This window comes from Moschus berezovskii, chromosome Y (assembly GCF_049115385.1).
Source record: "Moschus berezovskii isolate FMDL1 chromosome Y, NW_MosBer_1.0, whole genome shotgun sequence".
NCBI lineage: Eukaryota > Metazoa > Chordata > Mammalia > Artiodactyla > Moschidae > Moschus > Moschus berezovskii.
Window position 1 is genome coordinate 73,825,653 of NC_142489.1, and position 72,089 is coordinate 73,897,741.

The following is a 72,089-nucleotide window of genomic DNA, read 5'->3' on the forward strand; positions in this document are numbered from 1 at the left end:
TTGGAATCTCTAATTTTCTTGAAGAGGTCTCTTGTTTTTCCTATTCTGTTGTTTTCCTCTATTTCTTTGCATTGATCACTGAGGAAGGCTTTCTTATCTCTCCTTGCTATTCTTTGGAACTCTGCATTCAGATGCTTATATCTTTCCTTTTCTCCTTTGCTTTTCGCCTCTCTTCTTTTCACAGCTATTTGTAAGGCCTCCTCAGACAGCCATTTCGCTTTTTTGCATTTCTTTTCCATGGGGATGGTCTTGGTCCCTCTCTCCTGTACAATGTCACGAACCTCCGTCCAGAGTTCATCAGGCACTCTATCAATCAGATCTAGTCCCTGAAATCTATTTCTCACTTCCACTGTAAAATCATAAGGGATTTGATTGAGGTCATATCTGAATGGTCTAGTGGTTTTCCCTACTTTCTTCAATTTAAGTCTGAACTTCGCAATAAGGAGTTCATGATCTGAGCCACAGTCAGCTCCTGGTCTTGTTTTCGCTAACTGTATACAGCTTCTCCATCTTTGGTTGCAAAGAATATAATCAATCTGATTTCGGTGTTGTCCATCTGGTGATGTCCATGTGTAGAGTCTTCTCTTGTGTTGTTGGAAGAGGGTGTTTGCTATGACCAGTGCATTCTCTTGACAAAACTCTATTAGCCTTTGCCCTGCTTCATTCTGTGCTCCAAGGCCAAATTTGCCAGTTACTCCAGGTGTTTCTTGACTTCCTACTTTTGCATTCCAGTCACCTATAATGAAAAGGACATCTTTTTTGGGTGCTAGTTCTAAAAGGTCTTGTAGGTCTTCATAGAACCGATTAACTTCGGCTTCTTCAGCATTACTGGCTGGGGCATAGGCATGGATTACTGAAATATTGAATGGTTTGCCTTGGAAACAAACAGAAATCATCCTGTCATTTTTAAGATTGCATCCAAGTACTGCATTTCGGACTCTTTTGTTGACCACGATGGCTACTCCATTTCTTCTAAGGGATTCCTGCCCACAGTAGTAGATATAATGGTCATCCGAGTAAAATTCACCCATTCCAGTCCATTTTAATTCACTGATTCCTAGAATGTCGACGTTCACCCTTGCCATCTCCTGTTTGACCACTTCCAATTTGCCTTGATTCATGGACCTAACATTCCAGGTTCTTATGCAATATTGCTCTTTACAGCACAGGAAAGATGATGCTGTGAAAGTGCTGCAGTCAATATGCCAGCAAATTCGGAAAACTCAGCAGTGGCCACAGGACTGGAAGAGGTCAGTCTTCATTCCAATACCAAACAAAGGCAATGCCAAAGAATGTTCAAACTACCGGACAATTGCACTCATCTCACACGCTAGTAAAGTCATGCTCAAAATTCTCCAAGCCAGGCTTCAGCAGTATGTAAACCGTGAACTCCCAGATGTTCAAGCAGGTTTTAGATCAAATTGCCAACATCCGCTGAATCATGGCGAAAGCAAGACAGTTTCAGAAAAACATCTATTTCTGCTTCATTGACTATGCCAAAGCCTTTGACTGTGTCGATCACAATAAACTGTGGAACATTCTGAAAGAGATGGGAATCCCAGACCACCGGACCTGCCTTTTGAGAAACCTGTATGCAGGTCAGGAAGCAACTGTTAGAACTGGACATGGAACAACGGACTGGTTCCAAATAGGAAAAGGAGTACGTCAAGGTTGTATATTGTCACCTGGCTTATTTAACTTATATGCAGAGTACATCATGAGGGACGCTGGACTGGAAGAAGCACAAGCTGGAATCAAGATTACTGGGAGAAATATCCATAACCTCAGATATGCAGATGACACTACCCTTAAGGCAGAAAGTGAAGAGGAACTCAAAAGCCTCTTGATGAAAGTGAAAGAGGAGAGTGAAAAGGTTGGCTTGAAGCTCAACATTCAGAAAACAAAGATCATGGCATCTGGTCCCATCACTTTATGAGAAATAGATGGGGATACAGTGGAAACGGTGTCAGACTTTATTTTGGGGGGCTCCAAAATCACTGCAGATGCTGATTGCAGCCATGAAATTAAAAGACGCTTGCTCCTTGGAAGGAAAGTTATGACCAACCTAGATAACATATTAAAAAGCAGAGACATTACTTTGCCAAACAAGGTCCGTCTAGTCAAGGCAATGGTTTTTCCCGTGGTCATGTATGGATGTGAGAGTTGGACTGTGAAGAAGGCTGATCGCCGAAGAATCGATGCTTTTGAACTGTGGTGTTGGAGAAGACTCTTGAGAATCCCTTATACTGCAAGGAGATCCAACCAGTCCATTCTAAAGGAGATCAATCCTGGATGTTCATTGGAGGGACTGATGCTAAAGCTGAAACTGCAATACTTTGGCCACCTCATGCGACGAGTTGACTCACTGGAAAAGACTCTGATGCTGGGAAAGGTTGGGGGCGGGAGGAGAAGGGGACGACGGAGAATGAGATGGCTGAATGGCATCACTGACTCTGTGGACATGAGTTTGAGTGTACTCCGGGAGTTGGTGATGGACAGGGAGGCATGGTGTGCTGTGATTCATGGGGTCGCGGAGAGTCGGACACGACTGAGGGACTGAACTGAACTGAACTGAAGTCCAGAAGGTTGATTCCACCAGTTCCATTCTTCTTTCTCAAGATTGCTTTGGCTATTCGAGATTTTTTCCATTTCCATACAAATTGTGAAATTATTTGTTCTAACTCTGTGAAAAATACTGTTGGTTGCATAATAAGGATTGCATTGAATCTATAAATTACATTGGGTAGTATATTCATTTTCACAATATTAATTCTTCCAATCCATGAACACGGTACATTTCTCCATATATTAGTGTCCTCTCTAATTTCTTTCACCAGTGTTTGATAGTTTTCTATATATAGGTCTTTTATTTCTTTAGGTAGATATATTCCTAAGTATTTTATTCTTTTTGTTGCAACGGTGAATGGAATTATTTCCTTCAATTCTCTTTCTATTTACTCATTGTTGTATAGAAATTCAAGGGATTTCTGTGTGTTGATTTTGTATCCTGCAACATTAGTATATTCATTGATTAGCTCTAGTAATTTTCTGGTAGAGTGTTTTTCTGTGTAGAGGATCATGACATCTGCAAACAGTGAGAGTTTTACTTTTTCTTTTCCAATTTGGATTCATTTTATGTCTTTTTCTGTTCTAATTGCTGCGGCCAAAACTCCAGAATTATGTTGAATAGTCGTGGTGAGATTGGGCACCCTTATCTTGTTCCTGACTTTAGGGGAAATGCTTTCTTTTTTTCACCATTGAGGATAATGCTTGCTGTGGGTTTGTCATTATAGCTTTTATTATGTTCAGGTATGTCCCTTCTATTCCCACTTTCTGGAGGGTTTTTATGCTAAATGGATGTTGAATTTTGTCAAAGGCTTTTTCTGCATCTATTGAGATAATCATATATTTTTTTTATTTTTCATTTTGTTAATGTGGTGTATTACATTGATTGATTTGCAAATATTGAAGACTCTTTGCATCCCTGGGATAAAGCCCACTTGGTCATGATGTATGACCTTTTTAATGTGTGTTGGATTCTGATTGCTAAAATTTTGTGAAGGATTTTTGCATCTATGTTCATCAGTGATATTGGCCTGTAGTTCTCCTTTTTTGCGCCATCTTTGTCAGGTTTTGGTGTTAGGATGATGCTGGCCTCATAGAATGAGTTTGGAAGTTTTCCTACCTCTGAAATTTTCTGGAAGGTTTTGAGTAGGATATGTGTTAGCTCTTCTCTAAATTTTTGGTAGAATTCGGCTGTGAAGGCGTCTGGACCTGGGCTTTTGTTTTCTGGAAGATTTCTGATTACAGTTTCGATTTCCGTGCTTGTAATGGGTCTATTAAGATTTTCTATTTCTTCCTGGTTCAGTTTTGGAAAGTTGTCCTCTTCTAAGAATTTGTCCATTTCTTCCAAGTTGTCCATATTGTTGTCATATAATTGCTTATAGTAGTCTCTAAGATCCTTTTTATTTCTGTGTTGTCTGTGTGATCTCTCCATTTTCATTTCTAATTTTATTGATTTGGTTTTTCACCCTTTGTTTCTTGATGAGTCTGACTAGTGGTCTGTCAATTTTATTTACCCGCTCAAATAACCAGTTTTGGGTTTGTTGATTTTTGCTATAGTCTCCTTTGTTTCTTTAGCATTTATTTATGCTCTAATTTTTACGATTTCTTTCCTTCTACGAATGCTGGGATTCTTCGATTCTTCCTTTTCTAGTTGCTTTAAGTGAAGAGTTAAATTATTTATTTGACTTTTTTCTTGTTTCTTGAGGTATGCCTGTATTGATAAGAACCTTCCTCTTAGTACTTCTTTTACAGTGTCCCACAGGTTTTGGGTTGTTGTGTTTTCATTTTCATTTGTTTCTACGCATATTTTGATTTCTTCTATGATTTGTTGGTTATTCAGCACCATGTTGTCTAGTCTCCTTATTTTGGAATTTTTCATAGTTTTTCTCCTGTAGTTGAGATCTAATCTTACTGCATTGTGGTCAGAAAAGATGCTTGGAATGATTTCAATTTTTTTTGAATTTACCAAGGCTAGATTTATGGCCTAGGACGTGATCTATCCTAGAGATGGTTCCGTGTGCGCTTGAGAAAAAGGTGAAATTCATTGTTTTGGGGTGAAATGTCCTATAGAGACCTAATAAGTGTAACTGATCTATTGTATCATTTAATGTTTGTGTCTCCCTATTAATTTTCTGTTAGTTGATCTATACATAGGTGTGAGTGGAGTATTAAAGTCTCCTACTACTATTGTGTTATTGTTAACTTCCCCTTTCATACTTGCTAGCATTTGTCTTACATAATGCGGTGCTCCTATGTTGGGTGCATATATATTTATAATTGTTCTATCTTCTTCTTGGATTGATCCTTTGATCATTATGTAGTGTCCTCTTTGTCTCTTTTCACAGCCTTTGTTTTAAAGTCTATTTTATCTGATATGCGTATTACTTCTCCTGCTTTCTTTTCGTCTTCTTTTGCGTGGAGTACCTTTTTACAGCCCCTACCTTTCAGTCTGTTTGTGTCCCTCATTTAGAGGTGGGTCTCTTGTAGACAACATATGTGGGGGTCTTGTTTTTGTATCCATTCATCCAGCCTTTGTCTTTGGTTGGGGCTTTCAACCCATTTACATTTAAGGTAATTATTGATAAGTATGATCCCGTTGCCATTTAGTTTTTTGTTTTGGGTTCGAGTTTATACACCTTCTCTGTTTCTTCTCTAGAGAAAGTCCTTTAGGATTTGTTGGAGAGCTGGTTTAGCGATGCTGAATTCTCTCAGCTTTTGCTTGTCTGTAACGCTTTTGATTTCTCCTTCATATTTGAATGAGATCCTCGCATGGTACAGTAATCTGGGCTGTCGGTTAATTTCTATCAGTACTTTAAGTATGTCCTACCATTCCCTCCTGTCCTGAAGGGTTTCTATTGTAAGATTAGCTGTTATCCTTATGGGAATCACCTTGTGTGTTATTTGTTATTTTTCCCTTGCTGCTTTTAATATTTGTTCTTTGTGTTTGATCTTTGTTAATTTGATTATATGTGTCTTGGGGTATTTCGCCTTGGGTTTATCCTGTTTAGGACTCTCTAGGTTTCTTGGACTTGGGTGATTATTTCCTTCCCCATTTTAGGGAAGTTTTCAACTATTATCTCCTCAAGTATTTTCTCATGGTCTTATTTTCTTCTTCTTCTGGGACTTCTATGATTCAAATGTTGGGGCATTTAACATTGTCCCAGAGGTCTCTGATACTGTCGTCATTTCTTTTAATTCGTTTTTCTTTTTCCTCTCTGTTTCATTTATTTCTACCATTTTATCTTCTAACTCTCTTATCCTATCTTCTGCCTCCGTTACTCTACTGTTGCTTCCCTCTACAGTGCTTTTTATCTCATCTATTGAATTATTGTATATTGACTGTTTTATTTCTTCTAGATCCTTGTTAAACTTTTCTTGCATCTTCTCAATCTTTGTCTCCAGGTTATTTGTCTGTAACTCCAATTTGTTTTCAAGATTTTGGATCATTTTCACCATCATTATTTGGAATTCTTTATCAGGTAGGTTCCCTATCTCTTCCCCTTTTGTTTGGATTAGTTGGCATTTATCCTGTTCCTTTACGTGCTGGTATATCTCTGCCTCTTCATCTTGCTTATATTGTTGTGTTTGGGGTGGCCTTTCCGTCTTCTGGCAATTAGTGGAGTTCTCATTGTTGTAAAGTTTCCTCACTCTGTGTGGGGTTGGATGGGTTATTTGTCAAGCTTCCCTGGTTAGGGAAGCTTGTATCGGTGATCTTGAGGGTAGAGCTTGATTTCTTCTCTCTGGAGTGCAATGAAGTGTCCAGTAATGAGTTATGAGATGTCAATAGTTTTGGAGTGACGTTGGGTAGCCTTTATACTGAAATTCAGGGCTATTTTCCTGTGTTGCTGGAGAATTTGAGTCGTATGTCTTACTCTGGAATTGGTTGATCCTTGGATGATGCTTGGTTTCAGTGTAAGTATGGAGGCATTTGATGATTTCCTATCAATTAATGTTCCCTGGAGTCAGGAACTCTCTGGTGTTCTCATGATTTGGACTTAAGCCTCTGCCTCTGATTTTCAGTCTCATTCCTGCATTAGCCTCAAGACTTCGCCATCTAGCACTTCCAAGGTTATTCCCTCTATTTCAACTTCTGTTTGCTGATCTCTTCAGTGTCTAATTTCCACCCTGATACAAAGGGAAGGTGGTGGTCACTTTTTTAAGCTCCCTTGTTCAGTTGCGCTGTGGGGAGGGAGGAACTGGCATCTGTGGGGCGTACTCTAAGTGTCTCTGCCACACTGGGTTTGCTGTCCCAGTGTTCACTGCACAGGCTCTAGGTTGTTCTGCCAGGAACTGTCTGAAGCTTCACTGGTTTGCATGCACTTTCCAGGTCAAAACCATTCAGGTTCAGGTACTCGGGTACTCCACAAAGGCACAGATTCAGTTGGGCCTGCGGTTTGTGCCCTTCCCAGTTCCGAGCAGCTCAGGTGACCAGGTGTTTGGCGACCGCAGTCGCTGCAACCTATCCCCTCCCCGTCTCTGTCACTTGGTTTTCTGGATGTACAACCGGCACCCTTTCACAAGCGGATGTCAACTAGTAAGAAGGCCAATAAATCTTGGTTAGCAGCAAAGCCTGTTTGCAGTTTGGTATCGAATGTCTGTCTCGGTAGAGGACCTAAAGTCTTCACTTGCGACATGTCCCTGACATAGCTGTAGGTGTTAACAGTGAAGTTGCCTGAAGCTGTGGTTTTTCTGCTCGTCACAGCCCTTGTTGTGGTTGAAGATCATATACATCTACATGGGGTGGAGCCTGTCAGGTTGGACTGGATTGTAAGCTTGCAGTTTTCAACCTTGAATGGTGATCTCTCGGGGTTCTCAGAAATCCAGAGGACTCTTGATAAGTGTGGTGGCAGTAGACTACAAATTCTGCCACAGAGAAGGTGATACCAACATGCCTGGAAAATTGACTGGAGAGAAGGCCCATGTGGTTCCAATGCTTGGGAGGCCTTGAGATCCTCTAAACTTCCCCATGGCTACTGCCATCTAATGAATTTATACGGAGCTTAGGGAGGCAAGATTGCAATGGCATCAACATTTTTTTATTTCACTGATGAAATAGGCAGCAATTCCTTTGTCACTACACGTTGTCTCCTAGGGATTTAGCAAGAAATCTATGGTAAGGATAAAAGTAGTGGACTGCATCTTTCTGATGAGGACAGAATACCTTCCTGATACACTTATTTTTTTCTACCACTTCCCGTAAATTATTCACATTCTAATCTTCCCTAGGTCAAATTTACCGATAAAATAAGAATAAATTATAGCTTAGTTGAGTCTCTAAAGAAACTTGAATATTCTTAGTGAGCATTAGGAACCTGTAAGGATTATGAGTAAGAGAGTTCTTTACTAGTTTCCTTTCCCTGAGTACATAGGTAGGAAAAGGAGTCTCACTTGAAATTGATAGCCTCTTTGCAAAGAGTTTGTGGGTATTTGTGTTGCTATATCAGGTGTACCATACCATACCAGTTAGCTTAATTAATTTTCCCCTCAAACTTCTGGGGATCAAGTCAACAATCAAATGGTAGGCAGATTTAGTTTTTCTTCTTCTTCTGGATAGTGACTGTCCATCTTCTGCCTTTTTCTTCACATAGTAATGTTTCTGTGTTTTCTCTGATCACCTTTTCTTCCAGAGAAACAATTATATTAAGTACATATTTAGAGGTTCTATTTCCAAATAGGGTCAGAAAGAAATGACAGTTTATTCATATTTTGACTAAATACAAATAGGGTTAGGTTTTCAACATACAAATTTTGAGAGAATACAGCTTATTCATAAAATTGATTTCCATCTTTTCACTTGGTACTGAAGTATATTCATCTGTGTCACAGATTTCAACCAACTAATTGTGTCTTCTCAACCCAGAAAGCAGTTATGTGGGAAAAAAAAAAAAAAAGTGATGCACATGATAAGTAAACTACTAATACTTTACACAGACAAAAGGCTTATTTTGTACATCAGTTCAGTTCAGTCTCTCAGTCGTATCTGACTCTTTGTGACTCCATGAACCGCTGCATGCCAGGCCTCCCTGTCCATCACCAACTCCCAGAGTTTACCCAAACTCATTTCCACTGAGTTGGGGACGCCATCCAACCAATTCATCCTCTGTCATCTCCTTCTCCTCCTGCCCTCAATCTTTCCCAGTATCAGGGTCTTTTCTAATGAGTCAACTCTTCAAATCAGGTGACCAAAGCATTGTATTTTCAGCATCAACTCCCACCATTGATCTCCTTTAGGATAGACTGCTTGGATCTCCTTGGAGTCCAACGGACTCTCAAGAGTCTTATCCAACACCACAGTTCCAAAACATAAATTCTGGGCTCAGCTTTCTTTATGGTCCAACTCTCACATCCATTCATGACTACTGGAAAAACCATACCCTTGACTAGATGGGACTTCCTTGGCAAAATAATGTCTCTGCTTTTTAATATGCTGTCTAGGTTGGTCATAACTTTCCTTCCAAGGAGTAAATATCTTTTAATCATGGCTGAAATCACCATCTGCAGTGATTTTGGAGACCAAAAGAATAAAGTCAACCACTGTTCCCACCGTTTCCCCATCTATTTCCCGTGAAGTGATGGGACCAGATGCCATGATCTTAAAACATTCAGCTTTCTGAATGTTGAGCTTTAAACCAACTTTTTCACTCTCCTCTTTCACTTTAGTCAAGATGCTCTTTAGTTCTTCACTTTTTCTATCAGGGTGATGTCATCTGCATTTCTGAAGTTACTGATATTTCTCTAGGCAATCTTGATTCTAGTTTGTGCTTCATCCAGATCCAGCAAATCATTGACTGTGCTAAAAACTTTGTGTGGATCACAACAATCTGAAAAATTCTTAAATGGATGGGAATACCAGACCACCTTAACTGCCCTGCCACCTGAGACTTCTGAATGCAGATCAGGAAACAATATATTGAACTTTGTCTGCAACAAAGGACTGGTCCAATTTGGAAAAGTGTAGGTATGTCAAGGTTGAATATTGTCATCTCATTTACTTAACTTATATGCAAAATACATCATGAGAAATGAAGGACTGGAGAAACACAAGATGGAATGAAGATTGCAGGAAGAAATAAAAATAACCTTGATATTCAGATGACACCTTCCTTATGGAAGAAAGTGAAGAGGAACTAAAGAGGCTCTGGTTGAAAGTGAAAGATGAGAGTGAAAAAGTTGACTTAAAACTCAACGTACAAAAAACTAAGACCATGGCATTCGGACATGGTAGATAGATGGGGAAACAGAAAAATGACCAACTATTTTTTTTTTTGGGGGGGGGGGCTACAAAATACTGCTTTTGACTGTAGCAATGAAATTAAAACACGCTTGCTCTTTTGAAGAAAAGCTATCAATACCTATACAGCATTTTAAAAAGCAGGCCCATTACTTTACTGACAAAGGTCTGTATAGTCAAAGTTATGGTTTTTGCAGTAGTTATGAATTGGTGTGAGACTTAGACCAATAAGAAAGTCACGTGTCAAATAACTGATGTTTTTCAATTGTGGTATTGCAGTAGGCTCTTGAGAGTCCCTTGGAGTGCTAGGAGATCAAAATAATCAATCCTAAAGGAAATCAGTCCATAATATTCATTGGGAGGACTAATGCTGAAGCTGATGCCACAATGCTTTGGCCACCTGACGTGAAGATCCATTTCATTGCAAAAGAGCCTGATGTGGGGAAAGATTGAAGACAGGAAGAGAAGGAAATGACAGAGGCCAAGATGGTTGGATGGCATCACCGACTAAATGGATTTGAATTTGAGCTTGCTTGTCAAGATTGAGAAGGACAAGGAAGCCTGACGTGCTGAAGTTCATGGAGTGGTAAAGATTCAGACATGACAGAGTCTGAACTAATCCTAGCAAGCAGAGTTGATTACAAAATTTACAAAATGAAAAATAGTCCTTAAACAAGACCTAATCACATTTTTTTCCGGTTATTTTGCCCTAAATTAACCTGGTAATTGGGGTAGCCACCAATGTTTACTCATTGTTTTCTACAGAAAAATGATAAACTTTAAAAACTTTCATGACTGTATGTGGTTTTAGAAAGAGACCTTCTTACAGATACTCTCTTAACCTCCACAGAAACCAGAAATGGATGTTAACGAGCATCCATGTTTGCAGCATAGTTAGGCCAGGCAATATCAGAGCACTGGAGCTTAATGCAGAGAGAGAGTTATTGCAGGGCTATACAAGGAGATGGTTGGTTTACTGTGAAGAAAGCTGATAGCCAAAGAATTGATGCTTTTGAACTGTGGTGTTGGAGAAGACTCTTGAGAGTCCCTTCGACTGCAAGGCGATCCAACCAGTCCATTCTAGAGGAGATCAATCCTGGGTGTTCAATGGAAGGACTGATGCTAAAGCTGAAAATCCAAGACTTTGGCCACCTCATGCGACAAGTTGACTCACTGGAAAAGACTCTGATGCTGTGAGGGATTGGCGGTGGGAGGAGACAGGGATGAAAGAGAATGAGATGGCTGGATGGCATCACCAACTCGTTGGATATGAGTTTGAGTGAACTTCGGAGTTGGTGATGGACAGGGAGGCCTGGCGTGCTGTGATTCATGGGGTCGCAAAGAGTCGGACACGACTGAGCGACTGAACTGAATACAAAGAGATGGGTGGTTTACACGTTTAAAAATCCTGAAATCCCCCGAAAGCTTTCAGCAAATTCCACTTCTTATTGAAAGATGAGGAAGGCGTTTGATTAGCTATTGCAAATTACTTGCTGTCAGATCCTCTGTACTTGAAGTAAATTATGTGGTGTAACTGTGTTCCTATAAACTTGTTATTCCCTATGTTGAAAGGAAATGTTCCAGTATTTACTTTCACCTTCTAAGGCCCTGGTTAGAAGGAAGGGGTCCCTCATTTCCTGTCTGGGAACATTTATCCAGCACCCAGTCAGTGCTCCCACCAGTGCCCAGTCTCTGCTGAGGAGGCAGCTCTCAGTTCTCTGTGCCCTGCTCTTACCAAGGTCCTCATATCTTGTACAACCACCTTCAGTGAGGGAGCCGGGCGTCCAGCAAACAACTAGGACTCAGTAATTTCAGTCTCCCCTAGTGGGATCTGGGTCCCGTAGAGTGTGACCCATGCAGATTGCCACAAGCTTTAGGGCAGTGAGGTGGGGATGGGAAAGAGTTTAGCTATTACTCTGAACACTGGGCCAGGCCAGTGAGTGACTCTAGCAAGAGCTCTGGGCCTCTGAAAGACACAGCTTTTAGCTTGTCTACATATTCCACAGCTTGCTACTCAACCCAAGGTGAGAGATCCTGGAGGGCCCTGGGCAAAGACGCTGTAGCATATACTTCAAGTACAGAGAATCTGACAGCAAGAAATTTGCAACAGTCAATCACATGCGTCCCTTCAGTCAGTTCAGTTCAGTTCAGTCACTCAGTCGTGTCCAACTCTCTGCAACCCCATGAATCACAGCACGCCAGGCCTCCCTGTCCATCACCAACTCCCGGAGTACACTCAAACTCATGTCCACAGAGTCGGTGATGCCATCCAGCCATCTCATTCTCTGTCGTCCCCTTCTCCTCCCGCTCCCAACCTTTCCCAGCATCAGAGTGTTTTCCAGTGAGTCAACTCGTCGCATGAGGTGGCCAAAGTAGTGCAGTTTCAGCTTTAGCATCAGTCCTTCCAATGAACACCCAGGATTGATCTCCTTTAGAATGGATTGGTTGGATATCCTTGTAGTCCAAGGGACTCTCAAGAGTCTTCTCCAACACCACAGTTCAAAAGCATCAATTCTTCGACAATCAGCTTTCTTCAAAGTCCAACTCTCACATCCATACATGACCACGGGAAAAACCATAGCCTTGACTAGACGGACCTTTGTTGCGTCCCTTCCCTTTCCTGAAAGCTTTTGGGGATTTCAGGAGGATTTTTAAAGGGTGCTCATATATATATATATATATATATATATATATATATATATATATATATATATATATATATGACTGTTGGTGGAGCTGGTCTTCTAACTTCACTAATGTTCTTGAGCTAAGGGCTTCAGCTCCATTATGCCCCATTCCACTGATATAGCCCTGATAAGTATATCTCTCTGTTTCTATAACTCAGGTATTTTTAACTAACAATATCATGCAATGATGAATTTTTTGTCTTCCTTGGTTGAATTGTAATATTTAACAAAAAAATTATTGGAGTATAGTTGCTTTACACTCTTGTATCAGTTTCTGCTGTACATCAAAATGAATCAGTTATATGAATACATAAATCCCTTCCCTCTTGGAATGCCTTCCCATTTAGGCCAAAACAGAGCATTGTGTAGAGGTCTTTGTACATTTCTTTCTTCTTATTTTGTTAATAATTTAAACTAATTTATTTTAACTGGATGATGTTTACTATACAATATTGTGATGTCTTTTACCATACATCAGTGTTAATGAGCCATTCGTGTACATGTGTCCCACAGATCCTTAAGCTTTCCCACAACTTCCTTCCCACTCTATTCCTCTCGGTTATTCCACAGCACTACTTTAGGCTGCTCTGTTTCATTCATGTGCAAACCTCAATGAGGATTTTCTTACATCAGCTATTCAGTTATATATATATCACATATGAAAATACAGGTGCAGGTTTTTCCACATGAAATATGAAATCTATATCACATTTAATTATCTAGCTGTAAATTTTTGGTAATGATATAGGGATTACTGTATGTTTGACATATGAATATCTGTGTACATATTTTCTGCCATGAATATAGAATTATTTGTTATTCACATAGGAAAATTTGAGCACACAATTTCCTTATTGAAGTATGGAAATTTATATTTCACAAATGAGCTACTCAATTGAATTTTCTGAGTGTAATTCTCTGCACTGAATTTCAAACATGAAATTCCAGGCTCAAATTTTCATTCCTAAAATATGAAATAAGAAAATTTCACAAATGAAAGTCTAGACAGAGATTAAGTTACATGAAATTTGGTACACTTTCTATTTCAGATAAAAAAGAATCTGATCACAGATTTCCTAGATTTAAGTATATCACATATGAAAAAATACACATGCTCTTTGTTTCACATTAAATATGTAATTTTCTATATTTCACAAATGATAACCTAGGCATGAATTTTCATACATAAATATGGGATTCACGATATTCCATATATGAAAGTCTGAAATGAAATGTTAAAGCCTTCATATTAAACTGCACATTTTCCTACACAATATATGGAATTCTCTGTTTAATATTTGAAAATATGGACATTAGTTTTCCTTCATTAAGTATCAAATTCATTGTACTTCACAGTAAGCAGACTAGCACAGACTTTGTAGACATAGATTCTCATATGTGACCTATGGACTTTTGTGTTTCAAGTGTGTACATCACATTAGAAGTTTTCCTAAATGAAATATGGAGTTATGTATATTTTACAGTAGATAATTGGAGCAAAGTTTTTTCTGCTATATCAATATATGGGATTCTGTGTATTACATATATGAAAATCGTAATAAAATTTTTACCTAAATATGTAAATTTCTATATTTGACATAGAAATTTGGTAACAAATTTTCTTACATATACCATGAAATCTCTACATTTCAGATATAGAAATCTGTGAACAGGTTTTCATACATGATCTATGAGATTTTCATATAAGGAAATTTCAGGTCAGATATTTGTAACAAAATTATTGACCTCTCTATATTACATGAATGAATAAATGGGTGCCAATTTTCTCCCACTTGAAATGTGGAATTCTCTATATATCACATTTGATATCTGACCACCCATTTTTTACATGAAATATGAAATTATATATTTATCACATAAGAAAATCTCAAATTTTCCTATAGGAAGTATTGAACATCTCATATATCACATAAGAAAAAGTGGGTGCCATTTTCCCAGAAGCAATCTGCAGTTCTGTATATTTCACATATCAAAATCTGCACACCCATTTAACTACATAAAATATGGAATGCTTTATATTTCACATATGAAAATCAGGTGTTTTTTTACAGTTAAAATTGGAATTCTCTAAATTTTATTTATGAAAATCTCATTGCTATTTTTACTTCATGAAATATTGAATTTTTTTCACTCCATGAAAATCTGTATGCAGATTTTCTTATATGAAATATGGGATTCTCTGTTTTTCATGTATGAAAATCAGGGTGGAGATTTCTCTATATTTCACACATGAAAACATTGGCACTGGTTTCCTTAAGATACAGAGAACCAATATGGTGTTGGAATCACCTCTGTTTCACAAATGAAAATATGGGCACCACTGTTTCTTCATGAAATATGGAATTCTTCATATTTCTCATACATATAAAAAGACAACGAATTTCTACCCCCAAAATATGGAATTCTCTGTAATTTTTATACCAAAAAAAAATTTCTGTAGATGCTGGATTTCTTTCATGGATGCTGGATCCCTCTATAATTCACATTTGAAGATCAGAATGAAGATTTTCCTATAAGAAATAAGAAATCTCTATATTTCATATAAACCACTGGCTTTTCAGGTGTGGACACATGAATCCCTGTTTGTGTTTGTGTCCCTGTGCCTTGCATGTGTATATTGTGTCACTTGTGTTTGTGTGTGTGTGTGTGTGTACGTGTTTGGCTCACTGCAAACACAGAAATGAAGGTTAAAGAACATGAGATGTGGAACAACCAGAAGTGTAAGAATGAGGCATCCACAGATCAGGGGAGACTAGTTTCCCACAACTCTGCAGTGCCCCTGCCCAGGACAGGAATGAGGAAAGGATGGCCAGTGGCTACTCCAGTTAGTGGGTCCACAAGTCTGCAATTACATCAGGAGACATAAACAAGCTCACAATTTCTCCTGTGTCATTTTCTGTGTTTGTATCGTAAGAGAGGGTGAAGGGTTTGAGTTATCAACCAGAGTAAATCAAGTGCTGAGGGGTTTCAAAACCCCTGTTTGTGGACCCCTCTGTCTGTGGGGGCATTGGCTGCCAAGTGGAAATAGTGGTCGTGATTAAGGCAGGACCCAGGATTGTGAAGAGGTCAAGGTTCTTCAGAAAAGGGCAGAGACTTAGAGGAGGAGGCACAGAGAGCCTGCTGCCCTAGAGACTAGCTCCACATGTGGGAAGGAGACAGTGTAAGAGCCTGGGCTAGTGCTGCCTGGGATCATTAACCTGTAAGCCGGAACACTCCTTCCCCAAGTGTGGCAAATACTGGCACCATGCAAGGCAAATGTCTTGCTAAAGTAGGTGGTCAGTGTAAAATGCCAGGCATCCTATTAGAGACAGTGTGTGAATTTCAAATCCATTTTGGCACTTCCAGCCTACCTAGCAGTGCAGAAACCTGAAGAAAGCACAGGTGTGAGATGTGTGTTTGTGCCCCTCTGCCACTGTGTGCCTATGAATGAGGGAACAGTGATGAAGCTAAACAGGCATGCTTTTTGCCTGCATGGACTCTAGAAAAGAGAGAAAAGGAGAAGTTCAGAGCCAGCTGGTTTAACGCTCCAGGAATTAGGGAATAGCACTCCTTCCAAACATGCACGATTGTCCATGCCTAAAGTCCTGATGTGAATTCCTTCCTTTCTTTGTGTTCTCATCCTTCTCTGTGGAGGGCAGAGGGACAGTGGTGTGGCTCTGCACCTGAGGGAGGGTTCTGTCTAACTCGCTGGAGCGCAATTTCTCGTTTTGTAATGGGCACCCTGAAGGAAATTCACACCACGTGACTCTCACAGGGAACCTGGAATCTGAGTGTCTTGGATGTACCCAACCCAACTGTAAACTGGGGTCCATGGACCACATGCTGTGTAGGCGATCAGGGATTCCTGAGCTGTAGGCCTAGCTACCACAGCCTAATAAGGGCTGCAGAATGAGAGAACTGGTGTTCAGTAAGTCAGTGATGACTGGTGGGGATAAAGGCTTCAAGAGGCATGAGCTGTGGGCCCAGAGTGGGTCGGCTTCCCAGGGTGCCACTCTGTGGGGACACTGTGTGTGTGGATAGTAGTAAAGAGCAGAGCCAATGGGAAAGAAAGCCCCTTAACATTCTAGCATTACGTCCAGTGCCTTATTTTGGCAGGACTCTTGGGATCCATGTGCATCTCCTTCACAAAATTGTATCAGAGCCTTTGGCCTGTAACATTCTCTTTGGCTTCTTGGAAGACCTCTTTTTTGACCTTTTCCTGGTACAGTGAGATAACACTTTGGGGAAAAGGAAAGTTGCAAAGAGAAAAATACACTTAGGAAGACCAGAGGAACCTCACAAAGAATGTTGCAGCTCTGCGGGTGTTTGGACTGTGATGATGGTGCAGCATTGACAAAGAATGATCTTGAGGGGTGCAGAATAATATAGAAGTGCTTCAAGTCAGCTCAGTGCTAAGTTCGGGGCCATTTTTGTGTGGTTCCTGGAAGGAAAGCTCAGGGAATGGGATCATGACAACTTGATTGCCAGTGTGAACTTGTCCAACAGTTCCTCCGTGGTGGCAGAAGGACATCCCAGAGGGCCTGCTGCACAATGTTATCATCTTCTGGCGTTAGGACATCAGTACACAATTTTAGGAAAATAAAAACAAAAACCAAAACAAACAAGCGTACAACAACCAGACCATGACAACTAGCAAACACAATGTAAGTGAAGGTTAAGTCTTTGGACAAGCCCATATTTGTATGAGAAAGTACACAGAGAAGTTTTTCACTGTGTCATGTGTGCAGATTCTTCTATTTTTGGCCAAGGGTTGAAGAAACATGTGTAAAAAGTACTAAAGAGCCAGGAAGCTTTGATTATTCATGAAGTCAACTTCTCAAGTTTATTTCTTGAGTGTTAAAACTGGTCCTCCATCTCAAATGCATTCAGCATATGAGTGTTCAGGAAGTTCACAGATTAGGCACCAAAAAACACACCAGTGAACTTTTTTCTTGGGTTTCATTATGTACACACTCAGTTTATAATCTGGGAAAGAATACCTAGCATCACTTGCTATGAACCATCCGAGGGTTTACTCTCCTTTTTTGTATTACAGAAACCAGCTAAATATGGATTCCCTATAAATTCTCAGAAGAAATATGTTTCAGAAATTACTAGATGAATGGTCTCTCACTACACACAAGTAAATTTTTATTGAGGTCATAAAACAAGGAATGAACTTCATTTCGTCTTAATACAGAGGATAATTTCAAATCACACTGTTAAAAATCAAAGTTAGTATTGAAATTTGCTGTGAAATACACAGACCCATAAATACACCAGTGACACAAAGCAAGGCCAAAATATACTGAGTGCAACACTTTCTTGTATTATTCAGTGGCTGTTCCTTCCTTTCCCTTATCTCAGCCAAGGGAAAATTAACAAAAGACTTACTTTCCAGAATTTACTTAGGAAATTAGATTTTCACACGTACAATGTGATTCTAATACTCAACAAACTGAGCACTATTTGGTTATAATGCACATGACTTTTGAGAATGAAATTACATACAACCAATTTTATCTGTAAAGGATCATCTAGTGACTTTACCCTCCATGGTTGTCGTACTTGATAAATATTTAAAATGCTAAGTAGAAACTGGAGCCTATTATACAGAGTGAAGTAAGCCAGAAAGAAAAACACCAATACAGTATACTAACGCATATATATGGAATTTAGAAAGATGCAAATGATAACCCTGTATACGAGACAGCAAAAGAGACACAGATGTATAGAACAGTCTTTGGGACTCTATGGGAGAGGATGAGGGTGGGATGATTTGGGAGAATGGCATTGAAACACGTATGTTGTCATATGTGAAACGAATCACTAGTTCAGGGTCAATGCATGTTATAGGATGCTCGGGGCTGGCATGCGGGGATGACCCAGAGGGAGGATAAAGGGAGGAGGGAGGTGGGAAGGGGGTTCAGGAAGGGGAACTTATGTAAACCCGGGGCAAATTAATGTCAATGTATGTCAAAACCGACCAATATAATAATGTAAAATAATTTGCCTCCAATAAAAAATAAATTAATTACCAAAATAAAATAAAATGCTAAGTAAAAACATTCTCAACAAACAGATCAAAACTTTCAACGTTAAGAAAACTGAGTATTAATTACTGTCAAATTTCTGCAATTTCTAATCCATCAGTTGAACATATGACTCCAACCTGTCTTCTGAAATCTTCATTTGGAAATGCCCTTCTTATGATGTTGGCAACCCCAAATTTTGAAAAGAATATATGTTATCAAACAGAATAAAATTACACTTGGGCAAGGTAAGTAAGAAAATTGCCCTTTTCATTAGCTTCAAATGCATACTTCTGCTTTCTTTACAGTCTATCAAAATCTCAAGAAACCTTTAGATAACTGGAATACATAGAAAGATTCTGCAAACAGACAAGTCCATTCAAACAGACAAGTTTATTTAAAACACCCATTAACTGGAGGTCAAACAGGAGAGGAATCTTCTCTCTTCTTCCTTTCCAGTATTTTAATGCATAATTTGTGGTGTGTTTCCATTACATTGAAAGAAGCAAGTGTTAACATTTTACTCAGAATACTTCAGTTTCATCACTTTTTAAAAGAAATATGATACTTGCAAACAACGAAAACAAACCACTGTTTATTTAAGGCACATCATTTAAGGCACAGTGTGCCTTAAACTACATTCATACTGAGGTTTTAGTCTTCTTAGCAGATGATGACCAAAATTCAAAGGGTGCATGATCCTCAGACCTCTGCGTTCAATACAGATCTGTAAGTGAAAAGAACATCAGACCTACAGAAAAATTAATTCTAATAATGCATATAGGATCATCTTACAGTAATTACAAAGTCCGTTTGAACTAAAGTTAAGGACACTGACCAGATTGTTTTCACAGTTCCTGTGTGTTTTCACTGAATCTCTATGATCTCCAAGAGAATAGAACATGTTATGCAAGCTATTCTCTTTTTCCATGATTTAAATTTACTTATTCATCTTAATTGGATTTTAGCCTTTTTTCTTATCCTAAAGAGTGAAGGACAGTACTAAATCAAATTCTTCTGATACAGTCTGATCGCAGGAGAAACACTCTAATTAATCCCAGGATAACTAACTCTGATAAGAACTGCGATTCTGACATAAAACAAATAAAACTAAACAGAATTTCCAAAATAACACTAATGCTTTTAATTACCCTTGTCTTTTGTCCTTTCCCTAACTGAACTGCTTAGTCACAGCTACAAAAAGCTGTTATCTTTTCCGTCTAAAACAAGGCTTATCTCTGTGGGACTTGGGGTTCAAGTGTTCCCTTTGGTTAGATTCCTTGCCTTCAACCCTAGCTCAGGCGTGACAACGTTCAGGTCTCAAATAACATACTATGCAACTGGTGCATTTTACATTCTTACCACAGAAAATAGCTGTCAGTTGTACCTCCACAGAATTAATTTAGCCACAAGGAATCTCTGGCAAAACTGAACAAAATGTAAGAAAGAGAGGACAGCATTTCTATGAAATCTGTTGTCAGCATTACAAATGACCTAGATACTACAAAGATATCATTAAACTGAAACCCATTTAAAAGACACTTGATTACTGGAATCCTTCTTTGTATGTAATCATTTTTCAGTTTCTGATTTACAACGGATTCATAAAGATCAGCGTCCACTCTTTCAAGTGAAACTGCCTTTTTTTCTTTAGCTATGATAGACATGACATCTTTGAGATGTTCATTTTAACCTTTACATGATTCAAAACTCCAAATACATAAAAGACGATGACGGAAGTGTCAAAATATATAAAACAAAAATCGACGTAAAATTGTTAGAGCCTCTGATAAATGATAACAAAACCGGAAGAGAAAAAATGAAAAAACGCTTTTAATGATACTGCCACAATACTTTTCTAATCCTTTTTCCTTTCCTATTTCTCGTGCACTTTAAAATGCATACAACATCAGTAGATTATAGGGCTTCCCTGGTGGCTCAGAGGGTAAAACATCTGCCAGCAATGCTGGACACCCGGTTTCCAGACCCGGGTCGAGAAGATCCCCTGGAGGAGGAAATGGCAACCCACTCCAGTAATCTTGAACAGAGAACCTCACTGAAATGGACGGAGGAGCCTAGTAGGCTACAGTCCAAGAGGTCGCAAAGAGTCAGACACTACTGAACGACTTCACTTTCACCTCAGTAGAGTATTATCATACGTTTAAAAATCTGTAACAATCTGGCTTTAAAAAAATGGCAAAAATGTCTCCATTGAAGGTGCATATCCAGCTGTTCTAATTCATAGTGTAACTCATCTCAAAGAGCCTGGGTTTTCAAGGTTCTTTTTGGCCATGCCACGCAGGCTGCTGATCATTCTTTTCGGAGCAGGAATTGAACTCACGACCCCTAGAGTGGACACTGAGAATCTGAAAATTCTAGACCACCAGGGAAGTGCCTTGGTTTCATTTTCTAAATGATTGGGAAATCCATCAAAGTATAAATGGACTGGTATGGACAGGATAGATGCGACAGACTGTGTAGAAAGTCGCAAGCTGTATAATCTTGGGAAATATGTGATTGCTCACTTCCACTTAAAATTCAGTTTCTCTGAGTGTCTGAAAATGCTCTTAATTAAAACGTTGGTGACTGAAAGATATTGAAATCTGTGTACTAGGGCAGTGATGCAATTTAGACTTCCTAAAATCTCCTCTCGGAATTCTGAAATTCTACCTTAGTATTCAATCCAACAGTCATTGACGATTTTGCACGAAGGACCAAAACAAGAAGAAGACACCTAACAGGCCTTACAAGAGTATATATAAACCATACTGTCATTGCAATTATTGATATGTCTGTCTGAAAAGTCAAGAGATACAAATCAATAAAATTTTTACTGAAATACATTCATAGTAGAACAGTGAGGTATTTAAGTCTTATCACCACTATCTCCTTACCAAGATAAGCAACCATTTCACACACAAAAACTCCAAACTAAAAGTTTGTCCTAGAGAGATACAGGACAATTAATGTAACTTCTAAACACATGGGCAACAAAACAGGCCTTCATTTTAAGAATGCTTTGGAGTACACTAAAATTCCAGAGCTTCAGCAAACTGGCTGCAGCATACTTTACTTCTATTAACGTACCAGCTTTGGGAGATGATACATTTTAAACCTGTCTGCAAAACATCTTAATGCTATCTCTGTAGACCCCCCTTGCGTAATAAAGTGTCATTATGAAGTGCCCACTGTCAGGCCTAATTGATTTAAGAAAACAAACAAACAAACAAGGATCCCATGAATTATAAAGTTTTCAAAAATTCACAACGGTTGACACAGTGGTTCTTGAATTTTAATGAATATTCAAATTCATGGATACCTACTCTTCAATATATATTCAATTCAAGCGTTCAACCTTCTGAGACCTGAGGTGGTGGAAGATGTGGCTACTTTCTTGTACAAGACATGAAAGAGCACACATGCACATGGTTCAATCTGGACTTACACCTCACCTCAATGTCTTCATCCTCACCTGCAGTGTCCTTAAACTGGATTTTGTCATCATCTTCAGGATCAAAGGTATCTGTTTCACTATGTTCTGCTAAAAACACAGTAAGAGCATACTCTTAAAAATATCAAATCAAGGTGTTCCTAGATTAATTGCTGATTTAAAAAAATAATACTGGATAAATTGTGAAACACTGAACTGTACAAGAAACTGCTTGGACTCAATCTTCGATTCAACTGTCTCATTCAGAGAAAAATCTTCCTAACTGCAAACATATCACAGAGAACAAAGTCACAATGAAACCACTAAAAGAAATTCACAGCCAAGTAAGTATTGATCTGATTCCCACTTATCTTAGGATTTCTTAAATGGCCTAATTGTCATCAGAATCTTCACTCTTCCTAAAAATCACCTCACTTTATAATAAAATGCACTGTAATAGAAAAAGTAACACTGCTCTCATGTTCAAAACGTGAGTTTAGTATATGTCCTCTCTTTTGTTACCAGAAGCATATTTTAATCTTTCCAAGCTTACTAGAGGAAGAATAGAATACTTTTCTCTTTAAGAAATAAAAGGGATATCTTTTAAAAACACTCTCCACAAAACACCACAACGACACTCTATATACTAAGAAACACTGAACACTGCTCCATAAAAATCCATACCAGTACCATAATTGTTGTTATAGAGTTTCTGAAACCAGGTATACTCTCTTAAGAATTGTTCACAAGAGGCACTACTTTAACAATTCTTACAGATAAGTCTTGAGTCTGTAAACTTTATAATTCGCCACCCAAAGAACATATTGTAGGAAGAGAATCCATTACTAAGTTGTTAATATACTAAAGTATTTAGTACACAGTTACAGTGAATTGAAACCTATATGTAAAAATACATAATAGAGAATTCTGAAACAACTGCTTCACCTAAACACTAACTAGCAAATGCTATGAGAAGACAAGGAAATGTAAAAACTTTGATATTAACTACCATATTCTGGAAGTTTTCCGTAAGCCTTCAGACTTCTAGCTTCAGCTGCATTGTACTTTAAAATTACATCTGCTTTGTTATCCTTGGAGAAGAACAAGGAAGGATCAAAACCGGTCATGCAAAGAATCATCATTTCTTTCATAAGTTAATTTCAAATTAAACACTCTTATGTAAAACGTTACTATTCGCTCACCTTCCTTCTATCATCTGCACACACACACACACACACACACACACACACACAAATCCTCATGACGAGGTTGGCATGCATGACCAAATAAAGTATAGACTAGGATTGTGATGTATACAATGCACTGAATCAAAGTAAGAAAAGGAAACATGGGTGGTGGTGGTTTTGCAATGTTGTCCTTGTTCACACTCTAACACTGTAGTTCAAGGTGGAAGTGGCATTTTTACCCAAGAGAAACCTGTCTATAATGCAGAGTTCTTAGAGTATCTTAATGAGTCGAATTGTTGGAATTGCTTTAAAAAGATACTGGTATCTTCCTAAAACCTGGCAGGCTTGAAGTGAAGGCCTTGTGTGTTTATAAAGCTCTTCTGGGTGTTTCTGATGCAAATATGCCTGAAAAGCACTGCCCTAAAAATGTTCATTTGAGGCAATGATTCTAAATGTTTACAATTAACCTAGCAAAGGCCTACAGAAAGGCAATTGAAAATATCACAGTCATAAAACTGCAGTGTAATACATACCAACACTTATCAAACTCTAATGTGCACAAAACACATGTAGGTATTGTGTGAAAACTCTGAGTCCAACTCAGTAGGGAAGAGGTTAGCTAACAATGTGCTAATACACTTCCACAGAGTGGGGATGCTGCTATTATCTTTACATTATGATTCGAGCAACAAGGGTTTGTTTTTATCCACACCAGGTGAAAAATCAGAAGAGCTGTTTGTGGCTATCACTTTAAAGTTAGCATTTTAACCCCTTAATGAATTAATAAAACTGGTTACACTGCCCATGAGACAAAGAATTAACCTGGGAACTAACAATTTTTCGCTCCATTTCCGGGATTATAGGCTGTTAAACTAAAATAAGTGGGCACAAAATTGATACACATTTAAAGACAGAGTATATATTGCTGTCATCACGTACTCAAAATGGAAAGGTTATGAATGGATGATCCAGATCACAAAAACATACAAGGGAAAAATATTCAGTAAAATCAACATACAAAAATCAGGTATAGTAGTAATGTGTCCGTATTACCCAAAGTAATGTAGAGATTCCATGTAATTCCTATAAAATTCAAGTAGCAGTTATTTTCAGAGACAAAGTTAGATGGAACCTCAAACTATCTTAAGGGCCAAAGCGATCTTGAGGAAGAATAAAGCTGGAGGGCACACACTTCCTGCATTTCAAACACAACTGTCCAAACAATATGGCACTAGAATTCCACCAATAATGCAGATGCTGGAAAAAAACTGAGCACTCAGAATACAATTTTTCAAAGACAGTCAACTAATACGAACGGAAGCAAGGTTACTGTGGAGAGAAGACGTCCTTCCCAATAAACAGGACTGGGAAAACAGTACTTAACCTAAATGTGGACCCCTATCATGCACCAGAAACTACCTAAATGTACCCTGAACTAGATCACAGATTTAAACACAGACCTGAAACCATAAAACTGCTGCAAGGGAACATGGTGTAAAACTACCAAATGTAGTGCTCTTGCACTCTGATTTTGGTATAGGACTCCAAAGCCATAAGGAATGCAAACAAAACCTAGTAGGTGTAAATACTTCACACTAAATTGCTTTTGCACAGAAAAGGAAATTGTCAACAACGACTAAAAAGACAGGGTACTAGATCGGTAAACATATTTGCGAATGATATGACCAATAAGGGATTAACATCCAAAGTAGATAAATCCTGCCTTTTGCAACAACGTGAATGAACCTGGAGAGTAGTGTGCTAAGAGAAGCAAGTCACACAGAGAAAGCAAGCACTGTAGGACCTCATTTTTATGTGGAGTCAGGACTGAACACAAACTAGTCAAAGTTCAGGGATGCTCCTGATCTCTCTCAGCTTCGAGTGACCTGGATTTTCTGCACAGGCCTGAAATGAAGAGAAGAACTATCAGTCGCCTGGCTGACTATCAAAGGTATGCCCCTGCAAGCTCAAAGCCTAAAAGGAGAGACTGAGAGCCTTGCTGGTTTTTAATGAAACCTCAAACATGGGCTGTCTGTGACATTGTGAACAAACATTCAGTGGCCACGTGCAAGGAAAAGACATATGACGTACACAATCTGTCTCTGAAATCATGCAACAAACCATGGCAAGAAAAAATCCTTGGGAGAACAAATCTGATCTCCCATCTCACCATGTAATATTTGCATTTTCTGGCTTTCAACGACAACAAAAACCATGAGACACACAAAGAAACACGGAAAGGTGTTCAGTCACATACCAGAAAATAAGTACTCAATACAAACCATGGCTGAGAAAGCCTAGAAGCTGGACATAACAGAGATGTTACCTCAGGTAGCATTCATTAAGAGAAGACAAGAAACAAGGTGCATAATATGTTTTTAGTTGAGAAGAATATTTTACTGGAGAATCAAGACAAACATATTCTTTAAAACAAAACTAGTGGAGATAAAACGTGGAGTCAGTTCAGTTCAGTCGCTCAGTCGTGTCCGACTCTCCGCGACCCCATGAATCACAGCACGTCAGGCCTCCCTGTCCATCACCAACTCCCGGAGTTCACTCAAACTCATGTCCACAGAGTCAGTGATGCCATCCAGCCATCTCATTCTCCGTCGTCCCCTTCTCCTCCTGTCTCCAACCTTTCCCAGCATCAGAGTCTTTTCCAGTGAGTCAACTCGTCGCATGAAGTGGCCAAAGTATTGCAGTTTCAGCTTTAGCATCAGTCCCTCCAATGAACATCCAGGATTAACTGGCTTCAAAATGTCTCTTTAATCACTAAGAGCACAATCACACCAAAAAAATCAACAAGGAAACAGAAGACTGAAACTTTACAAATCACATCATCTTAACTATTTACAGAAAATATGACCCGATAATAGAATATAGAGAAAGAGAAAGTGAAATCACTCAGTCGTGTCCGACTCTTTGCCACCCCATGGACTGTAGTCCACCAGGCTCCTCCCTCCATGGGATTCTCCAAGCAAGAGTAGTGGAGTGGGTTGCCATTTCCTTCTGCAGGGGATCTTCCCAACCCATGGATCGAACCCGGGTCTCCTGCATTCCAGGCAAAGGCTTTAACCTCTGAGCCACCAGGGAGAGAGAGAACAATTATTTCACTCAAAATTTTGTTGAGCACACGTGATGCGTTTGACACAAAAATCGAAAGGATTTCTGTCTTACAAGTCATACTTCAAGTATTAATATCGTAGTGGGCAACTACCAAGTAGTTTTCTAAGTATTCATATTGGATTTATAACTTACACTCTAAATGACCTAGTCTATGTCTTACCTTTCTCCTATAATTGAAAACAAAAGAAAAAAAAAAAAAACTTTCTTTGGAGATAGAGGTTTGGCCTGATTTAATTGCAACATCTACAGCAGTGATTACTCAAACTTGGATTTAAGACCTTTATATTTAAACTTCGTAACTGAGAAGCCAATATAAAGTTACTAATTTTTTCTTTTAATGAATGAGAATACTAACGAATATCACTGTCTTATGCTACTGTTTAGCAAAGGGCTTTTAAAAAAATATTTAAAAAGCAAAATAGGTGGAGTCCTCTGGTGGCCCAGTGATAAGGACTCAGGGCTTCCTCAGCAGTATTCTGGGTTCAATCCTTGACTGGGGATCTAAGCTCCCACAAGCTGCAGTGCCATCAAAAATGAAAGAAAAATTATGAAAGGAAATGAATAATATAGCTCTGTGATATACATATCATAAAATAAGAAGATACCTTCTCATTTTACTGCAGAACACGCAAAGTGTGTGTGCCATAATTATGTGCACCATAATCCCTGAAAACCCATCATAGAGCCATGAATACACCTGGACTTTAAAGGAGGACAGACCGATGAGCTGTAGTAGTTATCCAAAATTATAAGAGAATATTTAGTACTTATTATATTTAAAGTAAATAAACAGTCAGTCTTCCCACAAAACACTATGTACTGGCATTCAGCCAGAATCCTATTATCTTAAACATCGTGGATCATAATAAATTTTGATGCCAGAAGGATGAGAATCATAACTGGCTAGAACAGGTCGATTGCATTTTATTGCATCATCTAAATACTGATATTAGTAATTCCTAAATTGAGGAACATTATAAAATTAACTGTAATTGTTACCTGATAGCCTCGAAGATCAATCAATATAATATCGGAAGTATTTATCCAAACCTATATTTAAACAAACAAAGAAACAAAAAAGCTCACAGTATACTCCATGAAAAGTGCAAATAATAGTGTTCGATGTAAAGCCATACTGAATACAAAAAATACAATTCTTTCGGTATGGGAAAAGTAGCTATTAATAATTACGGCGAAACTGCAGATGAGTGTGTGTGTGGGTGTCGTGTGTGGATGTGCCTGTATCTGTGTATTATCTCTGTGTGTGCTCATGCCTAGGAGGCAAAGTTTAGTTAAAGATACTTACCGTGTTAATTAAAAACTAAAGTTAGGCAGTTCAGTTTGGGTCCAATTTTCTAATTTAGGATATTGCAATATATAATAATTTTACTTCAACTGAAGCATTTAAATTTACGAAAGCATAATTCTTTTATTGCTTTACATGAATTACTTTTACTCACAAATCGCACTGGACGTTTCTAGTTCTTTTAAACAAATGAAAAGAAGTCATATACACAAATATAGCCATCTAGTTACCAATCGACATCAATTCAGGCCCCTAACTCACTACTAACTGGAAAAGAAGGACTCAACAGAACAAAACTGTTTTGAATTATGCTTGAAGGAACTTTTAAACAATATGATCAATCAATGTGCCAAAATTACTGAATAAGATGCTTTATCGTGTTCCAATTTCAAATGTTCCTAACGCCACATAGAACTGTTCCCACAAAGCAAAGTCTTATCCAGGACCACACAGTACATTTAATTAGCAATTAGACTCCTTTTGTCTTAAAAATAATTTTCAGGTGTTTTATTTTTCTTTCTTTCTTTCATGGCTTAATATTTTTGTTAAGAGACTAGGCCATTTGTTTCATACATGAAATGTGTCTGTTTCCTCAAGAGCAAACATTTCTGGCATAAGTCCAGGCTAGGTATCACAAATCATTCTTTCTAAATCTAAACCCTATTTTTAAAGTTACCAAGGATTTTCTAGTTTTATGGCCTTATATTGCCTTGTATATCACTGATTTTGAAGTTTTCAAGAATGCACCAAATTCAGTCACTTGGAAGAACAGATATATATTTTAAAGTTAATTTTTGTACTAAAGGAAAATATGTCTCCACACTGACCTTTCTTCTCAAACTTCCTCGGATATGACATATCCTTGTCACTCCATCAAAACACATTGCTTCCAAACGTGCATTTCCCAACATTTTGGTTACTTGAGCATATTCTTAGGAAGGGACAAAACAGAAAAAAACAAAACCGTAAAATACTGTTCAATTTTTCTTAAAATGCAACTCTTGTTATTAGGTTGGTAATGCCACTTTTAGTGCAAAATTTAGACCAAACCATGATTTTAAAAAGAACACAATGTTCAAGTATTACCACAAATGAGTGCTGTCTCAAGGTGACGTATGTTAATTTTATCCACGAAAATGAGAGGACGCTTAAGATCTCAAAGAATGTCTATAGTCTCTTCCAGCTACACTTTTGCATTTATCCTCCTGTCTTTAGAGCAAGGAAAAGTCAACAAAAGTGAAGCAGTTAATTTAAAATCACAAATGTTGGGGGGAGGAACAAGATGGCGGAGGAATAGGATGGCGAGACCACTCTCTCCTCCACAAATTCATCAAAAGAACATTTGAACAAGGAGTAAAGTCCACAAAACAACTTCTGAATGCTGGCAGAGGACGTCAGGAACCCAGAAAAGCAGCCCATTGTCTTCGAAAGGAGGTAGGAAAAAACATAAAAGATAAAATGCGAGACAAAAGAAGTAAGGACGGAGCTCCGTCCAGGGAAGGGAGGCTTTAAAAAGAGAGAAGTTTCCAAACACCAGGAAACACTCTCACTGGCGAATCTGTGGTGATCCTTGGAAGATCAGAGGGCCACATAACCCTATTTTTTTTTTAAGATTTTTTTAAAACCCACAGACTACCCGCCAAACGGTAACTCCCAGCGGAGAAGCAGCGCAGACGCCTGCATACGCCATTAGCAAGCGGGGACTGGGCAGGGAGGAGCCGGCTGAACTGCTTAGAGAGAGGACTGGGCTTGAATGCCACGAGAACAATTTGGGAGAACTGGGGAGAGCAAAAGCGGACTGTGGGATAGCTTCCCCATGAAAAGGTGGAAAGCTCTAACCTAATACTCGGCCAGCCCCGCTCACAGAATAAAGGATTGAGCAGAGCAAGCCGGCTGCGGTCGGCCCATCCCCCATCCCCCGCAGAGACAGGCAGGGAGCGCAGCCAGAGCCGGAGCGGGCACCCGCGGCCCCAGAAAAGCATCTGATACAAACTGCAGACAGGCTTGTTGCTAATCAGGACTTCTTGGGCTCAGGCGGGTCAATAACCCCCTGAGAAGGTGAGCCGATTGTACACCCAGAAAACTGAGTGGCGGGGACTGGGGAGGCAATAAGTCGCAGAGACAGCGCTCGCCAAACACCTGGTCCACTGAACTGCTCGGACCAGGGAAGGCACAAAACGCAGGCCCAACCAAGTCTGCGCCTTTGTGGAGTACCTGAGAACCTGAACTTGAGCCGCTCAGACCTGGGAAGTGCATACAACCCAGTGCCGGCCTCGGACAGTTCCCGGCAGAGCAACCTAGAGCCTGTGCAGTGTAGACTGGGACAGCATACGTGCTGTGAGCAGGGGCAAACCCAGTGTGGCCGAGACGCTGTGAGCACTCCCCACAGACGCCAGAGATATTCGTCTGCAGCGTTCCTCCCTTCCCAAAACAGGACTGAACAACTGAGCCTTAAAAAGTGTCCACCCACCCCCTAGTATCAGGGAGGAAATTAGACACTGAAGAGACCAGCAAACAGAAGCTAAAACAGAGGGAACCACCTTGGAAATGACAGATAGAGACGTCTAGAGGCTACTCCAAGAATAAGACCAAAAACCAGAGGCAAGAGGCTTAAGCCCAAATCCTGAGAACACCAGAGAACTCCTGACTCCAGGGAACATTAATCAATAGGAGCTCATCATACGTCTCCATACCTACACTAAAACCAAGCACCACCCAAGGGTCAACAAGTTCCAGAGCAAGACATACCACGCAAATTCTCCAGTAACACAGGAAACTAGCCCTGAGCTTCAATATTCAGGCTGCCCAAAGGCACTCCAAACCCACTGACATCTCATAACTCGTAACTGGACACTTCACTGCACTCCAGAGAGAAAAAATCCAGCTACACCCACCAGAACACTGACACAAGCTTCCATAACCAAGGAACCTTGACAAGTCACCTGTCCAACCACACACACAACGAGGAAACTACATAATAAAGAGAACTCCACAAACGGCCAGAAGAGGGAAAGACCACCCCAAGCAAAGCATTTTAAGCAAGATGAAGAGGCAGAGAAATACCCAGCAAGTAAAGGAACAAGATAAATGCCCATCAACACAAACAAAAGAGGAAGATATAGGGAATCAACCTGATAAATAATTTCGAATTTTGATGGTGAAAATGATTCAAAATCTTGAAAGCAAAATGGAGTTACAGATAAATAACCTGGAGAAAAAGATTGAGAAGATGGAAGAAAGGTTTAATAAGGACTTAGAGGAAATAAAAAAGAGTCAATATATAATGAATAATGCAGTAGATGAGATCAGAAACACTCTGGAAGGGACAAACAGTAGAATAACAGAGGCAGAAGACAGGATAAGCGAGCTAGAAGATAGAATTGTACAAATAAATGAAACAGAGAGGAAAAAAGAAAAACAAATTAAAAGAAATGAGAACAATATTAGAGACCTCTGGGACAATGTTAAACGCTCCAATATTCGAATCATAGGAATCCCAGAAGAAGAAGACAAAAAGAAAGACCATGAAAGAATACTTGAGGAGATAAGAGTTGAAAACTTCCCTAAAATAGGGAAAGAAATAATCACCCAAGTCCAAGAAACATAGAGAGTCCCCAACAGGATAAACCCAAGGCGAAATACTCCAAGACACATATTAATCAAATTAACAAAGATCAAACACAAAGAACAAATATTAAAAGCAGCAAGGGAAAAACAGCAAATAACACACAAGGGGATTCCCATAAGGATAACAGCCGATCTTTCAACAGAAACTCTTCAGGCCAGGAGGGAATGGCAAGACATACTTAAAGTGATGAATGAAAATAAACTACAGCCCAGACTACTGTACCCAGCAAGGATCTCATTCAAATATGAAGGAGAAATCAAAAGCTTTACAGACAAGCAAAAGCTGAGAGAATTCAGCATTACCAAACCAGCTCTCCAACAAATGCTAAAGGATCTTTTCTAGACTGGAAACACAGAAAGGGTGTATAAACTCGAACCCAAAGCAATAAAGAAAATGGATACGGGATCGTACTTATCAATAATTACCTTAAATGTAAATGGGTTGAATGCCCCAACCAAAAGACAAAGGCTGGCTGAATGGATACAAAAACAAGACCCCCATATATGTTGTCTGCAAGAGACCCACCTCAAAACGAGGGACACACACAGACTGAAAGTGAAGGGTTGGAAAAAGATATTCCATGCAAATAGAGACCAAAAGAAAGCAGGAGTAGCAATACTCATATCAGATAAAATAGACTTTAAAACAAAGGCTGTGAAAAGAGACAAAGAAGGAAACTACATAATGATCAAAGGATCAATCCAAGATGAAGATATAACAATTCTAAATATTTATGCACCCAACATAGGAGCACCGCAATATGTAAGACAATTACTAACAAGTATGAAAGGGGAAATTAACAATAATGCAATAATAGTGGGAGATTTTAATACCCCACTTACATCTATGGATAGATCAACTAAACAGAAAATTAACAAGGAAACACAAACTTTAAATGATACAATGGACCAGTTAGAACTAATAGATATCTACAGGACATTTCACCCCAAAACAATGAATTTCACCTTTTTCTCAAGCGCACACGGAACCTTTTCCAGGATAGATCACATCCTGGGCCATAAATCTAGCCTTGGAAAATTCAAAAAAAGTTGAAATCATTCCATGCATCTTTTCTGACCACAATGCAGTACGATTAGATCTCAATTACAAGAGAAAAACTATTAAAAATGCCAACATATGGAGGCTGAACAACACGCTGCTGAATAATGAACAAATCACAGAAGAAATCAAAAGAGAAATCAAAATATGCATAGAAATGAATGAAAATGAAAACACAACAACCCAAAACCTCTGGGACACTGTAAAAGCACTGCCAAGGGTCAAGTTCATAGCAATACAGGCACATCTCAAGAAACAAGAAAAAAGTCAACTAAATAACCTAACTCTACATCTAAAGCAACTAGAAAATGAAGAAATGAAGAAGCCCAGGGTCAGTAGAAGGAAAGAAATCGTAAAAATTAGGGCAGAGATAAATGCAAAAGAAACAAAAGAGACCATAGGAAAAATCAACAAAGCCAAAAGCTGGTTCTTCGAGAAGGTAAATAAAATTGACAAACCACTAGCCAGACTTATCAAGAAACAAAGGGAGAAGAACCAAATCAATAAAATTAGAAATGAAAATGGAGAGATCACAACTGACAACACAGAAATACAAAGGATTATTAGAGAATACTATCAGCAATTTTATGGCAATAAAATGAATAACCTGGAAGAAATGGACAAATTCCTAGAAAAGTACAACTTCCCAAAACTGAACCAGGAAGAAATAGAAATTCTGAACAGACCCATCACAAGCACGGAACTAGAGGCTGTATTCAGGAATCTTCCAGCAAACAAAAGCCCAGGTCCAGACGGCTTCACAGCCGAATTCTACCAAAAATTTAGAGAAGAACTAACACCTATTCTACTTAAACTGTTCAAGAAAATTGCTGAGAAAGGGAAACTTCCAAACTCATTCTATGAGGCCACCATCACCCTAATCCCAAAACCTGGTAAAGACCCCACAAGAAAAAGAAAACTACAGGCCAATATCACTGATGAACATAGATGCAAAAATCCTTAACAAAATTCTAGCAATCAGAATCCAACAACATATTAAGAAGATCATACATCATGACCAAGTGGGCTTTATCCCAGGAATACAAGGATTCTTCAATATCCGCAAATCAATCAATGTAATACACCACATTAACAAACTGAAAAATAAAAATCATATGATTATCTCAATAGATGCAGAGAAAGCCTTTGACAAAATTCAACATCCATTTATGATAAAAAATCCTCCAGAAAGTGGGAATAGAAGGGACATACCTCAACATAATAAAAGCTATATATGACAAACCCACAACAAACATTATCTTCAATGGTGAAAAACTGAAAGCATTTCCCCTAAAGTCAGGAACAAGACAAGGGTGTCCACTCTCACCACTACTATTCAACATAGTTTTGGAAGTTTTGGCCACAGCAATCAGAGCAGAAAAAGACATAAAAGATTCCTTTTCCAAATTGGAAAAGAAGAAGTAAAACTTTCACTGTTCACTGATGACATGATCCTCCACACAGAAAACCCTAGAGACTCTACCAGAAAACTACTAGAGCTAATCAATGATTACAGTAACGTTGCAGGATATAAAATCTACACACAGAAATCCCTTGCATTCCTATTCACTAATAATGAGAAAATAGAAAGAGAAATTAAGGAAACTATTCCATTCACTGTTGCAACGAAAAGAATTAAATACCTAGGAATATATCTACCTAAGGAAACAAAAGACTTGTACATAGAAATCTATAAAACACTACTGAAAACAATCAAAGAGGACACTAATAGATGGAGAAATATACCATACTCATGGATTGGAAGAATAAATATTGTAAAAATGAGTATACTACCCAAAGTAATTTATACATTCAATGCAATCCCTATCAAGCTACCAACGATCTTTTTCACAGAACTAGAACAAATAATCTAACAATTTGTATGGAAATACAAAAAACCTCGAATAGCCAAAGCAATCTTGAGGAAGAAAAATGGAACTGGGGGAATCAACAAGCTGGACTTCAGGCTCTACTACAAAGCCACAGACATCAAGAGAGTTTTGTACTGGTATAAAGACAGAAATATAGATCAATGGAACAAAATAGAAAGACCAGAGATAAATCTAAGCACCTACGGACACCTTATCTTAGACAAGGGAGGAAAGAATATTCAAAGAAGAAAAGACAACCTCCTTAACAAGTGGTGCTGGGAAAACTGGTCAACCACTTGTAAAAAAATGAAACCAGAACACTCCCTAACACCATAAACAAAAATAAACTCAAAATGGATTAAAGATCTAAATGTAAGACCAGAAACTATAAAACTCCTAGAGGAGAACATAGGCAAAACCCTCTCCGACATAAATCACAGCAGGATCCTCCATGATCCACCTCCCAGAATATTGGAAATAAAAGCAAAAATAAACAAATGGGACCTAATTAAAATCAAAAGCTTCTGCACAGCAAAGAAAACTATAAGCAAGGTGAAAAAACAGCCTTCAGAATGGAAGAAAATAATAGCAAATGAAGCAACTGACAAAGAATTAATCTGAAACATATACAAGCAGCTCCTGAACTCATTTTCAGAAAAATAAATGGCCCAATCAAAACATGGGTTGGCCAGAGAACTAAACAGAGATTTCTCCAAAGAAGACATACAGATGGATAACAAATATATGAAAAGATGCTCAATATTACTCAGAGAAATGCAATTCAAAACCACAATGAGGTCCCATTTCATGCCAGTAAGAATGATTGCTATCCAAAAGTCTACAAGCAAAAAATGCTGCAGAGGGTGTGGAGAAAAGGGAACCCTCTTACACTGTTAGTGGGAATGCAAACTAGTACAACCACTATGGAGAACAGTGCGGAAATTCCTTAAAAACTGGAAATAGAACTGCCATAAGACCCAGCAATCCCACTAATGGGCATATACACCGAGGAAACCAGAATTGAAAGAGATACATGCACTCCAATGTTGATCGCAGCACTGTTTATAAAAGCCAGGGCATGGAGGCAACCTGAAGTCCATCTGCAGACGAATGGATAAGAAAGCTGTGGTACATATACACTATGAAATATTACTCAGCCATTAAAAAGAATGCATTTGAATGAGTTCTAATGAAGTGGATGAAACTGGAGCCTATTATACAGAGCGAAGTAAGCCAGAATGAAAAATATCATTACAGTATACTAATGCATATATATACGGAATTTTGAAAAATGATAATGATAACCCTGTATACAAGACAGCAAAAGAGACACAGATGTATAGAACAGTCTTTTGGACTCTGTGGGAGAGGGCAATGGTGGGATGATTTGGGGTAATGACATTAAAACATGTATATTATCATATGTGGAACGAATCGCCAATCCAGGTTCCATGCATGATACAGGATGCTCAGGGTTGGTGCACTGGGATGAACAAGAGGGATGGGATGGGGAGTGATGTGGGAGGAGGGTTCAAGATGGGGAACACATGCACACAAGGGGCAGATTCAAGGCAATATATGGCAAAACCAATACAATAATATAAAGAAAAAAAAATTTTTTTTTTGTACAGTTCTTCTGTGTATTCCTGCCAACTCTTTTTAATATCTTCTGCTTCTGTTAGGTCCATACAATTTCTGTCCTTTATCGAGCCCATCTTTGCATGAAATGTTCCCTTGGAATCTCTAATTTTCTTGAAGAGCTCTCTTGTTTTTCCTATTCTGTTGTTTTCCTCTATTTCTTTGCATTGATCACTGAGGAAGTCTTTCTTATCTCTCCTTGCTATTCTCTGGAACTCTGCATTCAGATGCTTATATCTTTCCTTTTCACCTCTCTTCTTTTTACAGCTATTTTTAAGGCCTCCTCAGACAGCCATTTCGCTTTCCTGCATTTCTTTTCCATGGGGATGGTCTTGGTCCCTGTCTCCTGAACAATGTCACGAACGTCTGTCCAGAGTTCATCAGGCACTCTATCAATCAGATCTAGTCCCTTAAATCTATTTCTCACTTCCACTCTATAATCATAAGGGATTTGATTGAGGTCATATCTGAATGGTCTAGTGGTTTTCCCTACTTTCTTCAATTTAAGTCTGAATTTCGCAATAAGGAGTTCATGATCTGAGCCACAGTCAGCTCCTGGTCTTGTTTTCGCTAACTGTATACAGCTTCTCCATCTTTGGCTGCAAAGAATATAATCAATCTGATTTAGGTATTGACCATCTGGTGATGTCCATGTGTAGAGTCTTCTCTTGTGTTGTTGGAAGAGGGTGTTTGCTATGACCAGTGCTTTCTCTTGACAAAACTCTATTAGCCTTTGCCCTGCTTCATTCCGTGCTCCAAGGCCAAATTTGCCTGTTATTCCAGGTGTTTCTTGACTTCCTTCTTTTGCATTCCAGTCCCCTAGAATGAAAAGGACATCTTTTTTGGGGGTTAGTTCTAAAAGGTCTTGTACGTCTTCATAAAACCGATTAACTTCGGCTTCTTCAGCATTACTGGTTGGGACATAGTCCTGGATTACTGTAATATTGAATGGTTTGCCTTGGAAACGAACAGAAATCATTCTGTCATTTTTAAGATTGCATCCAAGTACTGCATTTCGGACTCTTTTGTTGACCATGATGGCTACTCCATTTCTTCTAAGGGTTTCCTGCCCACAGTAGTAGATATAATGGTCATCCGAGTTAAACTCACCCATTCCAGTCCTTTTTAATTCACTGATTCCTAGAATGTTGACGTTCACTCTTGCCATCTCCTGTTTGACCACTTCCAATTTGCCTTGATTCATGGACCTAACATTCCAGGTTCCTATGCAATATTGCTCTTTACAGCACCGGATCTTGCTTCTATCACTGGTCACATCCACAGCTGGGTATTGGTTTTGCTTTTGCTCCATCCTTCTATAGTTATTTCTCTATAGTTATTTATTCCTTCTATAGTTATTTCTCCACTGAGCTCCAGTAGCATACTGGGCACCTATCGACCTGGGGAATTACTCATTCAGTATCCTATCATTTTGCCCTTTGTTACTGTTCATGGGGTTCTCAAGGCAAGTATACTGAAGTGGTTTGCCATTCCCTTCTCCAGTGGACCACATTCGTCTGTGGTCCATGTGATCAGTCCTGTGATTATGATTTCAGTTTGTCTGCCCTCTGATGCCCCCTAGCAATACCTACCGTCTTATTTGGGTTTCTCCTACCTTGGTCGTGGAAAATCTCTTCACAGCCGCTCCAGCAAAGTGCAGCCGCTGTACCTTACCTTGGACGAGGGGTATCTCCTCAAGGCCGCCCCTCCTGACCTTGAACAGCAGATCTAAATAGTGATATACAAAGAATTCCATATATCAACTAGAAATAGTTACACTTAAATGGTGAAATAAAAAAGATAAGACTACCATATTTCATGTCAGAAAGTAAGTGCCTTGGTTTTATATGTGAAATTTAGAGGATTCCCAAATGCACATGAGACTATCTACACCCATATTTTCATGAATTAATTGCTGAGGTTCCATATTTCATGTGCGAAATTTTTTGCCCAGGTTTTCAAAACAGGAAATAGGGGTCATTCCGTATTTCATGCAGAGAAAATGGCATCAAAATATTTATATGTGAAATATACAGCTTTCCACTGGTCATGTGGGGAATCCAAAATCTAAAAATTCACATGTTACTATAGAGATGTACACATTTCCCTGTAGAAAAATTTACACCCAGACTTTCATGTGACACATAGAGTTTATTGCGTTTTTCATTTTGGGAAAATTTCACATGGACTTTCATCAATGCAATACAGAGAATTATAAATGTAAATAGGGAAATCAGGTATCAGTCAAATGAGAAATAAGTCAATTCTATATATTTTTTGCTCGTCCGAGATCTTAATTTTTGAATCATCAGTTCAGTTCATTTGCCCAGTCGTGTCTGCCTCTTAGCGACCCCATGGACCACAGCATGCCAGGCCTTCCTGTCCATCACCAACTCTCAGAGTTTAATCAGACTTATGTCCATTTAAACCATGATGCCATCTAACCATCTCATTCTCTGTCGTCCCCTTCTCCTGCCTTCAATCTTTCCCAACATCAGGTTCTTTTCAAATGAGTCATCTCTTCTGAATCATGGACAATTCCATATTTTATGTGTGAAAAATCTGACACAGCTTTTCAAATGTGAATAATAGAGGCTTTGTAATTCATATGAGCAAATCTGTCCTCAGATTTTCAAATGTTAAGTATACCAGATTCCATATTTCTTGTCGGAAGATTGTATCGGTGAAATATACAGAATTTTATTGCTCAATCATGAAAATCACATTGTCTTATATGAAATAGAAGATTCCAAATTTTTTGTAGCAAAAGCGATGCCATTTTTCAAATATGAAATGCAGAGCAATCTGCATTTAATGATGGAAAGCAGCACACAGATTTTCAAATGAGAAATCTGAAAATTGCATCACGATTTCCTATTTCATGCAGAAAATTCTGTGTCCATACGTTCATATAATATACAGAAAATTCCCTACTTTTAATTGAAAAATCTATCCCCTGGTTCTTATGTGAAACTGAGAATTTTATCTTTCATGTAGGACTATCTGGTGTGATTTCAATACATGAAACAGAAAATTTGGTAATGCATCCATAATCACATGTTGTTTCACATATGAAAATATATCCCTAGATTTTCATATTTGAAATATCAAATATTTCATGTCATTTTTCATGTCCATATTCCATGTCAAAATATTTTAATTCAGATTTTGGTGCATGAAGTATTCAAACTGTCATAGTTTAGGAGGTAAGTTCTGTACCATGACATTCATTAATGAAGTAGAGAAAGGCAGGAACATCTAATTTTTCTATGGACATATAGACAATTCCATGTTTCAAGGTCGAAAATCTCATCCCAATTAATATATGTGAAATACAGTTGTTGGTGATATTCTGTCACTCAGTCAGGTCCAACTGGTTGCAAGACAGGACAGCGGCACTCCAGACCTCCTTATTCTTACTGTCTCCGACATTTTGCTGAGACTCATGTTCATGGAGTCAAGTGATGCTGTCCAACGATCTCACCCACTGTCGTCCCCTTCTCCTGCTGTCCTACATCTACCCACATCAGAGCCGATAATAATTATTATTATGTTCAGTGACAAGGCAGAACCTCAATCTTTTCCCATGTATTATTTCTTCACACGAGGGTAGCCAAAGTATTGTAATTTCAGCTTCAACTTCAGTCTTTCCAATGGATATTTAGGGTTAGTTTCCTTTAGGATTGGTGGGGTTGATCTACTTGCTAGACAAGGGTCTCTCAAGAGCCATCTCTCGCACCCAGTCGCAAAGTCTCAATTCTTTGGCACTCAGCCCACTTTATAGTGAAACTAGCACATCCGTACATGTCTACTGGTAAAACCATAGCTCTGACTATAGGGACGTTTGTTGCCAAAGAGATGTCTCTCCTTTTCATTACATTGTGTCTATGTCTAGGCTTATCATAGCTTTTCTTCCCAGGAGCAGGGGTCTTTTACTTTCGTGGATGTAGTCACTGTCCCCAGAGATTTTGAAGCCGAAGAAATCTGTCTGCCACTATTTTCATTTTCATCCTTTCTATTTGCCAAAACATTGCTAGTCTTTGTCCTGCGTCATTTCATACACCAAGGCTAAACATGCCCATTGCACCAGGTATCTTCTGATTCTCTGTTTTCACATTCCAGAACCCTATAATGAAATGGACATATTTTCTCAGCATTAATTTTAGAAAGGGCTTGCAAGTCTTCCTAAAATCACTCAAGTTCCCTAGTAGCATAGATGGTAAAGAATTGAAAAGCAGAGACTTCCATTTTTCATGTATTAAAATCTGCACCCAGATGTTCTTGTTCAAGAAAAAGAACTCCTCATTCCTTGTAGGAAAAATAACTATCCTGATCTTTAGCTGTGAAGTGTAGAAAATTCTATATGTAATGTAGGAAAAAAAATCTTCACCAAATATTCATATGTAAATTGTAGAGAACTGATATTTCAAATCGGAATATAGGCATTGATTTGACTATGTGAAATAAGTAATTCCATATTTCCAGTAGGAAATTTGGCAACTGTATAGATGATGTGAAACAAAATGATTTCATACTTCATGGAAAAAAAGCACCATGCCTAGAGTTTCAAATACGGAAAATATAGAAATCCATATTACATGTAGGAAAATCAGAGCGAGCTTTTCATTTGTGAGATACAGACAATTGGAATTTTGGCCCATATTTTGCTAAATGGAATATAGACAATTCATTATTTTAATGGAGTCCAACTTCAATTGAGTTTTTATGTGTGAAATATAGAGAATTCCATATTTAAAGGAAGAAAATCTGTGCCCAGATTGACATATACTAAAATCAATGGCTAGCATTTAATAAGTGAAATATGCAAAATTCCAGATGTCATGAAGGAAATTTAGCATCCAGTTATGTATAGGTGAAATATATTTAATTCCCATTTTCATGTAGAAAAATATGCATACAGATTCTCATATGAAATAGAGATTTTCATTGAATTTTCTTTTCTCTCTCTCTTTTTGTTTTAAACTGCAAAGACTTTTATTTTTACTCAAAATGATACAGAAAATCATTCCACTGGTACTGAACAGTGGAATAAAATGAATTGACAGGATAGAGTGACAGAACTGAGGCTTTCAAACTCTGCTGGTTACGAGTAGACGCTTGAGAGTTCCTTGGACTGTAAGGAGATCAAACCAGCTAATCCTAAAGGAAATCAGTCCTAAAATTTCATTAGAAGGACTGATGCTGAAGCTTAAGCTCCAATACTTTGACCACCTGAAGCAAAGAGACAACTCATTGGAAAAGACTCTGATGCTGGGAAAGATTGAAGGCAGGAGGAGAAGGGGATGACAGAGGATGAGATGGCTGGATGGTATCAGTGATCGGATGGACATGATTTTGAGCAAGCTCTGGGAGTTGGTGATGGACAGGAAAACTGGTGTGCTGCAGTCCATGGAGTAACAAAGAGTCAGATATGACTAATGATGGAACAACAATTAATAAAGAAGGTTAGCAGTAATGATGGCTTGAAACCCTTCAGTATAAGTGAAGATGATGAGAAGTGTTCAAATGCTAGATTTGCCAAAGACTGAAATGTGGCCTGTGAAGGAAAAAAGTCAATGATGACTCTGCCATCTTTTTTTTTTTTAACAATTGGAATTGAGTTGCCATTTTTTGAGAAAAAGACTAAAGCAGGTTTTGGAGTCAGGCAAGAAATGTGCTAAATTGGAGACAATTATTGGTCAATTATGTAGAAATATCTAGGAGATTAGAAGTTTCCTTTTTAGAAGAAAGAACTATCTTTTAAAAGTTCCTTTTAAATTATTATAAGAGAGTTTCCCAGTTTCTGTCATATGAATAAGTCCTTGGTGGGATCTAGAATGCTGACTTTCTTCTAGACATGCTCAGTATACTTAAAACCCAGACTGAAAAAGCCTACATTGTCAAGTTGAGTCCCTGATTCCACATCTCTTGGGGTGTTATTTTGTTCCCTCTTGTTCAAAAAAGTGAATTGCCTTCTGCATTAAACTGAATTGTATACAGTACTTGTACCAGTCTGAAATGTACCACATTAAGAAAGAAAAGACTGGATATGAAGAATGTCCAAACTCGATTTTCAATAAAAAATGCCCTATTAGCCTAGCAGCACTGAGTTTTAGCCTTGTAATTCCTCCAGTGATGTTTTCCCAGTGGTCCTGTTTGACACACTTAACTCTTGGGGTTTCTTGTTGGACTTACTGATTTGTGACATGAATTAGAAAATTTGGTAGAACAGGAGTTCCTCTGGGTGTATGCAGTGTCCTGTAGGTACTTGATTAGTCCCTACTTACAAAATCTGAGCCTATTTGCAGGTAAAGGGATTAACTAGATATTCAGTAAGGTATTCACAGAGGTTAAAGTTTAGCTACAAGGGCTCTCAGTACCACGTTTATCAAGTACTGGGATGAAATGAGAGCTATACTTCAATTTTGACATTTGAATGATTATTTCAAATGAGGTAAATCCTCCCTAAAATCTCCAAGCCAACTTTATTTGTCCCTCCTAAAATGTCTATTACCTGACTAGGTATTGAGATCCAATTGAAGATATACAATGTTAGCTATGCACGTTGTTAAGTATAGTGTTCTGGTGACATTCAGCAGTGTTCAGTAATTAGCTGAATGAACAGGTGTAAAATTATATTAGTTATTCAGATGCTAATTTGCAGTAACGTGTGCTGCCTGATTTGGGAGGGTTCTTGTCTGAACTACAACCAGTAAGATTTGTTACTTAATTAGGAAATCATTGTGTGTGTGTGTGTCTGTGTTTGTGATTCCCACCATTAGAACCATTAGTCTTGTTTTGGTCTAAACTTTGGGAACATTCTTGGTAATGTCATTCCTATGGCTTTAGGTACTATACAGGTGACAGGATGAAATCTACCTTTCTGTGGGATGTCTTAGTTAGTGCACAGCTCTAGGCAATGCAGAGAGGGGAACATTCACAGATGTAATATGCAGCTTATAAAAGGAGATAGAAATTCACTCTCCCACTGCAAATTGAATCAACCATTCCTTCCAAAGTTTGGTAAACAAATGTGTTATCCCTTTCTGAATGGATTCACAAACAATTGAAAATGAAACTGTGCATCCTTTTGGCTAAGATCAAGTGAGATCTCCATTTTCATTGTGGAAATTGAGGGTTGAGAAATTCACATATGCAATATAGAGAATTCCATATTTCATACATGGAATTTACATGCATACATTCATATTTGAAACTCTGAGTTCTGTGTTTCACGTAGAAATATTTTGCCCGTACGGCAATATGCGACCTATGGAGAATTCCCTATTTAGAGACTGAATTCTCTCTATATAAAGAGAATTACAGATGAAGAATCTCTAAATAAGGAATATCAAAGTCAGCATCCCGCTAAGGGACATGACTCATAAGTGCCAGGGGCATTGAAGTCAGCTCATTTACTGTACAGAGGCCCTTTCAAAGTGGTTCTGTTTTCTTCCTGCCTCCAAGTGAGAACACATGCCAGCTAACCCTATCACCTCAGCACTTTGGGGCTGGGAGCAGCAGGAGGATCATCCTAAGCCATCCACTACAAAGCACTGATGCTTAAAAATTTTGTGAATACTTGAGTGATGTTGGAAAGTGGCAAATTCTGCAGTTTCAGTTCAGTTCAGGCGCTCAGTCATGTCCTACTATTCATGAGCCCATAGCCTTCAGTATGCCATACCTCCCTGCATATCATCAACTACAGGAGTGTGTTCAAAGTGATCTCCATTGAGTCGATGATGCCATCAAGGCATCTTATCCTCTGTCATCCCATTCTCCTCTTGCCTTCAATCTTTCCCAACATCAGGGTCTTCTCCAGTGAGTCAGTTCTTCACATAAGGTGGCCAAATTACTGGAGTCTCAGCTTCAACATCAGTCCTTACAAAGAGCACTTAGGACTGCTCTCTTTGAGGATGCACTGTTTGAATCTCCTTGAAGTCCAAGGGATTCTCAAGAATCTTATTCAACACCACAGTTGGAAAGCATCAGTGCTTCAGTGCTCAGGTTTTTTTTTTTTTTTTAATAGTCCAAATCTCACATTCATACAGGTCTAGTGGCGAAACCATAGCCTTCATAAGATGGACCTTTGTTGATAAAGTAATGTCTCTGCTTTTTAATATGCTGTCTACATGGATCATAAGTTTCCTTCTGAGGAGGCCGTGTCTCTTAATTTCATGGCTGCAGTCACCATCTGCAGTGATTTTGGAGATCAAACAAATAAAGGCAGCCACTTTTTCAATTCTTTCCCCATTTATTTGTCATGAAGTGATGGAACCAGAGGCCATGAACTTAGTTTTCTGAATGATGAACTTTAAGCCAGGATTTTCACTCTCCTCTTTCACTTTCATCAAGAGGCTCTTTAGTTCTTTTTCACGTTCAGCGATAAGGGTGGTATGATCTTCATATCTAAGGTTATTGATATTTCTCTCTGCAATCTTGTCTCCAGGGTGTGCTTCATCCAGCCCAGTGTTTCTCATGATGTATTTGACAATATACAGCCTGACGTACTCCTTTTCCTATTTGGAAATAGTCTGTTGTTCCACATCCAGTTTTCACTGATGCTTCCTGACCTGCATGAAGACTTTTCAGGATGTAAGTCAGGTGGTCTGGTATTCCCATCTCTTTCAGTATTTTCCTCAGTTTATTGTGATCCACACAGTCAAAGGTTTTGGCATAGTCAATAAAGCGGAAATAGATGTTTTTCTGGAACTCTCTTGCTTTTGCGATGATCCAGAGAATGTTGGCAATCTGCTCTCTAGTTCCTCTGCCTTTTCTAAAGCCAGCTTAAACATCTGGAAGTCCATGATTCACATATTGCTGAAGTTTGGTTGGAGAATTTTCAGCATTACTTTACTCATATGTGAGTTGAGTGTAACTGAGTGGTAGCTTGAGCTTCTTTGGCATTGCCTCTTTTGGACAATTCCACTCAGCAAGCAGCATCAACTTATGCTACAGAGCCATCAGACTCCCAAGCCTTACATAAAAGAAAGATGTACCTGATCCTGTGGCTGAAAGAATAATGCTGCATTTGAGAAAGACAGAAAGCTCTTTGTAGGGGTTCTGCATACCCCATCTCTTTGCATTGTAATCTGACCCATTCTGTTTCTTGGCTGCTTTGAATCTCCCTGAAAGGCCCTGAGTGCTCTCTTCCCACCACTTGATATCCTTGGGCTTGATTCCCTGGCTTCAATCTGCCAGCCTGTCCAGTTCTGGCAGTTCGCATGCAGTTTTGGGCCAGTGAGTGGACACACAGACACAGATGCACCCAACGCTAAAAGGAAATTTTCACAGATGCAGAACCATACCTTTGCTTGTCCAGGATAATGGACTTGGGTAAGCACCTCTTATTTTCTCTGGTGGTTTTCTTCCATTTCCTTGTCAATCAAGTTCGTGTCCTCTTCTATCTATAATGTTTATTCTGGAAGGTTACAAAATGTTAGGATATGCTCATGAGGAGGACTGACCTGCAAAGAGTTGGGTTGGCTGGAAATGCTCGTGGTGGACAACTGAATGAGTGATGCTATTCTGTATTCCTCCATCACATTGACTGGTTCACAGTGCCAGTCACATTGGCATGATTCTATTCCATACGCTTTCCTTCCAGCAGCCACACCAGAAATAGCATGGGGCTTTGGACCGCACTGACTTTGAGCACCTCATCTCAGAAAGCTCTCTCAAAATCATTGTTTGTCAATGACATGCTCTTATGGCAGGCCCAGTACCTATTCAGGCCCAAGACCTTCTGAGAGAAGTGCGCCTGTGCCTCCTAATTGTGTAATAGTCTGTTTGGAGATGTTTTCACTTCCCCCTCCCGCTCTGGTTATCTCCCTGTAGCAGGGAAAGGCCAAATCGAGGCCTCCAAAAGGCCAAAGAGAATGTGACAGGACTGTGTCTGAAACAATATCATGAAGAAGGTACATATGGATCCAAAGCACCTCTGCTGAAACAAGTCACTGAACGTGAAATACAAACGGTCAGGTGGCTTCCTTTTTTGGCAACACCACAGTTTACTTCTACCCACACATACACAGAACCCCCACACAGATCACACCATGGAGAGCCTGCCTACCCTGGGCCCACAAATCATGGCTCTATTGTTCAGAATGTGGCATTCCTCTCCCAAATGTTCCAAGAGGGCATGATTCCAGGCCAGGCCCCCCTAACATGCTAAATGCCAAGGCTCTCTTTCTCTTGCCCTCATAAAGCTGTGGTAGAGAGTCTCATGGTGCACATTTCACTCAGGATTACCACAAAAAAAATCAGAGATTGTCCTTCAGTGAGACTTTCAGAACCATCCCTCAAGTTCAGAGAGATATTTTGCCTCTCTGCCATCCACAGGCAAGGATGAGATCCCAGAGAAAGAAAGAAATTTATGTCAGGATTTCTGGCTGAAGAAGCCGGACATCTTTGTGATGACTGCTATTCCTTGTGCCCTAAGACTGAAAAGCTGAAGGCTCTGAACTGTTCTCAGGAACATCACTGTCCTAGGATCCCTTGATGCAAACAGCCAACCATCATTCAGTTCAAGTTATTTCTGTCCCTCATTCATCCTACAATTTATGACCCCATCAACCAAAGCATGCCAGGCTTACCTGTTCATTGAAAACTTGCTTAAATACATCTCCATCAAGTGGTAATGCAATATCTCTCTTGCTGTTCTTTGGAAAATGTTGATGCCATCCAACCTTCTTAATTTCTGTCGTCCAATTCTCCTTCTGTCGTCAGTCTTTCCCAGTATCAGAGTGTTTTACAGTGTCTTTCATCACCTCAAGTGGCCAAAATACTGCAGTTTCAGCTTCAGCATCTCTCCGAATACTCATGAACAAGATGCAGTGTAAATCTCAATCGTCTTTTCCAATATGATCGATCAAAATATCAGTTCTTCGGTAGTCAGCTTTAAGGTCCAAACCTCACATCCATACATGACTACTGGAAAAACCATAGCTTTGACTAGATGGACGTAATGTGTCTGCTTTTTAAAATGATGTCTATATTTTCCTAGCTTTTATTGCCGCAGTCACCATCTACAGTGATTTTGAAGTCCAAGAAAGCAAAGCCTGTCATGGTTTCCACTGTTTCCCTGTCTCTTTGCCATGAAGCGTTGGAACCAGATGCCAGGAACTTCAGTCATTGAATGTTCAGGTTGAAACCAAAATTTTCACTCTCCAATTTCACTTTCATTAAGAGATTTGTTAGTTTCTCTTCACTTTCTGCCGCAATGTTGGTGGCATCGTATATCTGTGTTTGTTTCTATTTCTCCTAGCAAACTGGATGCCAGCTTGTGCTTCATCCAGCTTGGCATTTCACATGACGCAATCTACATAAGTATATAGGATGACAATACATAGCCTTGAGTTGCTACTTTGCCCAGCTTGGAACCAGTCCATTGTTCCCCATCCATGATAACTGTTGTTTCATTATCTGCATAGAAGTTTCTCAGGAGGCGTGTCAGGTATTCCCATCTCTTGAAGAATTTTCCACACTTTTTTTGTTCCATAAGCTGAAGGTTTTGACATAGTCAATAAAGCAGTGGATGTTTTTGTGGAACTTGCTTGCTTTTTTGAGCATACAACGGGTTTGGGCAATTTGATCTCTGGTTCCTCTGCCTTTTCTAAATGCAGCTTGAACCTCTGGAAATTCTTTCTTTGCATACTGTTGAAAACTTCCTGGAGAATTCCGTGCATTACTCTTTGCTTTATGTGAGATGAATGCAATTGTGTGTTAGTTCAAAGAGTCTGACATTGTCTTTCTTTGGGAATGCAATGAAAAGTGATCATTTTCAGTCTTGTGGCCACTGCTGAGTTCTCCAAATTTACCTTCATATTGAGTGCAGCACTTTCACAGCATCATATTTTAGGATTTGAAATATCTCAACTGGATAGTCATCACCTCCAAAAGGTTTGTTCTCACTAATGTTTCTTAATGTTAAAGCCTTCCTGACTGTGCATTCTAGGATATATGGGTCTAGTTGATTGATGATACCATCGTGCTTTACAGGGTTGAACACTTTCTTTGTGTTTTTGCCACCTCTTCTAATATTTCTGCTTCTCTTTTTTCCCTAATATGTGTATCCTTTATTGTGCCCTTCATTGCATAAAATGTTCCCCTGGTATATTTAATTTTCTTGAGGTGATCTCTAGACTTTCTTATTCTATTGTTTTCCTCTATTTCTTATCATAGATCAGTAAGGACGATTTTCTTATAAGCCATAGTTATTCTTCAAAACTCTGCATTCAGATGGGTGTAAATTTCCTGTTAATTTTTCCCTTCCACTTCTCTCTCTCTTTCTCTCTCTGTTTCCTTTTCCTCAGTTGTTTTTAAGGCTTCTTCAGGTAACCATTTTGCCTTTTGCATTTCTTTCTGTTGGGGATATTCTTCATTGTTTCACTTTGTACAATATCACAAACTTCTGTACAAAGTTCTCTTTCAGATCTAATTCCTGGAATCAATTTTACATTTGCTATTGCAATCAAAAGATATTTTATTTAGGTTATACCTGAATGATGAAGGGGTTTTCTCTACTTTCTTCAATATAAGTACAAATTTTTTTTCAATATATGTTGTTGGTCTGAGCCACAGTCAACTCCCAGTATTGTTTTGGCTGACTGTATAGAGACTTCAGCAATACATGAACTGTAAATTTCCAGATGTTCAAGCTGCTTTTAGAAAAGACAGAGGAACCAGAGATCACATTGCCAACATCTGCTCAATCATCAAGAAAGCAAGAGAGTTCCAGAAAACACATCTATTTCTGCTTTATTGACTATGCCACAGCCTTTGTCTGTGTGGATCACAATAAATTGTGGAAAATTTTTAAAGAGATGGGGAAACCAGGTCACCTGACCTACCTTTTGAGAAACCTATATGCAGGTCAGGAATCAACAGTTAAAACTGGACATGAAACAACAGACTGATTCCAAATAGGGAAAGGAGTATTTCAAGGCTTTTTATTGTCACCCTGCTTATTTAATTTCTATGCAGAGTACATCATGAGAAATGCTGGGCTGGAAGAAGCTGGAATCAAAATTGCCGGGAATAATATCAATAACCTGAAGTATGCAGATGGCACCACCCAAATGGAAGAGGGTGAAGAAGAACTGAAAAGTCTCTTGATGAAAGTGAAAGAGGAGAGTATCAAACTTGTCTTAGAGCTCAAATTTCGAAAACTAAGATCATCATATCTGGTCCCATCACTTCATGGAAATAGATGGGGAAAGAGTGGAAACAGTGTCAGGCTTTTTTGGGGGGGCTCCAAAGTCCCTGAAGATGGTGATTGTTGGCATGTAAGTAAAAGTCATTGACTCCTCATAAGGAAAGTGATGACTAACCTTGATATTATATTAAAAAGCAAAGACATGACTGCCAGCAAAGGCCCATCTAGTCAAGTCTATTGTTTTTCCATTGGTCATGTATGGATTGAGAGTTAGGTGGTGAAGAATGTTGAGTGCCAAACAATTGATGCTTTTGAACTGTGGTTTTGGAGAGACTCTTGAGAGTCCCTTGGATTGCAAGGAAATTCAACCAGTCCAAAAGGACTGATTCTAAAGGAGATCAGTGTTGTGTGACCTTTGAAAGGACTGATGCTAAAGCTGAAACTCTAATATTTTGGTCACCTCATGCGAAGAGTTGACTCAATAGACAATACCCTGATGCTGGGAGGGATTGGGGGCAGGAGGAGAAGGGGATGATAGAAGATGAGATGGTTGGATGGCATCCCCCATGCAATGGACATGAGTTTCAGTAACTTAGAAGTTGGTGATTGACAGAGAGGCCTGTTGTGCTGCAGTACATGGGGTCACAAAGACTTGGACATGGCTCAGCGACTGAACTGAACTGATCTGAACTGAAAGAGATTCTCTATCCTCAGCTCCATTGTATATTATCAGTTTGATTTGTGTATTGATCATCTGATGATGTGCATGTATGAAGTCACATCTCATGTTGGAAGAGGGTGTAGCCAATGACAGTAACTTGTTTTGGCAAAACTGTTTTAGATTTTGCCCTGGTTTATTTTGCACCCGAAGGCCAAACATGTCTGTTTCTTTAGGTAGTTCTCAATTTCCTACTTTTCCATTCCAGTCCCATATGATGAAAATAGCATCTTATTTTTTGTGTGTAAGTCCTAGAATGTCCTACTGGTAATCACAGACCTACTCAACCTCCGCTTCACCCTGGCCAACAGCTCAACTTCTACTTTAGCATTACTGGTCATGACGCAGACTTGGATTGCCGTGCTACTGAATGGTTAGTCTTGAAAGCAAGCAGAGATGTTTCATTTTTATATTGCAATCAAGTACTGAAATTCACACTGTTTTTATTGATGAGGGCAGCTTCTTTCATTTCTCCTCTAGGGATTCTTGCCCAACTTAGAAGACAAAATGATCATCTGAATTAAATTTGTCCATTCCATTTAATTTTAATTCAATGATTGCTGAAACTTTGATCTTCACACTTGTCATCTCCTGTTTGACCACGTAAATTTTACCTTCATCATGGACCTCACATTCTAGGTTCCTATGAAATATCATTCTTTACAGCATCAAACTTTACTTTTATCACCACTCACATCCAAAACTTGGTGTTGTTTCTCCTTTGGCTCCATCTCTTCATTTTCTCTGGAGTTACTTCCTCACTGAGTTCCAGAAGTATTTAGGACACTTAACAACCTGGAGAGTTCATCTTTCAGTATCCTATCTTTTTGGCCTTTCATATCGTTCATGGGGTTTTCAAAGCAAGGATACTTAAGTGGTTTTCCATTCCCTTCTCCAGTTGACCACATTTTGCCAAAATTCTCCACTATGTCCAATCTATCATGGGTGGCCCTGCACGGCAGGTCTCATAGTTTCATTGAGGTAGACAAGGTGTGATCCATTTGAAGTTTGGTTAGTTTTCTGTGATTGTGCTTTTCATTCTCTCTGCGCTCTGATGGATAAAGATAAGAGGCTCATGAAAACTTCCTGATGGAAGAAACTGACTGTGAGTGAGCCTTGGTCCAACTCTGATATATGGGGCCATATTCAGTGAATCTTTAATCCAATTTACTCTTGATGGGTGTGGCTGTGTTCAGGCCTTGTTGTTTGAACTGAGACCAAACTATCATATGGGAAATGAAAGTCATATCCTTCAAAAGGATTTGAGCAAGCACTCTTGTATTCAGGGCCTGAGACCCCTCTGCAATCCACTTTCTGACGGAGACTCCTGGATACTCACAAGCAAGTCTGGCTCAGTCTCTTTTGGGGACATTGCTCCTTATTCTTGACTCCTCATGCACACCAGGTTTTGAATGTGCCCTCCAACAGTCTGTTTCACTCCTGTAGAAGCTGTATAATCAAATTCCACTGGCCTCCAGAGTCAAATTCCCTGTGGTTTCCAGTCCTTTGGCCAGATCCCTGGGTTGATAAAACTGTAGGAGTCCTAGAGCATTCTTAAATGTATGAAACTTTCTTTGGAATCATTATCCTGCAACTTGTGGATTGTGTACTAGGCGGCTTTATGTTAGATTGAAAGGTGACCTCCTCTGAGAGAGATTATGTCAGAAACTGCATGACCCAGGCGTGTAGCAGCTGGAGCCTCTCTTCCCTGTCAGGCCATTGCTGACCCATGCCTCTGCAGGAGACACTCAATCACTCAAATGAAGTTCTGACTCTCTCTCTGTGCAGTCACTGGGTATAGGTGCACAAAATGTTTTATTGAGCACTTTAGATATCGCTTGTATTTATTGATTCTAAGTGCAAATTCACCACTGCTACAGTCTTATTGGGGCTTTTCCTTTGACTTTGGACATCTGTTGTTGTTGCTGTTTTCGGTGGGACCCAACATTCTCGTGTCAATGGTCCTTCAGAAGCAAGCTGTAATTTTGGAGTTCTCACAGGGAAAGTTGGGTTCACACCCTTCTACTTTCCCATCTTCACTCCCTCACGGGCACACACTGCCAAAGGCGGAAATGCCTCCATCCCACGTCTGCACTTTCTTCACCTTTCTGAGCTGTTAGATAGACTTGAAGTGCCTGGACAAAGCCAAGGTCACCCTGTGTTTTCTGGATGCGTGTCGTTTCAAAATGAAGGATCCTACCTTTTCATGTCATTTGTCTCACATGATGCTATTGTTGGTCACTCGTAAAGAGAGAGTGTGTTACCTGATTGGCTGATCCGAGGCAGCACTCTCCCAGGGCCTTCCCCTAATTTGGAAAAGTTCTCTAGTGCAATAGGTTTTCTTTCTGTTCCTCCTCCTTTCAGTTTCTACTCTTTTCTGAAGGACCTTCACCTCTTCACACTCTTATTTCCAGTTATAGCCATGTCCACTGTTTCTGCAGGCCAGCCTACTTCCCACAGACTGAGGGGTCCACAGGCTACGTTTTAAAAGCCCCACACCACTGGAGTTATACTGGATTAATCTTTAAGCGTTCCACATTCTCTTCTTGGTACAAACACACATCACCACAGCAGAAACTGTGAGCTTCTTCATGTCTCTTGATGTAAATCCAGATTTGTGAATTCACAGTCCTAAGTTGTCATTGGTCATCCTTTCCTCATTCCCTGTCTCAGAGATGCATGGGCCAGTCTCTCCCAGTTTGTGGATGCCTGGTGCCTCCTACTGCTTGCTCCATATCTCGTGGTCTGTAAATTTCATCTCTGGGTCAGCTGTGATTCGATTCAAATCCACAGAGAAAAACACACAGACATGTGGAACAAGCCTACGTGGCTACACACACACATGTGCAAGGCACATTGAACCATAGGCAAACAGGGAACATAGGTGTTTCTGCAGCTGAAGAACCAGTGCCTCATATGAAATATAGAGATTTCCATATTTCTTATAGGAAAATATCCATTCTGAACTCAAATATGAAGTGTGGAGAAGTCCAAATTCCATGACGGAGACTCCCCCCAGGTTTTGATACAGTAAATACAAATCATTTCCCACTTCATGGAATCAGTTCTTTATTTTGGTATATGTTTTCAGAAATACAACAAACTCTTTACTTCATGAAGAAACAGTGGTGCCCATATTTTCACTTGTGCAATAGAGATAATTCCAATTTCATACTGGTTTTCCATGTCTTCAAAAAGCAATGATAAGATTTCCATATGTGAAATTTCCAGAACTTCACCCTTGATGGTAGAGAGTCACCACGCAGATTCATGTATGAGGTGTAGACTAGCCCACATTCCACATTAAAAAAAAAAAAAATTCCAAATTTTCTTATAATGAAGAAAAACATTCAATATATCATGGAGTAAAACAAGCATCGCCATATTTGCAAGTAAAAATGTAGGTAATTCTCCATTTGAGTTCAATTCAGTCCAGTCTCTCAGTCGTGTTCAACTCTTGCTACCCCATGAACTGCAGCTTGTCATGCTTAACTGTCCATCACCAACTCCCAGAGATTACTCAAACTCATATCTGTCCTGTCGGTGATGCCATCTAACCATGTTATCCTCTGTCATCCTCTTCTCTTATTGCCTTCAATGTTTCCCAGCATCAGGATCTTTTCCAATGAGTCAGTTCTTTGCATCAGGGGTCGGGAATATTGGAGTTTGTGTTTCAGCATCTGTGCTTCCAATGTATATTCAGGACTGATTTCCTTCAGCCTCTTTGACGTCCTAGAGACTCTCAAGGTTCTTCACCAATGCCACATTTTAAAGGCATCAATTCTTCCATGCTCAGCTGTCTTTACACTCTAAATCTCACATCTGTACATTACTGCAGGAGAGAACATTACTTTGACCAGGTGGACCTTCGCTGGCAAAGCAATGTCTCTGCTTTTCAATATGCTGTCTAGGTAGTTCATAGCTATTAATCCAAGTACCAAGTGCCTTTTAATTTTATGGCTGCAGTCAAAATCTGCAATTATTTTGGAGCCCCCCCCCCCCACCAAATAAACTCTATCAGTATTTCCATTGTTTCTCCATCCATATTTTAAGCATGGATGGGACCATATGTCATAATATTAGTTTTCTGAATGTTGAATTTTAACTCATAATTTTCGCTCTCCTCTTTCATTGTCATCAAGAGGTTCTGTATATCTACTTCATCTTCCACCATAAGAGTGACTTCATCGAGTATTTGAGGCTGTTGATATTTCTCGAAGCAATCTTTATTCATGCTTGTGCTTCTTAAAGCCTGGCATTTAGCATGTTTTACACAACATATGAAGTATGGACGGAGGTTGGTGACATTGTACAGGAGACAGGAACCAAGACCATCCCCAAGAAAATGAAAAACAAACAAACAAACAAGAAAAAGGCTGTCTGAGAAGACCATACAAAGATCTGTGAGAAAAAGTGAAGCCAAAAGCAAAGAAGAAAAAAAAAAAAAAAAAGATTTATCCATTTGAATGCAGAGTTGAAAAGAATATCAAGGAGAGTTAAGAAAGCCTTCCTGAGTGATCAACGCAAATAAATAGATGGGAACAATAGAATGGGAAAGACTAGAGCCCCTTCAAGAAAATTTGAGATATCAAGGGAATATTTCAATGTAAAGAATGGCTCAATAAAGAACAGAAATGGAATGACCTAAAGAAGCAGAAGATATTAAGAAGAGGTGCAACAAATACTCAGAAGAAGTATACAAAAAAGATTTTACCACCTATATAATCACGATACTGTGATCACTTACCCTCCTCTAGGGCCAGACATTCTGGAATGGGAACTCAAGTGGGCCTTAGGAAATATCACTTTGAACAAAGCCCGTGGAAGTGACAGAATTTCAGTTGAGGTATTTCAAATTCCAAAAGATGATGCTGTGAAAGTGCTGCACTGAATATGTCCGCAAACGTGGAAAACTCAGCAGAGACCAAAGGACTGGAAAAGGTCAGCTTTCATTACAATCCCAAAGAAAATCAATGCCAAAGAATGCTCAAACCTACCACACAATTGCACTCATCTCACATGCTTGCTAGTCAATAATGTTCAATATTTTCCAAGCCAGGATTCAAAAATGGGTGAACTGTGAACTTCCAGATGTTCAAGGTGGTTTTAGAAAAGGTAGAGGAACCAGAGATCAAACAGCCAACATCTGCTGGATCATCGAAAAAGGAAAAGAGTTCCAGAAAAACATCTCTTTCTGCTTTATTCACCATGCAAAAACCCTTGACTGTGTGGATCTCAAAGAACTATGGAAAATTCTGAAAGAGATCAGAATACCAGACCACTGGACTTGCCTCTTGAGTAACTTGCAACTGAGGAATGGATAGTTAGTACTGGATATGAAACAACATTGTGGTTCCAAATAGGAAAATGAGCATATCAAGGCTGTACTGTCACCCTGTTTATTTAACTTATTTGCAGAGTACATGGGAGAAGGAAATGGCAACCCACTCCAGTGTTCTTGCCTGGAGAATCCCAGAGACGGGGGAACCTGGTGGGCTTCCGTCTATGGGGTCACACAGAGTCGGGCACGACTGAAGTGACTCAGCAGCAGCAGCAGCAGAGTACATGAGAAGCGCTGGGCTGAAAGAAGCACAGTTAGAATCAAGATTGCTGGGAGAAATATCAGTCAACTCAGATATACAGGTGACACCACACATATGGCAGAAAGTAAAGAAAAATTGAAGAGTTTCTTGATTAACGTAATGAGGAGAGTGAACACGTTGTCTTAAAGTTCAACTTTTAAAAACTCAGATTATGGCCTCCAGTCCCATCACTTCTGGCAAACAAATGGGGAAGGAGTGGAAAGAGTGTCTGCCAATATTATTTTTTTGGGGGGGTAGGGCTCCAAAATCACTGTTGATGTTGATTGTAGCCATGAATATAAAAATACTTACTCCTTGGAAGGAAAGTTTTGACCATCCTAGATAGCATATTAAAAAGCAGAGACCTGATTTTGCCAAAAAAGCTCTGTTTATTTAAGCCATGGTTTTTGCAGTAGTCATGTATGGATGTCTTATTTGGACTATAAAGAGTGCCAAGAATTGATGCTTTTGAACTGTGGTGTTGGAGAAGACTCCTGAGTGTCCATTGGTCTGCAAGGATATGCAACCAGCCAACCCTAAAGGAGATGAGTCCTGGATGTTCATTGGAATGACTGTTGCTGAAATTGAAACTCCAATACTTTGGCTAGCTGATGCGAACAACTGACACAAAGGAAACGATCCTCACGCTGCAAAAGAATGAGGGTAGGAAGAGAAAGGGATGACAAAGGATGAGATGGTTGGATAGTATCACCGATTCAATGGACATGAGTTTGGGTTGACTCAAGGAGTTGGTAATGGACAAGCAGGTCTGGCGTTCTGCGGTTCATGGGGTCACAAAGAGTTGGACACTTCTGAGCGACTGAAGTGGACATTACATATAATTTAAATAAGCAGGGTGACAAATTGCAGCCTTGTCATAATCCTTTCCTTATTTGAAAGCAGTCCATTGCTTTACATCCAGTTGTAACTGTTTCTTCTTGAGTTGCATACAGATTTCCTAGGAGGCAGGTCAAGTGATCTGGTATTCCTATCACATTATGAGTTTTCCATAGTGTCTTGTGATCCACACAGTCAAAACCTTTGATATAAACATGAAGTAGAAGTAGATTTTTGTTTGTTTGCTTGTTCCTGTAGCTCTCTTGTTATTTTGATGATCCCACAGATGATGGATATTTAATTTCTGGTTCCTCTGCCTTTACGAAATCCAGCTCGAACATCTGGAATTTCATGGTTCATGTACTGTTGAAGCCTGGCTTGTAGAATTTTGAACATTACTTTGCTTCCGTTTGAGATGAGGGCAAGTGTATGTTTGCATGCACAGTCTGTGGCATTATCTTTCTATGGCATAGGAATGAACTTTTAAAGGCCTGTGTCCATTGGTGAGTTTTCCAAATTTGCTGGCATATTGAGTGAAGCACTTACATAGCTGTTAAATAACTCAACTAGAATTCCATCAATTCCACTAGCTTTCTTCATATGGATGCTCCATAAGGACTGCTTGACTTCACATTCTAAGATGTCTGGCTCTAGGTGAGTGATCAAAACATCTTGGTTATCTGGTTAATGAACACCCTTTTTTGTATAGTTCTTCAGTGTATTATTGCCACCTCTTCTTAGTATCTTCTGGTTCCATCACGTCCATGAAAATTCTGTACTTTATTTCGACCATCTTTGCATGAAATTTTCCTTTGGTATGTCTAATTTTCTTGAAGTGATCTCTGGTCTTGCCCATTCTATTATTTTCCTCTATTTCTTCACTTTGATCACTGAGGAAGCCTTTCTTATCTTTCCTTCCTATACTTTGGAACTCTGCCCTAAAATGGGTATATCTTTCCTTTTCTCCTTTGCTTTCAGCTTCTATTCTTCTCATTTATTTGTAAGGCATCTTTAGAAAACCATTACACCTTTTTGTATTTCTTTTTCTTGAGGATGGCTTGGTCACTACTTCTTCTACAGAGCCACAAACTTCTGTCTGTATTTCCTCAGGCACACGTTCTATCAGATCTAATCCCTTGCAACTCTTTGTCACTTTCATGTTTAATCCTAAAGGATTTGATTTAGATCATATCTGAAGAGTGTAGTAATTTTCCCTCCTTTTTAAATTTAAGTCTGAATTTGGCAATAAGGACTTCATGATCTGAGCCTCAGTTAGCTCTCAGTCCTGTTTTTGCTGACTATGTATAGCTTCTCCATTTTCGGCTGCAAAGAAAAGAATCAACCTGATTACAGTATTGCACATCTGATTATTCCATCTGTAGAGTCTTCTCTTGTGTTGTCGACCAGAGTGCTTGCTATAAGCTGTGTGCTCTCTTGGCAGAGCTCTGTTAACCTTTGACTGGGTTCCTTTGGTACTCGAATGCCAAGTTTGTCTGTTACTCAGGTATCTCTTGACTTTCTACATTTGCATTCCATTCCTCTATGATGAAAAGGACATCTTTTTTTTTTTTTGGGGGGGGGTGTTAGTTCTAGACCGTCTTGTAAGTCTTCATAGAACTGTTCCACTTAAGCTACTTCAGCATAACTTGTCAGCACACAGACTTGGATTACTACACTATTGAATGGTTTGTCTTGGAAAGGATCAAAGATCCTTCTGCTTGTTAGACATCTTGTGATCTGTCACCTTCATCTCTTCATCAGTTGTGGAAATACACATATCCACACAGGTAAAACAGAAAAACACAGCTCACAAACTCATACGTGTAGACACACACAAATGTTCAAGGCACAGGGAAACAGGAAAACTGGGAACATAGGTGTTTCTGTAGCTGAAGAACCAGTGCATCATATGAAATATAGAGATTTCCAGTTTTTTTAATAGTAAAATATCCATTCTGATCACAAATACGAAATATAGAGAAGTCCAACATCCAAGATGGAAAATTAGCACCTAGCTTTTAATACAGTAAATACAGGACATCACATATTTCATGGAAGAAACTCTTTCTTTTGCTATATGTTTGGGAAATAAAAAGATTCTCTAATTTATGATATAACAGTGGTGTCCAGATTTTCATTTGTGCAATAGAAAAAATTGAAATTTCACACTGGCTCTCCTTATCTTCAGAAAGAGAGTGACAAGATTTTCATATGTGAAATATACATATTTCCTCATTTAATGGCAGAGAATTACTAACTGGATTTTCATACATGAGGTGTAGAGAATTCCACATTTCACCTAAGGAAAACAGCTTCCATATTTCCATGAATGAAATAAAAAATAAAAAAAAAAAGCCAAGTATCAAGTAGTAAAATCAGCATCACAATATTCGCATGTAAAAATGTAGGTGATTCTACATTTGATTTTAGTTCAGTTCAGTCTCTGGATCATGTTCAGCACTTTGCAACACCATGGACTGCAGCACCCCACGCTTCCCTGTCCATCACCAATTCCCGGAGCATACACAAAGTCACGTCCATCGAGTCAGTAATTCCTTCCTACCATCTCATCCTCTGTTGTCCTCTTCTGCTTTAGTTGTCAATGTTTCCAATCATCAAGGTCTTTTCAAATGAGTCAGTTATTCTCATCAGGTGGCCAAATTATTGGAGCTTCACCTTCAAAATCAGTCCTTCCAATGGATACTCAGGATGGATTTCCTTTAGCCTCTTTAAGGCCAAGTGACACTTAGAGTCTTCAGCAAAACTAGTTGAAAAGCATCAAGACTTCTTCCCTTAGCTATATTTAGAGTCCAAGTCTCACACCCATACATGACTGCTGAAAAGACCATAGCTTTACCTATGTGGAACTTGGCAAAGCAATGTTTCTGCTTTCCAAAATGCTGTCTAGTTTGGTCATAGCTTTCTTTCAAGGAGTACATCTTTTAATTTCGTGGTGCAGTCAACATCAGAAGTAATTTTACAGTCCCCAAAATAGTATCTTTTGCTCCTTCCATTGTTTCTCCCTTTGCTGAGCATTGATTAGATTGGATATCATGATGTTAGTTCTCTGAAAGTTGAGTTTTTAAGCCAAATTTTTCACTCCCCTCTTTTATTTTCATTAAAAGACTCTTTAGTTACTCTTCACTTTCTGCCATAAGGGTGATGTCATCTGCTTCACAGAGTTTATTTGTATTTCTCCCAGCAGTATTAATTCAAGCTTGTGCATCATCCAGCTTAGCATTCCACAAGTTTTATACTGCATAGAGGTTAATTAAGAGGAGTGACAATATGCAGCCTTGGCACAATCTTTTCCTGATTTGGAAGCAGCCTGTTATCCCGTATCCTGTTGCTTCTTGACCTGGATATAGATTTCTCAAGAAGCAGGTCAGATGGTCTGGTTTTCCCACCACTTTATTATTATTATTTTTTCACAATTTGTTGTCATCCCCACAGTCACAGGCTTCGGCATAAAGAATGAAGCAGAAGTAGAGGTTTTGGCTTTACTTTTTCTTTTTAGAGATCTCTTGTTTTTCTGATGATCCTATGGATGCTGGCAATTTGATCTTTCATTCCCCATCCTTGTCTAAATCCACCTTGAACATGTGGAAGTTCATTGTTCATGTACACTTGAATCTGGATTGGATAATTTTGAGCATTAGTTTTCTACCGCTTGACATGGGGGCAAATGTGTGGTAGTGTGAACATTCCTTGGGATTTGCCCTTTCTCTGGGATTGGACTGAAAACTGAACTTTTCCAGTCCTGTGGCAATTGCTGAGTTTTTAAAATTTGCTGTCATATTGAGTGTAGCACTTTCATAGAATCATTTTTAGCCTGTGAAATAACTCTACTAACACTCCATCAGCTCCACTAGTTTTCTCTATATGATGCTTCATAAGGATTACTTTACTTCACATTCCAAGATGTCTGGGTCTAGATGAATGATCACACCATCGAGGTTATCTGGGTATTGAAGATCCTTTTTCTATAATTCTTCTGTGTATTCTTGACACCTCTTTTTGATATATTCTACTTCTGTTAGGTCCGCACCATTTATTGCCGGGAGCCAGTGAGGGAAATCCTACCCATGGCAAAGGTTAACTGGGGAAGAGGCCTGATGGGCAAAGGCTAATCAGGACTCGAGGAGCCCCCTGGACTTACCTGAGCATCTACCCCAAAGAAAACCGGAGTCTGACTGCTGTACTATCTTACTACTCTTACCAAGTCCTCTAATACTTACGGGGGCTTCCCCGCAACCACCTTTCTCTGAAAACATTAATTCAAAGCTGTAGTTTAAAAGTTCTCCTCGGCTTAATAGGAGTGTTCCAATCCAAGCCCCTCTGATAGCTTTCTAACTTGCATGACAAGTTTGTCCGGGCTCTTACAACTATGAGTGTGACTGTTTATAGCCTCCCAGCCATGCAAGGACAGAAAGCCTAATATTCTAAAATACAGGAATCTGTGGAAGAAGTTAAAATCATTAGAGTAGTACTAAAAATGATTTCATTGTTGAATCAATGCTTGCTGCAGTTTCTTCTATCTATTGTATCCTTGGAAATATATTAATCACATATAGAGAATATAAGCAGTATCCTTTGATTTAACCACATCAGATCTTAAGTTAATAAATTCCTTTCTTGCAGCTCACTACACTGGTGCCTTATAGGAATGTAACTTTGTTATGCACCTAACTTTAGGAAAGAAAAGTCTTTGACTTGCTAACTAACCTATTGTCAGGAGAAGAGGGCCATAAAACTGTTAGCAGGCCCCCTGGCCAGAAGGGGGTAAACCACCTAAAACTTTTGTCACGAGACACACAAAAATAAGCCCTGATCCTGATAAGGATCAAGACTGCTGACCCCACTTGATTTTGGCGTGACTTTATACCTCCCTTTCTCTGTTTCTTAGGCACATAACTTAGGGTATAAAAGCAGCACTGGAAAATAAAGTTTTGGGCCTTGCTCACTGAAGCTTGGTCTCCCCGTGTCGTTCTTTCTCTTTTTCCGTCCTTTTCTCTATTCTCCTTTTTCTGGTTGAGATCCTTGGAGAGCTGGGCCCTCTGAGTTTACTTATCTGCCTGGGTTTCTAAGACCCACTCGAGGGGGTGCCCTGGTAGGGTGCCCCCAGTGATTCGAGAGGGCACCTGCGGCCTACGTAAACAGAGCAAACCCCATGCTGGGGTTTTATTGGTTTCCAGCATAAACCAAGGAATCATCAGCCCCTGTCTCTCTCTCTCTCTCTCTTTCTCTCTCTCTCTGATGCCGACGCCGTTCATCCCGAGGATACCTTGGGCCATATCGAGGTTGGTCCCCAATAATTTATGTTCTTTATTTTGACCACATTGGCATGAAATGTTCCCTTGGTATCTCTAATTATCTTGAAGAGATCTGGCCTTTTCCGTGCCATTTTTTCCTCTCTGTTTCTTTGGACTGTTCACTGAGGTAGACTTTCTTATCTCTCCTTCCTCTTCTTTGAAACTCTGCACAAACGGATATATCTGTCTTTTTCTCCTTTGTTTTAGCTTCTTCTCATTTCTCAGCAATTTGTAAGGTATATTCAGACACACATTTTGCCTTTTTGCATTTCTTTTTCTTGAGGATGGTCTTGATCACTGCCTTTTGCACAATTTCACAAACCTCTGTCTGTAGTTAGTCAGGAACTCTATCAGATCTAATCCCTTGGATCTATTTGTCACTTTCACTGTGCAATCATAAGGGATATCATTTAGGTCTTACATCAACAGTCTAGTGATTTCCCTACATTTTTAAATTTAAATCTGAGTTTGGCAATAAAAGTTCATGATCTGAGTCACAATAGATCTCAGTCTTATTTTTGCTGACTGTATATAGTTTCTCCATCTTTGGCTGCAAAGAAAAGAATCAATCTGGTTTCAGTTTTGACCATCTGATAATGTCCATGTATAGAATCTTGCCTTGTGTTGCTGGAAGTGAGTGATTTCAATGAGCAGTGTGTTCCCTTGGCAAAGCTCTATTTTTTTTCATTGGCTTCGTTTTGTGGTCCAAAGCCAAATTTGTCTGTTACACCAGGTATCTCTGGACTTCCTACTTTTTCATTCCATTCCCCTATGATGAAAAGGACATCTTTTATGAGTGTAAGTTCTAGAAGTTCTTGTAGGTCTTCACAAAGCTGCACTACATCAGCTTCTTCAGCATTACTATTTGTTGCACAGGCATGGATTACTGTGATGTCGACTGGTTTGTTTTGGAAATGAACAGAGATCATTCTGTCGTCTTTGAGATTGCCTCCAAGACTACATTTTGAACTCTTTATTAACTATGACAGCTACTCCATTTTCTGTAAGGGCTTCTTGCCCACAATAGTAGACATAATGGTCATCTGAGTTAAATTCACCCTTTCCAGTCCATTTTAATTCATTGATGCCTAAAATGTCAATTGTCACTCCTGCCATCACCTGTTTGACCCCTTCTGAACAACCTTAATTCACGGACCTAACCTTCCAGGCTTCTATGCAATATTACTATTTACAGCATTAGAATTCATTCTATCTCAAGTCACATCTGCAACTGGGTTCTGTTTTTACTCTGGCTCCATGTCTTCATTCTTTCTGTCATTTCCTCTGCACTGATCTGCTGTAGCATCATTGTCAACTACCAACCTTTTGAGTTCCTCTTTCTGCATGCTATATTTTGCCATTATATGCTGCTCTTGAGTTTCTCAAGGCAGGAATATTGAAGAGGTTTTCCATTCCATTCTCCAAGGACCACATTCTGTCAGAAACCTTCACTATGACCCTGCCATCTTGTGTGGCCCTACATGCCTGGCTCATAGTTTTATTGAGTTAGACAAGGTTATGGACCAGGTGATCAGTTTGGTTAGTTTTCTGTGATTATGATTTTCATTCTCTCTTCCAGCTGATGGAGAAAGAAAAGAGGCTTGTGGAAGCTTCCTGATGGGAGAGACTAACTGAGGGGAAAACTGGTTCTTATTCAGATAGACAGGTCCATGTTCAGTTGAGTTCAGTTTTGTGGCTCAGTCCTGTTCAAATCTTTGCATCCCCATAAACTGCAGCATGTCAGGCCTCCTTATCCATCACCAACTCACTGAGTTTACTCAAACTCATGTCCATTGATTCGGTATGCCATCCAACTATATTCTGCTGCCCCTCCTCCTCCCACCTTGTACCTTTCCCAGCAGCAGGGTCTTTTCCAATGAGCCCATTCTTCACATCAGGTGGCCAAAGTATTGGAGTTTCACCTTTAGCCCCAGTCCTTGCAAGAAATATTCAGGACTGATATCCTTTAGGATAGTCTGGTTGGATTTCACATAGGCATCCAAGAGACTCTCAAGAGTCTTCTCCAATTCCACAGTTCAAAAGCATTAATTTTCCTGCTCAGATTTCTTTATAGTCCACCTCTCACATGCTTACATAACTACTGGATAAACAACGGCTTTGACTAGATGCATATTTCATGTAAAATTTCTACACTACATTTTCATATCTGAAATAAGCATAGTTCATGGCTTATAAGACAATGTGTTCCCTCGTTTTCACATTTGAAAGAGCAAAAATCACACCTTTCCATGTCCAAAATTCCTCAACAGTTTTTCATACGTCAATTATAGAGAATTCATTACCGCTAATCGGAGATTCTGCTTACAATTTTAAATATGGGAGATATAGAGTATTCCCTACTTCAGTTAGAAACATCTGCACCTAGATGTTGAAATATGAAATATACAGAATTCCATGCTTTGAGGAATTACTTTAGTTTGTTTATTTTAAACTTAGGGATAATTATTTTACAGAATTTTGTTCAAAAGCATCAATTCTTGCACGCTCAGATTTCTTCACAGTCCAACACTCACATCCACACATGACCATTGGAAAAGCCATAGCCCTGACTAAATGGAGCTTTGTTGGCAAAGTAATGTCTCTGCTTTTTAATATGCTATCTAGGTTGGTGATAACTTTCCTTCCAAGGAGTAAGTGTCTTTTAATTTCATGGCGCAATAAGTATCTACAGTGATTTTGGAGCCCAAATTATTAAAGTCTGACACTCTTTCTCCTGTTTCTCCATCTATTTATCATGAAGTGAAGGGACCAGATGCCATGATCTTACTGTTCTGAATTTTGCGCTTTAAGCCAACATTTTCACTCTCCTCTTTCAATTTTATCAAGAGGTTTTTAAATTCCTCTTCACTTTCTGCCATAAGGGTGGTGTCTTCTGCATATCTGAGGTTTCCATATTTCTCCCAGCAGTCTTGATTCCTGCTTGTGCTTCTTCCAGCCCAGTGTTTCTCATGATGTATTCTGCACATAAGTTAAAAAAGCACGGTGACAATATACAGTCTTGACATACTCCTTTTCCTATTTTTAACAGGTCTGTTGTTCCACATCCATCACTAACTGCTCTTTTCTCACCTTCATATAATTCTCTCAAGAGACAGGTCAGGTTGTCTGCTATTCCCATCTCTTCCAAAATTTTTCACAGTTTCTTGTGATCCACACAGTCAAAGGCTTTGCATAGTCAATAAGGCAGAAAGAGAGGTTTTATCTGGAACTCTCTTGCTTTTTCCATGATCCATCCGAATTTGGCAATTTGATCTCTCTTTCCTCTGCCTTTTCTGAAACCAATTTGAACATCTGGAAGTTCACTTTTACCCCTTCTATTTGCAGAGTAGTGATGGGACCAGATGCCCTTATCTATGTTTTTAAGAATGCTGAATTGTCAGCTTGGTTTTACACTCTTCTCATTCACCCTCATCAAAAGACTCTTTATTTTCTCTTCACTTTCTATTTGTTTCAGTGTTGCCATCTATATATCTGAGGCTGTTGATGTTTCTCCCAAACCTTGATGCCAGCTTGTGATTTACTCATTTGTTATTTTAATAGTATACTCTACTTAAGATTCTCATAAACAGAGTGACAATTTAGAGATTTGTCACTCTCTTTTCCCAGTTTTGAACATTCAATTGTTCCATGTCTGTTCCCAATTCTTGCGGCTTGACTCATTTAAGGATGCTTTCAACTTTCACGTCCTCAATCATTTTCCAGTTACCCCACCCCTTTTGGTTTTTGGTGTTCTCCATCTAGACACCTAAGTTTCTCATTGTGGGGCATTTATCATTGCCCCAGTCAGAGCTTTGCCTGTTTAACTTGTTGTTGTTGTTTCTGTTGCACACCTCAGCATGCTTCATTGATTTCCTCCTTTCTCAGTTCAGTTCAGTTCAGTTCAGTCGCTCAGTCGTGTCCGACTCTCCGCGACCCGATGAATCACAGCACGCCAGGCCTCCCTGTCCATCACCAACTCCCGGAGTACACTCAAACTCATGTCCACAGAGTCGGTGATGCCATCCAGCCATCTCATTCTCCGTCGTCCCCTTCTCCTCCCGCCCCCAACCTTTCCCAGCATCAGAGTCTTTTCCAGTGAGTCAAGTCGTTGCATGAGGTGGCCAAAGTATTGGAGTTTCAGCTTTAGCATCAGTCCCTCCAATGAACATCCAGGATTGATCTCCTTTAGAATGGACTGGTTGGATCTCCTTGCAGTATAAGGGACTCTCAAGAGTCTTCTCCAACACCACAGTTCAAAAGCATCGATTCTTCGGCGATCAGCTTTCTTCACAGTCCAACTCTCACATCCATACATGACCACGGGAAAAACCATTGCCTTGACTAGACGGACCTTGGTCGGCAAAGTAATGTCTCTGCTTTTTAATATACTATCAAGGTTGGTTATAACTTTCCTTCCAAGGAGCAAGCGTCTTTTAATTTCATGGCTGCAATCATCATCTGCAGTGATTTTGGAGCCCAAGAAAACAAAGTCTGACACTGTTTCCACTGTTTTTCCATCTATTTCCCATGAAGTGATGGGACCAGATACCATGATCTTTGTTTTCTGAATGTTGAGCTTCAAGCCAACCTTTTCACTCTCCTCTTTCACTTTCATCAAGAGGCTTTTGAGTTCCTCTTCACTTTCTGCCATAAGGGTAGTGTCATCTGCATATCTGAGGTTATTGATATTTCTCCCAGCAATCTTGATTCCAGCTTGTGCTTCTTCCAGCCCAGCGTTCCTCATGATGTACTCTGCATATAAGTTAAATAAGCAAGGTGACAATATACAACCTTGACGCACTCCTTTTCCTATTTGGAACCAGTCTGTTGTTCCATGACCGGTTCTAACTGTTGCTTCCTGACCTGCATACAGGTTTCTCAAGAGGCAGGTCAGGTGGTCTGGGATTCCCATCTCTTTCAGAATGTTCCACAGTTTATTGTGATCCACACAGTCAAAGGCTTTGGCATAGTCAATGAAGCAGAAATAGATGTTTTTCTGAAACTCTCTTGCTTTCTCCATGATCCAGCGGATGTTGGCAATTTGATCTCTGGTGCCTCTGCCTTTTCTAAAACCTGCTTGAACATCTGGGAGTTCACGGTTTACATACTGCTGAAGCCTGGCTTGGAGAATTTTGAGCATGACTTTACTAGCATGTGAGATGAGTGCAATTGTGCGGTAGTTTGAGCATTCTTTGGCATTGCCTTTCTTTGGGATTGGAATGAAGACTGACCTCTTCCAGTCCTGTGGCCACTGCTGAGTTTTCCAAATCTGCTGGCATATTGAGTGCAGCACTTTCACAGCATCATCTTTCAAGACTTGAAATAGCTCAACTGGAATTCCATCACCACCACTAGCTTTGTTCGTAGTGATGCTTTCTAAGGCCCACTTGACTTCACATTCCAAGATGTCTGGCTCTAGGTCAGTGATCACATTATCGTGACTATCTTGGTCGTGAAGATCTTTTTTGTACAGTTCTTCTGTGTATTCCTGCCACCTCTTCTTAATATCTTCTGCTTCTGTTAGGTCCATACCATTTCTGTCCTTTATCGAGCCCATCTTTGCATGAAAAGTTCCCTTGGAATCTCTAATTTTCTTGAAGAGGTCTCTTGTTTTTCCTATTCTGTTGTTTTCCTCTATTTCTTTGCATTGATCACTGAGGAAGGCTTTCTTATCTCTCCTTGCTATTCTTTGGAACTCTGCATTCAGATGTTTATATCTTTGCTTTTCGCCTCTCTTCTTTTTACAGCTATTTGTAAGGCCTCCTCAGACAGCCATTTCGCTCTTTTGCATTTCTTTTCCATGGGGATGGTCTTGGTCCCTGTCTCCTGTACAATGTCACGAACCTCCGTCCAGAGTTCATCAGGCACTCTATCAATCAGATCTAGTCCCTTAAATCTATTTTTCACTTCCACTGCATAATCATAAGGGATTTGATTGAGGTCATATCTGAATGGTCTAGTGGTTTTCCCTACTTTCTTCAATATAAGTCTGAACTTCGCAATAAGGAGTTCATGATCTGAGCCACAGTCAGCTCCTGGTCTTGTTTTCGCTAACTGTATACAGCTTCTCCATCTTTGGTTGCAAAGAATATAATCAATCTGATTTCGGTGTTGACCATCTGGTGATGTCCATGTGTAGAGTCTTCTCTTGTGTTGTTGGAAGAGGGTGTTTGCTATGACCAGTGCATTCTCTTGACAAAACTCTATTAGCCTTTGCCCTGCTTCATTCCGTGCTCCAAGGCCAAATTTGCCAGTTACTCCAGGTGTTTCTTGACTTCCTACTTTTGCATTCCAGTCCCCTATAATGAAAAGGACATCTTTTTTGGGTGTTAGTTCTAAAAGGTCTTGTAGGTCTTCATAGAACCGATTAACTTCGGCTTCTTCAGCATTACTGGTTGGGGCATAGGCCTGGATTACTGTAATATTGAATGGTTTGCCTTGGAAACGAACAGAAATGGAGCTACCCCACGCCTGAGGCCAGGGCCGGCGGCCGAGAGGAGCTACCCCACGTCCAACAGGCGGTGGCTGCGCGGGCGCAGGAGGGCCGAGAGGAGCTACTCTGCGTTCAAGGTCAGGAGGGGGGGCCTTGAGGAGATACCCCTCGTCCAAGGTAAGGTACAGCAGCTGCACTTTGCTGGAGCGGCTGTGAAGAGATTTTCCACGACCAAGGTAAGAGAAACCGAAATAAGACGGTAGGTATTGCTAGGGGGCACCAGAGGGCAGACAAACTGAAATCATAATCACAGGAAACTAGCTGATCTAATCACATGGACCACAGCCGAATGTGGTCCCCTGGAGAAGGGAATGGCAAACCACTTCAGTATACTTGCCTTGAGAACCCCGTGAACAGTAACAAAGGGCAAAATGATAGGATACTGAATGAGGAATTCCCCAGGTCGGTAGGTGCCCAGTATGCTACTGGAGCTCAGTGGAGAAATAACTATAGAAGGAATAAAGGGATGGAGCAAAAGCAAAACCAATACCCAGTTGTGGATGTGACCAATGATAGAAACAAGGTCCGGTGCTGTAAAGAGCAATATTGCATAGGAACCTGGAATGTTAGGTCCTCCTTTCTACCGCCACCTAATTAGTTATTTCTCGGTCTCAGTTATTCTACAGTTGGTTCCTTCCAAGGTGTTGTTAATCTCAGTTATTGCATGGATTATTGCTGTTTGACTCCTTTATTTCTTCTAGATCCATGGTAAAAATGTTTATTTCTTCTCATTCCAGTCCTCCAGTATATTTACCGGCAACTCTACATATCTTTCAAGATTTTGATCATCTTTAGTTTCATTATTCTGAATTATTTTTCAGGAAAACTTCCTAACTCCTCTTCTTTTCTTTGTCTTTGTGGGTTTTTATCATTTACCTTCAGCAACTGCATATTTCTCTCCCTTTTCATTTTGCTTTGATTACTGTGATTTCGGTCCCCTTTCTGCAGGCCGGAGCGTTATAGCTCCAATATGTTGTGGATCCTGTCCTTTGTGGGTGGGATTGGACCAGTGACTTCTCAAGGTTTAATGCTTCGGATCATTTGTGTGTGTGCACTGGCACACGGATCTGTGTCTCTTCTCTCTGAAATTCAATAAATTGTCCATGGACAGTGCTTTGGGGTGTTTGTGAGTTTGGTATGGCTTAGTGGACCCCCTTTTATAATATTCACTGTTTTGTTTCTGTTTGCTGAAGAATAGGTGTGGTTTCTCTTGTACTGAACTTACTGACACAAGTATGGAGATTGCTTTCCATGTAGACACGGAAACTCTGGGATGTGTGCCTGTCCTTTAATGTTCCTTGAGGTAAGGAGTTCGATGTTGCTCTAAAGTTCTGGAATTGACATCTTGGCCTCTGGGTTTCTTTTCCCAGGTTGCAGTAACATCAAAAGTCCACATCCACACAATACAGAAGATAAACCCCAGGTTAATGGTGACACAACTCTCCTCATCCAGAAAGTATCAACAGGATGAACAGAATTTCAGACAGCAGAGAAAAGGGAGGAGAGTGAAAGAGGTGCCTATGAGGAGATAGGGGAGTGTTAAAATGGAAAACAGCAATCAATTCAGGAAACGAATCCATAAATGAAATCAGATCGTAAAGATTTTGTTACTAAAGTCACAACATTGATATCAATTTTGGGAAAATAAAAGTTAAGAAACAAGAAAAATAGTGTAAAAAAAGAAAATGGAGTCGAAATTTATTCTCTCATATATAAAAAATGTGTTTAAAAATAGATTTATATGTGTTTTGTTTGAAATATAATAATAGTTAGTAGAAATAAAAGTTTAGGGTATAATAAAGGACTAAAATAGTTTAAAGTTAAATAAATCATATGGAAATAGATCACAGAGTTTCAAAGCAGTTGTGTGATTTTTGGTTTCAATATAGTGTCAGACAGTCTCTTGTTGAAGCTTGTATTGTCAAAGGTTCCTCAGTTGAACAGTCTGGGCATATATTGCTGACTTATTCCATTGAACCTGTCACTTCTGGGTTGGTTTTCGTTTCTTTGTTTATATTTCCTTCTTTTATTTGAAAACCTCTCCTTATCTGGTTTTCACCATGAAACGAGGGTGCAATAGCCTCATATTCGAGCTCACTTGTTCAGTGCTTTGGGGGGTGAGAAGTGGGACACAGAGAACAAATACCATTGGAATATTGGGGGTGCTTGAGGTGGATTGATCACATTGGGCTTTTGAATGACAAATGTGACTTGTACTTTCTGGGTCCACACTGCTCAGATTCCTGGTTGATACATGAAGGCACAGTCCCAAGTGGGCCCTGTGTTACATGCACTTCCCAGCCAATCAGGCAGTCAGATGCTTGGCAAGGGCCATGACAACGATTGGCTATGTGCTTTGTGCTCTTCCCAAGTCCAAAATCTCAGGTGACTGGTTGGAGGCAAGGCACAGTCCCAAGTCGGCCGTGCATCTTATGCAGCTCTCTGGTCTCAGTCACTCAGTTTGCTGCCTATGCCAGCGGGCAGTCTCAAGTATGCCATGTGTCTCCTCAGGCTAACTGACCCAGGCTGTCATGTTCCTGGCCTATGTGAACTGTCCATGAAGTGAGGAATTCATCATTAGCAACTGTCAGCCAGCTTAGAGCTTGGTAGGGGATGTCTCTGGTGCCAAGATACTAGTAGCCTATTTCCTTCTGCCTCTGGCAGTCGTACAAGTTCCTCTCTCAATCCGTGGAGGAAAGGGTCTTAAATGGACACTGGCTTGGTCTCCTTTGGTATTTTCTAGTGCACAATCTTCTGTTCTGTGAGTATGCCATGGTTCAATGTGGCCTTAGAGCCTTCTCACAGGAAAGGTCCTTTCTAAAATTTCTGTCTCCGGTGTCCCCATGGTTTAGGTTTGCATGTTATCTTAGCTTCATCACATTGTCCTCAGGGCACTAAAGCCTGCTTTTAACCATAATGTGTTTGATACATCCCAGACCTGCCTTCAATGCCCCATGTATGACAGTGAACGGGAGCATCTGAATCATTCCTTGGCTAGTGATCGGTTTTATTGGCATAATCTGTGTTTTTGTTCTTCCTCTGTCTAGTTCTATTTCTTCCCCGACTGACACCTATGAGAGAGGGTTTCCTATTTTGTGCAAATTTCTCCTCCTTTAAGACTCCTTCTCCAAGGCGAGTCTCGATCCCTAAAACATTTCCTCCCTTTCATCACATATTTTTTCTTACCTACTTTTTAAGAGACTGATTTTCCTTTATCAGTTTCTAGGGCCCATCAACATCGGTCACAAATTGGTTTGTGGAAGGTGTTCCACGTGCAATCTATCCTTTGATGGATTTGTGTGGGACAAAGTGGACTCAGGCTCCTATTCCTCTAACATAATGAGACCACCACCGCAACCCTGGAAGATCCATTTTATTAACTGAAATCTTGTTGTTGTTCAGTCACAAAGCCATGTCAGACTCTTTGTGACCCCTTGGACTGCAGCACACAAGGCCTCTCTGCCCCTCACCATATCTCAGGGTCTGCCTGAGATCATGTCCATGAATGGCTGAAATGATACAGACTTCTCCTCCTCTCTAACCCATTTGTCCTCCTTATTTCATTATTTCCTACGAAACAGGGTCTTTTCTCGTGAGTCAGTTCTTTGCTCAGGTGGTCAAAGCTTTGGAGACTCAGCTTCCGCGTCAGTGATTCTAATGCATCTTCAGAGTTGAATTCCTTTATGTTTTACTAGCTTGATCTCCTTGCAATCCAATGGACACTCACAAGTCATCACAAGCAGAGCACTTTGGTGTTCTCACATCCATACATGTCTACTGGAAAGACCATTAGTGTTACTCAATGTGATTCCTTTGGTCAAGTCAACTCTTCACTTTTTAACACACTTACTAAATTTGTGAGCACTTTGCTTCCAGGAAGCAATTGTCTTCTAATTTTATTGCTGCCATCACCATCACAGTGAATATAGAGCCACAAAAGAGGAAATCTGTCACTGATTTTGCTTTTCCCACCTTTATTTCCCATGAAGCAGTGGGACCAGATGCCATGATCTTACTCTGTGTAATACTGAGAATTCAAGTGTACTGTTTACCCTGTTTTCCTATCAACATTAAGAACTATTTTATTCTTTTACCTTTGTTTTCCCCTCAGTGTTTTGGATAAGAAATTATTTTCTAAGAGTATTCTAAGATGGTCGCTACTCATTATATATAATACTTTTGGTTTTAAGTTTCCTGTTGGAGCATTTGTGTCATGCTTCTGTGACAACTC

General features: G+C 39.5%; 1 protein-coding gene across 1 annotated transcript; it reads right to left on the reverse strand.

Moving 5' to 3' along the window:
* Positions 1–16,037: 16,037 nt before the first annotated feature.
* LOC148773162 (eukaryotic translation initiation factor 1A-like) lies at positions 16,038–49,975 on the reverse strand. Its single transcript, XM_088834529.1, has 6 exons — positions 49,918–49,975; positions 28,392–28,495; positions 27,258–27,308; positions 22,955–23,036; positions 21,961–22,056; positions 16,038–16,225 (listed from the first exon to the last, which is right to left on the reverse strand). Exons 1-6 carry the CDS (start codon positions 49,973–49,975, stop codon positions 16,038–16,040), a joined length of 579 nt encoding a protein of 192 aa, XP_088690655.1.
* Between the last annotated feature and the right edge of the window lie 22,114 nt (positions 49,976–72,089).

What these genes read in the sequence shown, in the direction of transcription:
- LOC148773162 (XM_088834529.1), bottom strand. Translation starts at nt 49,975, where the DNA reads ATGACCAGTAATGCTAAAGTAGAAGTTGAGCTGTTGGCCAGGGTGAAG. An exon ending in TTGATCTTCGAGGCTATCAG is followed by an intron (nt 23,037 to 27,257) that starts GTAACAATTACA and finishes TTCTTCTCCAAG; the next exon opens with GATAACAAAGCAGATGTAAT. An exon ending in TGAAGACATTGAGGTGAGGT is followed by an intron (nt 16,226 to 21,960) that starts GTAAGTCCAGAT and finishes AATTTCCTTCAG; the next exon opens with GGTGCCCATTACAAAACGAG.